At 44.0% G+C, this 71,421-nt stretch overlaps 3 protein-coding genes across 5 annotated transcripts; 2 read left to right on the plus strand and 1 right to left on the minus strand.

Moving 5' to 3' along the window:
• The first annotated feature begins 622 nt into the window (after window positions 1–622).
• Window positions 623–19,607, plus strand: LOC133124041 (cystathionine beta-synthase-like). Of its 2 annotated transcripts, none has more exons than XM_061234876.1 (15): window positions 623–741; window positions 5,944–6,240; window positions 7,264–7,370; window positions 9,037–9,171; window positions 9,888–9,967; window positions 10,659–10,863; window positions 11,540–11,631; window positions 12,305–12,430; window positions 12,674–12,758; window positions 13,228–13,333; window positions 13,700–13,777; window positions 14,258–14,392; window positions 15,191–15,299; window positions 15,751–15,835; window positions 17,154–19,607. In XM_061234876.1, exons 2-15 carry the CDS (start codon window positions 5,951–5,953, stop codon window positions 17,279–17,281), a joined length of 1,761 nt encoding a protein of 586 aa, XP_061090860.1. In that variant the 5' UTR covers window positions 623–741; window positions 5,944–5,950; the 3' UTR covers window positions 17,282–19,607. The 2 variants fall into 2 exon arrangements, with proteins under 2 accessions (XP_061090860.1, XP_061090859.1); XM_061234875.1 differs by lacking the exon at window positions 623–741 and adding an exon at window positions 756–892.
• Window positions 19,608–22,733: 3,126 nt separating this feature from the next.
• On the plus strand, window positions 22,734–30,534 carry cryaa (crystallin, alpha A). Its single transcript, XM_061235773.1, has 3 exons — window positions 22,734–23,794; window positions 25,621–25,743; window positions 29,817–30,534. The coding sequence occupies exons 1-3, from the start codon at window positions 23,597–23,599 to the stop codon at window positions 30,027–30,029; spliced, it is 534 nt and encodes a 177-aa protein (XP_061091757.1). The 5' UTR covers window positions 22,734–23,596; the 3' UTR covers window positions 30,030–30,534.
• A 6,724-nt stretch (window positions 30,535–37,258) lies between these two features.
• Window positions 37,259–49,068, minus strand: sik1 (salt-inducible kinase 1). 2 transcript variants are annotated; one of them, XM_061234239.1, is made up of 14 exons: window positions 48,778–49,068; window positions 47,967–48,189; window positions 47,616–47,732; window positions 44,938–45,001; window positions 44,498–44,659; window positions 44,247–44,371; window positions 43,944–44,067; window positions 43,497–43,723; window positions 43,089–43,229; window positions 42,843–42,950; window positions 42,417–42,642; window positions 41,849–42,106; window positions 41,459–41,657; window positions 37,259–41,351 (listed from the first exon to the last, which is right to left on the minus strand). In XM_061234239.1, the coding sequence occupies exons 2-14, from the start codon at window positions 48,117–48,119 to the stop codon at window positions 40,895–40,897; spliced, it is 2,361 nt and encodes a 786-aa protein (XP_061090223.1). In that variant the 5' UTR covers window positions 48,120–48,189; window positions 48,778–49,068; the 3' UTR covers window positions 37,259–40,894. The 2 variants fall into 2 exon arrangements, with proteins under 2 accessions (XP_061090223.1, XP_061090224.1); XM_061234240.1 differs by lacking the exons at window positions 47,616–47,732; window positions 47,967–48,189; window positions 48,778–49,068 and having other exon boundaries at window positions 44,498–44,761; window positions 44,938–44,997.
• Window positions 49,069–71,421: the final 22,353 nt, after the last annotated feature.

Below are 71,421 nucleotides of genomic sequence, written 5' to 3' on the forward strand. Positions count from 1 at the left end.
CATTTTGTTTTCATGTTGATTTATCTATATATGATGAGAACTGTATTTGTATGTTTGTTGACAATTTGTTATAATAAAAAAAATAAAAAAAAGAAGATATTCCCTGCAACATAATGTCACTGTTATACAAGCGGTCTCTTAGCAATCGGGTAAAATACAAAAAGTGTCACAACGGACCCTATCGTATGGAGCTTGTAAAACTAAAAAGAACGAAAGGAGCGCAGATTTAAGAGCAGAATCTATGCTACTCTGTGTGTCTCCTCTGAGAGGAGCTCCCCTCAGCCATTTGGCGTTTTATAAAGTCCTTCTGCGATGACGGAGTTTTGAGCTCGTATAGACAGCGATTTAAGTGCGAACAGAGTTTATTCTGCTCTTAACACTCCTTTCTCAACCTTTTGGCGTTTTATTATAAGCTCCACAGCCTCTACCTTTTGACGTTTTATGAGCTCCGTACCATAACCATTGAGTGTTCTACAACACAAACTTCGATTTTATTACCACTGTTCTAGAAAAATGAAGGCTTGTTCGAATCCCGTTCTCTTATTGGACAGCGGAGCTGAACAAACGCCCCCGCAGTAGCCTATTAGCGCTCACACCAAACATGGCATACTCCACGGCGATTGGTCAACGCCTGTCCTTTTACATGCTTTCGAAGGGTGCTTCAGTGTGTTTTAAGCACGTTCATCCGAAACGCGGAGGTACATTAGTGCCGGAAGATTTCCAGCAATATCTGACCAACAGGTAAGTGAAATCCGATACTTTATAGATACACAAAGGACACCAGGACGTAAGCTAGCAAAACACTTTACCGAGGGAGACCAGAAGCTAGCCACAGCCTCAGAAGGTATCTGACTTGTTCGGCTTTTCTACCGGTGTTACCATCAAACCAGAGGTTGGTAAAATAAGGCGTTTTTTTAGTTTGTTTTTTTACAAATCGCTCATCAGAAACCCGAAATGGATTAATTAAAGAATGTATCTTGTTTCATTATTGTAGGCGATTCATTGAAAGCTAGCCATGAGATACTAAGCATGATGAAATAGTTTGTACGTCACAGCATCCCCACCAGTGAAGATCAGACATGCGGCTATTTCATCATGCAGCTAACGTCAGCTAGTTGGCGAGCTATTTGTTGGTTTTTTTAAATGACTCGTTGAATTGTGCCACATGTAATGCAATTGTCATACAATTAATTGCTTGATGAGTCTGTGGCATTTATTTCTCGTTGCCTATCTGTTCGGTCATCACTGGCTTATAATCAGCATTAGCGCCTACCTCATTCTGTATTCTTCAATTAGGAGAGCTAGTTGCCTTAGCTTGATATGCAGCTACGGAGCAGGATTGCATCATATCAGGGGTCCTGGTTTAAACGAACAGGTCATAGCTAGATAAGTTATATAATTGATACAGTTAGTTAAGACAAATTGGACAACGCTGTGGTGAAGATTTTGCGATTAATAATGAACAATTAATGTTTTAGAATGAGATGTAACGTTAGACTCTAATTAGTCTCACTTAACTGGCCATGCACATTACATCAGCCGTAGCTACCTACTGTACGCCATGAGGTAAAGTCAGCCAAGATTGACAACATATAAAATATGATGTTGTCCTTTCTACATGATGAATACTAACATGAATTATATATATATATATATATATATATATATATATATATATATATATATATATGTGTGTGTGTGTGTGTGTGTGTGTGTGTGTGTGTGTGTGTGTGTGTATATATATATATATATATATATATATATATATATATATATATATATATATATATATATATATATATATATATAAATGGCTACCAGGTGTTTCAGGTCAAACGAAACGCATGACTGCTGCAGTTTGCTACTGTCAATTTACACAATCGGTTACGCCACTGAAGTTTCCCACAAAAAAACAAAAAAAAAAAAACAGGGATACCATATTTATGTATCCTCGGTAACCGTAATGTAGCCTGAAGGATGCATTGTTTCAACGTAGCCGTTCGAACATATTCATTGATGTTCTATTTATGTGCCTATATTTATTTAACTTTGTGCCTAACTAGGAAACAATATGGTTCCTAGCTGTATTTCTGTTTGGAAGTTTCTAAGTAGTCAAAGCTACTTAGATACTCTTTGTTCACCCCCGTCATATCACGTCACATATTTAAACACGACGAATCCCGGATGTTAAGAATGAATAAGCCATTTATTAAATAGGCTACTTGTGACGAAAGTTACCGTCTCATTTTGTTAGATTTTTTTCGAAGTTCATGCTGTGAACCCACACATCACAGAACTTTAGAACGTTGGGTATTGTTAGAAACTAACTTTACTGACACGTCTATCCTGCTGAACAACAGGATGAATCTTTATGTCAGGGGCAAACAAGTGGGAAAAAAACTGGATATGATGGCTGGATGCTGGACCATCTCTTGTTGACAAATTGGATCATTGCACAGATCCACTTGAATTCTCTCTCTCTCGCTCACACACACACACACACACACACACACACACACACACACACACACACACACACACACACACACACACACACAATTCTTTAGGTGCTGGGAGTGGTTGGAATCTCCAGGATCATGTTGCTGGCATGAACTGACTGTGACTTCTTAAAGTGCAGCTCTCTGGAGTTGTGGTGGCTACAGCCATGGAACTGCCAGAATTGGAGAAACTGGTTAGGGATAGGGAGGGTTTCATGGATTAACTGTTGTATCAAGCTAACATGAATTGTTGTAAAGCAGGGTTCTCAGACGCCACTCTTGGAGGGCTACAGTCTGAGCCGGAATGCTCACAACAGTGAAGCATTTTTAAGAGTTTTATTGCCTGCTACCAATGCGTGCATTCACAAGAGAAACCTGCTGTCAAACTGGCCTGAGGGCTTTGGCCAACATGTAGAAAACAAGATGCGTCCAACCACTTTTGAAGTGTTTGGAGAAGTTCAGGGGTCAGATGCTATGCAGATTTTTTGGAGGGAGTTGAGTTATGAGCATATCACCTAATCTTCTGCAGGGATACATCAGGTCAAGTAGACCATGACATGCTTTGCACTTTCAGCATAGATTAATTTGTTTTGTATGAACATAAGTGAATGCCAGCGCCTTTGATTGTGAACATATCAAAAAGTTTGTATCTAGCCACAGAGGACATGCAAAAGGCTTGACAGACTACTGAGGTGTGTGCGTGTGTTTTGGGGTTTTTTGGAAGGAATTGCCTGTAGCTTATTCTCAGACTTTTGGCACCTGATCAGTTTTTACATGCAGAAGTTCACTGTGAGACAAACATGTTTTTGTTTCTCATTGTATTGTCCACACTGTGTCTATAACACTGTGTGCCATCCCCTGAGATTGGAATAGAGCCCATATGTGTATTTTTCTGCCCCTTGGAATACAGAGTGCTAAGAGACTGGTGATCTCCTGCCCTTTGTTAACCCCTTATAGTCTCCTATTGCCTGATAGACTTCTGAAATGATGCTGCATCAAACGCATCAATCGCAAAATGGTGCCCACTTTGTCTGGCGGATATTCCAGAACTTTTGCTGCAACCTTATGTATGTGTGTGAGTGCAGGTCAGCACAGACATTTCTGTGCAGCTGGGTACACCCGATACTTGACACTGGGGGTTGGAGGTATGTAGGACCCCCCTCCAAGAAGGGTGCCGAATTGAGTTACATCACCCACTCCAAACACCCCAGCCAGTCAACTCTTCCAGGGTTCAACTGGCCGGCCAAATCGTCTGGCATTAAACAAGCATTTTTGTCTGAAACAGCATGTTACTGTAGGTGGAATAGGAACAATGCTTATGTCCCAGAGATATGCATGAATTTGACAATGCCAGGCTCATATAGAGTAGTGAGATGAACTAGTAACAGCCATCCAAAGAGATTGTGGCCAAAAGTGGTGCAGTCTAGTGTAGTCGATACATTTTTGTTGTTTTGGCTCTGTACTCTAGCACACTGGATTTTAATGAAACTATGAGAATTAAAGGGCCGGTGGCCCGCTTTAATCTGAGGGTGTCTGTATCCACATTATGTGAACCATGTAGGAATTTCAGCTGTTTTATACACAGTTCCCCCGTTTTAGGGGACCAGAAGTAACTGGACAAATGACCGTCATCTTAAATATGGTGTTCACATAACAGCAGTGAGGTCCTCGAAGCTCTACACCAGCAGTTGCACATGTAGTCACACATGACAGGTGTGGCCTTTCCCATCCAATCTCTCCCAGGTGCCAAGGTTAGCTCCAGGTGTGCAGGGGCACCTGTTTTCCTAAGCATTGTTTCCATTGAAATTACTTGGAATGGAATTTGTGCAATGCTCTTTACAATGCATTATATCTCACTATTACTTTCTTAAGACACAAGATCACACGGATCATTAATTTTGCTTTCTTGTTTCTTTTCTTATGTACAACATCTGTAGGTTAGGAAAAAAGTTTAAGCGTTGCGGCATTCACGCCTGTAGTGAAACACGGCTCACGTGAAAGACTTTCGGTCCGGACTAGAGCGATCATAAAATGGAAACCGTGTGCTCTATTGTAAATGCAAATATTTATTTATTGGCATGTCCGTTCTGGCCTACATTTGCATGGGAGTTCAGAAACTATTTTCACCAGTGTGTATCCTTGTACATGTATGTAAGTCCTTACATTGGCCTCTGTTATTAAACTTTTGCCTCTTTATGCAAGTATGTGTACTTCTGTGTGTGAGAGAGAAACAAAAGACTGATACTCCGCCTTCTGTTCACTCTCCTTTTGTCATCTGGCCTGGCTCATAAAATGTTTTCAGGATGTTTTTCTGACATTCTGTTCCTTTGGCAGCTCTTCGTTATGCTGCCACATTATTCAAGAGGTTTACTTTGATTGCTTTGAGATGGCATTCCACTTTCTGAGAACAGTTTTCTTTCTTTTATTTTCACTGCATTGCTACCAGATCTCATTAGGCCAGCAGGTATTTGTGTCAGTAATGCATCTGTAGGAGTGCTGCTTTTCATTATTTTCCATTTCCATTTGCAGTATTTTGCATTTCACCTTGAAGGACATTTGGACGGCTGTTTAGGAAGTGCACACTGTGTTTCATCTTTTCTTTACTTGAGTGGTTAACTCCTGTCCTCTAATTCTTATGAATATTTATGCATTGTGTCCATTGTCATAGTATAGCCATCGGCAACGGCCCTTCATAAATATGAATGATGCGTCATGGGTGCATTTCGGCTTCAACACCAGGGAGTGAGAGCGTTAATTGTTGAACTTTTTGAAGCTGAGAATTGTACGAGTGCCTTTAGAATCAACGGCTTTTTATCCTGTAACCCAGTGGTTCCCAAACCTCTCTTGCATACCCCGAGCTGGTCCAGGTGTTTCGTGTTGCACCTCAAGGACACCTGGGCCACATTCAGCCCCAAGAAAATGTAGCAAAATTTGTATTTAAACAGAATCGGTGGCGCGCTGAACATCCTGTTGCAAACCATGGGGGAGCTGACTGTTCTCCAGCCTTTAAAGCATAGGCCTAAGTCATTATTGATTCTGGCCACCCCCCCGACACACCCACCAAACGGGAACAAACATACCACAAAGCCTGTTGCAGAAAGTTGCACTCTGTTGGGAGAAAATATATCGTTCAACACCAAAACTGTAGCAAAACGTTTTCAGATTGAATATGCCCCTGATACAACTGATCTAGCCCTTGATTGGTTGTATCGGGTGTGCTTGAGATGGAACCGATGAAAGCGCTGGAAACTGAACTTCCCTCTAGGGTCTTTCAGCGCACTTGTTATGTACTTTGTATATCTCTCTGGGTAAGAGTGTCTGCCAAATACCTATAATGCAATGCAATGCAATGCAATGTAATGTAATGTAAAATACCTGGACTGGCTAGGGGTACTTGGAGACCTAACCTTACCTTTGCCCTCCTAATCCTTGCCTCCACTCCCAGGTGAGCCATGCCTTCAGTACCCAGCACAGAGAACAGTAGCCTGGCCTTGGCCTGCCCACACGCCACCAAGCTCCACACCGGCCAGATGGTCATCAACGGGGACGATGGTGGAAAGATTCGACCCAGCCCCCTGCAGATGAACGGGGAGGAGCACAGCAAGGCCTGTCCCGCGCCTCTACAGCTCAACGGGGAAGAGGCCCCTGGCGACCGGAAGTGGATCCGTCCCGACCTGCCCAGCAAGTGCAAATGGACGCTGGGCGGGTCCAATGCAGACTCTCCGCACAGCCATCCCGAAAGGTGAGGGTGTCCTCCGCTTACCTCTCACCTCCCACCCCCAACCCCATTCAACCCTCTGGTTTCCTGCTTTCGTCGTCCTCCACTAGAGGTAGATATAGCGAGGGTGTTCAGGCCCAGAATTGATGCAGTGCTGGATATTCTCCAGTTTTTAAGTAAATGGTGAGCCTCGATGGGCTGAATGACCTGCTCTCTTCATTATTGGTTCTTATGTTCTCTCTCTGCTTCTGACTCTTAACATACACTGTGAGCACTTTATTAGGTATTTATTAGACTTCTTTTTTTAGACTTAGGTTTTCTGCTGCTGTAGCCCATCTACTTGCAGGTATATGCATTAACAAGCTGGTGTACAGGTCTACGTAATAAAGTGTATAATCTACTTTTCCAGTGTGGGTTGCATCATAGACTTGCCACATTCAGCTCAAGTGCAGAACAGTCACAATATAAAAGCGCACAAAATGACAGTCTAAACCTGCACTTCGGTAACTTTTATAGCTCTGACCCATTTTGGTTTGAAAGTAACGGTAGCCATTGTTGAATGCCGTACGTGTCATGAACAGTCTCTATCTTTGAAATCTCTCGTCTCTGGTTGTGCCTGGACTTTGTGTTTTTTCTGTTTCAGTCCAGTTTCATTGCTAAATGAGGTTTTCAGTGGCATAGACAAAACCAATGCAGATAACAGCCATAGCCATTTGCTTTATCACTGTGATGGTTATGCAATACATTATTTGCAAGAAAACCGACTCGACCCAGGTTTCTTCCATTGAACTTCCATTAAGTCTTCAGTGGTGGGAAGGCTGAAATGCGACTGGATATGAAAGTATAAATATTAACTCCCAATTATTTACTGTATTTTTAAGGTGTAATTATTCTTTCATTGGAAGATGTTGACCAAGGTGCTGAAACTTTGTAACCATTGGCCATTGTTGTTATTTTTTCCTGTAGCCACTCTAAAATGGTCTACATTATTACATTATAAAAACTATTATGTTCTGAATGTATATACTGTTTGTATTCTCCCTACAGGACTAAGCCTCCCAATATTCTCCCCAACATTCTGAGGAAGATAGGGGACACCCCACTGGTGCGCATGAACAAGATTCCCAAGGCCTTTGATCTAAAGTGCGAGCTTTGTGAGTGGCCTCGTTATTGGTATCAAATAATCATTCCTATGAATGTCATAAATGTAAATCCTTGAAATGTCAACTAAGCTATGCTTTACATCAGACATGTAATTTTGGATACCCTCTCACATTTGTCCCTCTCTGTCTTTCTCTGTCTTTCTCTGTCCCCCACATTTTTCTCCTTTCTCTCTTTGTCGCTAATTTCAATTTCAAGTTGTGTAGCATATCAGGCCTGGATAAAAAGACTTGAGTAAACTCTGTTGGGCTGGTCAGCCCCTTTGTAGCATGTGCTAGTTACTTACCTTAAGTATAGGTGGGGGGCGGGGGGCAGTATTCTTTGATATGTGGAATGATGTCTTATGCAAGAGAACATTTAGTTGTTGCATGAAAGGCTTTCATTGTGTGTTAGGAGACTTAATTCCCTGTAATACCTTGGATAGCCAGTAGAGAGTGGGGGACCAAGCAGCTCAATGGTCACGGGTTCTGTAGCACCGTGGGATCAGATTTAATAGGAAAAACAAGAGCTGTGTGTTGAATTGTACAACGGCACTCGTACCAGTCTAGCAGCTGGGTGTTCCTTGATGGATGGCCTAATCTCTCCTGAATAGTTCAGCCTCTGTGGATGTCCCAGTCACTCACCTGTGCGTCTCACTGGGCTTAGGCATACATGGCTGCCTATGACCAGTCATAGACTGCACACAGAGTGGGATGATATCCCATTCTATAACCTAGTTCTGTTCAGTTCCTGGCTTGGGCAGTAGGAGTGTGTTCGAGTCGAAGTGCAGTGTGGATGAACATGTTGAATCAGCTTATGGTTAGACTTCACTGTGTTCATATGTAACTTTATGTCTGTTTTTATAAAATGAGTAGAACAAATCTTGCAATCTGATTGGTTCTTAGCAGTGATAAAATACCTATATACCACTGCTGAGTTCTAATGCTTGTTTAGTTCTATTTCAAGTATCACTTTGTGGTGAAGTGCACATACTGACTCCACCACGTGATACAAATAAACATACAAAGGCATAAACTCTTGTTTCCACAAGATAGCTTGCTAGCTAACTAACTAACAAGTCTGGCAGTTGTTGCGTTATTCTGCCTCCACTGCGCATTAGGCTGTTGCATAAATATATTTATGTAATATATAAATTATTTAAACCTACATCTGCTGATGCTGGGGTCAGTTAATTGGGCAGGACTAGGCAAGTGACCAGTATTTCACTTCCCAGTGAGAGAGGTACAATTTTGCACGGGGTGCTGCACCTTTTTAATGAGTGGTTTAAAAACATTTTAATCTGTTTAGTGCTCAGTCTCTCGTTAATTCCTCTGGATTAAAGGGGTTGAACACCGGTCCCTCTGCAGACTTCTAGAAATTCCCACCAACTGGGCTGCTCTTTTGTTGCCTAAACCTGTGGGATTTGAATTCCATTGGAATTGAAGCCAATGCTTATTTTATCTCTCCCTCACTCTCTCAATCTCTCTATCTCTCAACCGCTCAATCTTTCAATCTCTTATCCCCTCTCACCACGGTTAACCTTTATTCTTCAACACTGTTGTCCTCTCCTGTCCTGCTTCAGGGGTTAAAAGTGGAAAAAGTAGGATATACAAGTGGTATTTTCCTGCTTTAAAGACCTGTGTGAGCGTCATTGTGTTGTCTCTCTACCTCCCTCTGCAGTGGCAAAGTGCGAGTTCTTTAACGCCGGGGGCAGTGTGAAGGACAGGATTAGCCTGCGCATGGTGGAGGATGCAGAGAGAGACGGCACCCTCAAACCCGGGGACACCATCATTGAGCCCACATCTGGGAACACTGGTGTGTGTGTGTGTGTGTGTGTGTGTGTGTGTGTGTGTGTGTGTGTGTGTGAGACCACATGTGTGTGCATGTGTCTGTCTGTCTGTGTGTGTGTGTGTGTGTGTGTGTGACCACATGTGTGTGCATGTGTCTGTCTGTGCCTGCCACAGTGTGCGACTGTGTGTGTGTGTGTGTGGGTGTGACCACATGTGTGTGCATGTGTCCGTCTGTGCCTGCCACAGTGTGCGACTGTGTGTGTGTGTGTGTGTGTGTGTGTGTGTGCACGAGTATGTCCGCATGTGTGTTTACGCTCATGAGTCTGAGCATGTGTGTGCACACGCCCACACATGTGCGTGCCTGCACCCAAACCACAACGTGCAGTAATGTAATAAAATTTTGTTTTGCCATAATGTTGCTTGTGAACCCACCCCGCCCTTATCCGTAAGCACATCGCCTACCGGCCAGACCAGTTTACTCCCTGCTGTTCCATTTCTGCATTTGGTCTCCTCCCCAGACATGCCCACCTGGCAGAGACTCATGTTTATCTGAATGTGCGTCACGTGGTACTGTGTGTGTACAGCCAAGGGAGAGACTCCGGGCTCAGGCCCAGGGCGTGTTTACAGTGACCTGGCATCCCTACAGGCCGTGTAACCCAAGTGCCGAGCACCAGGCCAAGTCTGGACCCTGCTTCGGCGCACCTGACTTTTAAAGGGTTTGTTTTTGTCACCCCCCCTCAGGAATCGGACTGGCCCTGGCAGCAGCGGTGAAAGGGTATCGCTGCATTATCGTCATGCCAGAGAAGATGAGTATGGAGAAGGTAAGGAGGTGTTGGTGGGGGGTGTGGTGCGAGCCGGGTATGCGGTGGTTTGGCAGACACATTTGCTGAGTTTGCCCCCTCCCTTGCTCCCTGCTGGCCAATTGTAAGGTCAGAGGTCACTGTTGTATGTACTGAAATCTGAAATGGGAAAGTGTGTTCAGTCACTGTCTCACGCTCAGACTGTGTGAGTTCAGTCTGCAAAGATCATAGGGGGTTAGGGGTCAGTCTGGGTAATTATGTCAGTGATCAGTTCTGACACAGCTGCCATTTTGAGTGTTAGAACCTTTTGAAGTATTTTGCTCTGTGGGCAGTTTGTGCTTGTTGTACGGTAAATGGAGTGCATTTATGTAGTGCTTTTATCGAAAGTTCTTTACGATTAATAATTGTCATTCTCCCATTCACACACACACACACACATACACACACACACACTCACACAGTCGTTTTACTCAGAGACACTATGACACATCCAGAGCGGGGTGTCAAACCGGCAACCCTCCAACTGCCAAACAACCGCTTCCAATATAGACTGAGTTCTGCAGAGAAATGGCATGATGCCAGCAAACAGAAAATGTCCCCACAGTGTTGGGGCCATGTAGTGGCAATGTTATGACCTGAACCTTGTGAGAGCACTTTGTCTTCTTGGAAGCCCTATATTTGGTAAACATGGTTATTTTTTGCTGTGTTTCAGGTTGACGTCCTGCGCGCTCTGGGAGCCGAGATTGTCCGGACGCCCACCAGTGCTCGCTTTGACTCCCCGGAGTCCCACGTGGGCGTGGCCTGGAGGCTGAAAAACGAGATCCCCAACTCACACATCCTGGACCAGTACCGCAATCCCAGCAACCCCCTGGCCCACTACGACACCACAGCCGAGGAAATCCTGGAGCAGTGCGATGGTGCGGAAAGTCTTCCTCCTCCTTGCGTTTGTGTGAACGTGTGTATGAGTACCAGTGCTTGCTGTAGGTCTCTCCTCTCTGCAAGAGTACGGTTCCTGCCATCTAAGCAGGCGTGTGTTTTTCAGCTAATTTAAGGATTCCATAAATAGTAATGTAAAGCTATTTATAACATTTCAGTGTGTACAAACACTGTGAGTGAAGCTGGGGGATTACTTCATGACACGATGATGATACGAGACCCCTGCAGGTGATAGTAAGCTGCAGTTCAGTACAGTAACTGTGGGTGGCCGGAGAGGAAGTGACGTCCATTTCCCAAACACGCAGCTCTCAGATCTGCCGGTCAGGCTAAGATAAGCAATTTGCAGAGTCAAGTTTACGCTGTATTTGTCAAGAGTTGTGAAACTGAACGGGAACAACTGAGTTTCATTTGACCTAAAAAACAGAATAACTAAAAATACATCAGTTTTGTCACCTCAGCACGCTAAAAGTTCTCATGTAGATAATTCAACAATGAATATTTTTTTGGAGATACAGCAGTGACAGTACATGGTTGACTATGCTAACTGTGTCAGAATGGTTCACTATGCTAACTGTTCATGACAATAGTGCTCGATGATATTTCATCGTGCTACCTCTTTTCCGAAATGAATGCCCTTCTTTTTCCTCCCCCTCCCAGGTAAGGTGGACATGCTGGTGGCTGGAGCTGGAACAGGAGGAACCATCACTGGCATTGCCCGCAAACTGAAAGAGAGATGCCCAAATATAAAGGTGTGCAATTGACATAATATAATAATGTGACACCACGGTGATGCAAAATCTTGCTGTTTTGCATTTTACTTTTTTGGTGTTTGGCAGACGCTCCTATCCAGAGCGACATGCTTGCATTCATTTACATACAGCTCACTTACCACTGGATAGTTCCTGATGCAATTCAGATGACCTTGCTCATGGGTAAAACAGCAGTGGCCCAATTTCAAATCAAACGCACAACCTTTGGGCTACAAGCCTAGTTCCCTAATTGTGCAAATGAGGCCTTGCTACTCATATTCAATATATCTTGCACCATTTGCAATCGGATTGTCTCCCAGTACCACATAGGCATGATTTGGACAAAAACTGAAAATGGCTGGAAAATTTCTTTACAAATACCTGATTTAGAATAGGGCTTTCCAGTAAACAGAGCAGCGCATGATTAAGACTTGGATTCTTTCAACTCTTTTCCCTAACTCTGGCTAACAGTCAAAAGCATCAGTTAGTACTTCTAACTCTGAAACAAAGTTTAACGATCACTAAAACTCAGCCAAACTGATTAAAAACTTTTGTGTACTTGTCCAGACAGAGCAGCAGATGTTTACTCTTGCTTAGGATCCGTGGCTGACCGTGTGTGTGTTCTGTAAAGCCATCTGTGTTGAGATTTGTTTTGTCATTGCTCCCTTCCCAGATTGTCGGAGTGGACCCCGAGGGATCAATTCTGGCAGAGCCCGAGGAACTGAACAAGACCGATAAAACCCAGTATGAGGTGGAGGGAATCGGGTACGACTTCATCCCCACCGTGCTGGACAGATCTGTAAGTCACACACACACACACACTTCATATGCTGGCTTATTCACACAGGAAGTACCAAAGGATACCTTTATTACACCTTGGTGTGCATGGAACGTGAAAATGCTGACTAAATAATTTTTGCTGATGACTCTCTCAGGGTTGGAACTAAAACACTAGGACAATTTGAACACATTTCTCCCTGTAATGAATTCAAGGGGAGCTGGGCAGCGTGTGTGTATTTATGTTTGCGCTTGCGTTTCTCAGGTCGTGGACAGCTGGTTCAAATCCAACGACGAGGACTCTTTCGCCATGTCGCGCATGCTGATCAGGGACGAGGGTCTTCTCTGCGGTACGTCTTCACATCTGGCACCCGTGCATCAAGCCCCTGAATGACTACTACCACAGCAAAAACACTTCATTAATGACATGTTGCTAGCCATGTGTAATGGTGTAGGAATGTTTGGGTTGAAGGGTATAAGGGACGTGTATTGTGGGGGGAAGGTGTCAAGAGTGGAACGTGTATGTAGACAATGGCTTATGGGCAAGAGGGTGGTGTTTGAGTGCCAGGAGAGGTTGAAGTGTGAGGAAGCCTATACAAATCAATAGGTGGCATGCACTAAAGAGGAGGGGCTTATGGGAAAGAGAGGGGTTTGAGCAATGAATTCTGCTTCGTTGAGTGAGAGGTGTTTTTTGTGTAATGGGTGGCAGGTAGTTCAGATCCGGGTAGGGTTGGAGGGATGCATGCGCACAGGGAGTGTAGAGCCTAAGGGCGGATGTGTCCCTGACGTTGTGCCCTTGCTTTTCTCGCACTGTTCCAGGTGGCAGCTCGGGCACTGCCATGTCCGCAGCCGTCAGGGTTGCTAAGGAACTGAAGGAGGGACAACGCTGCGTGGTCATCCTGCCTGACTCCATCCGCAACTACATGTGAGGGCCCGGGTCCCGGGGGTGCTTTACCGCGGTTTAGGGGTGCGATTCCTGGGATTTGTTGGGATGGGAATACCGGGGTTTAGGGGTGTGACCTCTGGTTTAGGTGATGTTTTACCTGGGTATGGAGAAAGTAGAAAAAGGTGGCTTACTTGGGTTTAGGGGTGGGTGGGTAGATAATTTGCCAATGTCCAATGTCTGGGCCCACAGTTTGGGAGGAGGAACCGTATTCATGGAATAGCACAGCTCCCTAGTTAGCCTCCCTAGTGGTCTCTGTGAAAGTTCAGAGAAATAGTCTCTTGAGTGCACTCTGGCTGCTGATGGCTGATGAGAATAACTGATCTGTGGTGTGTCTCCCCATTTCAGGTCCAAGTTCCTGAGTGACAAGTGGATGTTTCAGAAAGGCTTCTTGAGGGAGGAGGACCTCATGGTGTCTAAGCCCTGGTGAGACTTTCTGTGTGTATGTGTGTGTACGTGTGTGTATGTGTGTTGCATAGACGGTGAATGAGTGCACATGTGTGTTTATAGAGTCGGCTGAGACAAAGAGCATGTAGAAACGTGTAGTTGTCTATTAATGATGTTATTGATTTGTGAGATACTGACTGTTTGTTTTTAACTGGGGAAAAAAACCAGTCTGTATGCATTGAGCATGGTGTTTGGCTTGAGGGTGTATTTGAGTATTACAACAGACTCCTACCCAAACCTGAGTTGTTTCCGGGATTAGGTTGTGTCGTAACATATGTAACGTGAGTAGTGCCCAAACCGGTTCGATGTGCGGGAGCCGGTAGCTGGATGCGCCCACCTGACCCAGTCCCTGACCCAGTCCCTGACCCAGTCCCTGACCCAGCCCCTGACCCTGACCCTGACCCAGTCCCTGACCCTGACCCTGACCCAGTCCCTGACCCAGTCCCGTTTCCCGTCCAGGTGGTGGCACCGCACCCTGCAGGTCCTTAACCTCTCCGCACCCCTGACCGTCCTGCCCACCGTCTCCATCAAGAACACCATCACCATCCTGAAGGAGAAAGCCTTCGACCAGGCGCCTGTCGTCAACGAATCTGGGTGGGTCTTCGCTGTCGGTGTCCCGTTCTGTGGTTTTTCTTTTGCGTTAATCCAACCCCTCGGCATGTATGAGATGTTTTTTGGTATTTCGTGTGGGGGGATAGGAAGGCCTTGAGTGATTAGATTGACGCTATTTGGCAAGGGCCTTCAATAGTAGAGCTCAGTAGTTCCCAGACTTTCTGACTAACCCCTCCTTAATGAGTCAGTACACCTGTTATTAAAGTGTACTATAACATATTTGTTCAGGTATGCTATTACATGTCAGAACTGCTCCCTTTACAGCAGCAGGGACTATACTTAGGCATGGTAGGGCAGGCCACCTTAGGTAATCGGACCTCCTTCAGCAAGTTTGTAATGTGCAGCTTCACACAGTTGTGTTCATATTTATATGTTTATGCCCCAGAAATGGGTCTTAACCCTAGTTTGGGATTTGAGTTCCAGTCCTTAATCTTTTTTGGTATTTTGGTACTTTGCTGAGGGACTGCCACCTACACAAGAAAAAATACACAACAAAAAAATAAGTTTTGTCTCAACAAGTACTTAAGTCTAATGTTTAGTCTTAGAATGTTTTTTGCTAAAAAGACCAAAAATATTTGCCCATACAGTTTGACTAATTTCAAGATGTGCGAATGGAGTAAGAAAATTATGACTTGTAACTTAAAATAAGAAAATATTTTCTACTTGAGAGAGCGAAAATGTCTCATTGTCCCTGACTAAAACACTTACTAAGACAGGTTTTTGCAGTGTACCTTGGAAACCCCTGCATGAGAATGTATGTTGTTTTCTCCTCGGATACAGGCTGATTCTGGGAATGGTCACACTTGGAAACATGCTGTCCTCCGTGCTGGCCGGGAAGGTGAGGCCTGGTGACCCCATAAGTAAGGTCCTCTACAAGCAGTTCAAACAGGTCAGTCCCATGACCATCCCTCGGCCCTTTCCTGACGCACGCACGCATGCATACGCACAGGCACACACAAACGCACACACAAACTCATTTGCTCACACATACACACACACGCGCCACTCTGTGATATGGCCTTGGAAGACATGGTTTTGAGTATGGGGAAAACATTCCTTTGCTCTGTTCTGTACAGTCCAGCCTTGTGCCCAAAGTGGTGCATTGTGGGACCACTTGTTTACAAAAAATGTAGCTCGGGTGTTTTCCGAGATTAGGGCATGTTTTATCGCTTCTCACAAGGACTTCCTCCCTCAGTGGCTGATTATCTTGAGTATCACCCATCTATGGAAAAAGGTGCTGCCAAAACATCGCCATTTTTGTGGCGTTTTTTTTTTTTTGACACAGATTGAAAATGGACTCCCAGGTGAGGGATGCTAACCTCCCCTCCCCTTCTACACAGGTGCGCCTAACTGACAACCTGGGAAAAATATCCCGCATCCTGGAGACGGATCACTTCGCCTTGGTCGTTCACGAGCAGATTCAATGTAAGTCTCTCTTTCCCCTCTCTCTTTCTCTTTTTCCCTCTCCTGTGCTTCTGCTCACCCTCTTTTTCTCTTATTCACTCTTCTGCGTGCTCCCTCTATCATTCTGTTTTGCGTCAGTGCAGCTCTCCTCTCTCTCTTTCTGTCTTCTTGTTTCATTATCTCCCCTGTCCTGTTCTGCTGTTCCTCTTTTTCAGTCAACCGCGCACTCTTTCGGTCTTTCAGTCTTTCCTTCCTCTCACTATCAGTCAGCCTTTAACAATGGTATGAGGAAGTAACTGAAAATGCTCTCCACCATTTTGTAGTGAGACATAGTCACAGCACAATAATGATTTGAGCCCACCAGAGTCAATGGGCATCAAGCAGGGATCCACAGCTCAGTTCTGGCAGGATTGGTGTGTATGCTGGCTTTTATTTAGACTAGCTGTTATTCTGCCTTTCCTCAGCAGTAGTATACACCAGTGCTGGTTGACTATCATGTCAGACCACTGTAGAACCTTTTTTACGAAGGAAGCCAGCCAGAAACACATTCCCTAAGCTGTTGCTCATGGAAAATGTGAAATAACATAATAGGCCTAGTCATGTAATTCAGTTTGGGAGGCTCCATGAATGCCTAAAAGAGATTGGTTCATAAACTGCTGCATCCGGCCATGGTGAGCTTATCTTCGCCTGGGTGTTTGTTCTGTGGTCTGTTTGTGTTTGCCATGGTGCTGTGGCAGTGGCAAAGTCCACCTGTATGTTGTTGTTTCTGGGATTTTGTTTGCATCTCAAGGTCCTCTCGACTGGCAGCTGCAGGTTGGGCAGTGGGTGGCATTGGCTGGCTTGTTGAGTTGCCTACAGAGTCATTGATGGCGGTCTGCACCCACTACAAGGCACACAGGGAGTCAGGGGTGGGGTGGGGTGGGCGGTCAGTGCAATCATGCATCAGTCCCTCACAAACAATTAAATTATTGATTCCCTGGTTTGCTTTTGCAACCACTTTGAAACAGCTATGGCATAAAAATAGGTGATGAATGGTGAATGGACTGCATTTATGTAGCACTTTTATCCAGAGCGGTTTTTAATTGATGCCTCTCATTCACCCAATCACACACCAATGGTGAAAGGCTGCCATGTAAGGTACAAATCAGCTCGTCGGGAGCAATTCAGGGTTAGTTGCCTTGCTTCGACACACCCAGGGCGGGGGTTCAAACCAGCAACCTTCCGACTGCCAGACGACCACTCTAACCTCCTGAGCTAATTTCGCCCCCTATTTTATTGTTACATGGTCACAACTTTATTGTTGCATACTTTATTCTCTCAGTCTTGCTCCCTCCCGCAGATCTGACAGACGGATCGCCTTCCCTGAAGCAGATGGTTTTCGGAGTGGTGACCGCCATCGACTTGCTCAACTTCGTCACCACACGGGAGAGGAGCCTCTCCCTCTCTGAGAGCACGGACGAGTTGTAAACCCCTTCCTATGTGTGTGTGTGCCGTCCGTGGGTGTGCGAGTACGAAGAACGACTAGAAGCAAAACATAAAAGCTTTTATTTACTTCTGTGGGCGGGGCTACTCTGGCATATAGGCGCACCCAATCAGCAGTCGGTGCTTGTGATGATGATCGCGATGTCACAAGGGCAGAAATCTTTGTAAAACTTTAGATTCAGCTAGAGGGCTGTCTCATAACCATTTGTGTCTCTTGCTTTTTATTTGTTACTGTATGTTGTGATATTGTTGTCGGAACTGGATGGAATTTTTTCGAACCCTATGAAAAATGAAAAAGGTTTTCTGGATTGTTTTTCCAAAATTCTAAGTCCGTGTCCAGAACCATGTTCATGTACCAGAAGTAATTGTTACATTGGCATTCGAGTGTTCATTTAAGAACATTCAAATCGCATATTTGTGTTACACCTAAAAAGGTTAACAGCTTTTCATTAAGGTTCACCTAAAAAAAATTCATAAAACAAAAATGAATTATACTGGGGAATTTGACAGACATTTTCTAATGCCACCAAAAATATTTAATGTTACTTTAATACTAGATATATTTCATGTTTATTTATTGGACTGTGAAAAACCAAAGCAATTATTTTGGTGTGAAATACACATCTTAAGGCTCAATTCTAAATGGCATTCTAACATAAGTGTTCAGGTCGAAAAAATATGACGGATAGTGGATTTCCTGTCTGTCGTTTTCAAAATAGTAATGAAATTCCTTGTTCATTGGTGCTACATGGACGACAACTTTACTGAAAGAATACTTCCAGATTCCTCAGATTTGTTATCGCATATGTGAAGACGGGTTGATTTATGTTTTAATTCTAATCAGCACAAAGTTTCTTTTTCAACTGATTTGTTTTTGCGTCATGTGTATTTTGTCATTTCTATTCAGTATAATAATACAAAACGATAAAATCATTATTTTAGCAGCTCTGTATAAATCTTTTCACAGATGATCTATAGCAGCAGTATTTTAATAATATCTATTTAAGCAAAATGTTTTGGGTAGTGGACAGGCAAGTTTGGATTTGATTGATCAAAAACATTTAGGGCAATGTATCATTCTTTTCTCTGCTCCAAAGTCATATTTGGCAAAGCATTGTTAAATCAGTAGTTGGGCATGGTGCCTGTGATTTAGCACATTTCCTCTTCATTAGCGCAAGGGTCAGCACCAAATAGGCTGGTGAATGGAATGCTTCCTTTTTAGAAAGAAGAACGAACTTCAGACCGCGCGAAAGTTGCGCTTCAAACCTCTGCTTTTTGTTTGCGACGTTCTTAATCTGCTGGGTTGAATTTACACATTTTAGTGTGTTCTGTGTTCATTTCGCAACAGGAAGTGCGTTGTTACCTAACTGATCGAATCTGATCTTCCTCTGATAGCATTTACTTTTACTTTTTCACTTCCAAAAATCAACACCAAAGTTCTTTGTCTGATTTTGTAAAGGTTATGTTTCTACTGTAAATTATTTCATTTCGTGCAACATCCCGTGGGCTCAAAGTGCGAAATGACTTTGTGTACTTTTCTCTTGTACTTGTGGCAGTGTAGCGCCCTCTTTGGACTGATATGAAGTACCGCAGGTGATATGGTTCCTTTAGCCACAGCATGAGCAAGCCGAATTTCAAATGTCTCGGTCAGAACTATTTGAATACACCTCTTGTCACGCACGACCAAGAAGAGCTACAATGGCTTCCGTGCAGATAACCTACTTCCGCTATAGATGTGTTCTGGCTGGCCAGGAGTGGGCCACATATGAGCTTAGCTGCTTGGAACTCTATCGTGCATTTTCTCAGGCAACCATGTTTTGTTGGCAATTAAAGTATCTGGGTAGGACAATATTTCGACGTGTTTGGCCAAACCAAACTTGCACCCAAAACAGCAAGACTTGTATTGGGTATATTCTTGTATTGAAACAAGATGTTAAGGTGTACTTTTTGTTTAATGTGGAGTGTGATGAGTGCAGGAGGTCTTTTATACAGGCCACTGTTGTGGAAACGTCGGCTTGGTTTACGATTTCTTTTTCTATTTACTGTACTTTGACTTTGTTTAAATGATTGAGTTTATACGAAGACGATGATGAATGCACACATACACATGCAGAAATATCCGCTTGGGAAGCGAACTAAGAAATTGTGTTAAAAAAGAAAAAAAATCTGATTCACTTTGGTTTCTTTTTATTCTTACCCATCATTGCTTGGAGCTGACAAAATAAAAGCTGTTGATTTTATTTTCTGAGTCTTTTGTCTCGAAGCGCTGCAATAGAAAAATATCTTCAAATAAAGGTTTGTTCGGATTACATCGGATGTGCTACTGTCATTTGTTCTTCACAAGTACTTAATGTTAAGTCATGCTCTTGTGAGGGAGTTTTCCATAATGACCAGTCACTGGACTGATCCTGCTTTCAACTGCTGTGATGAAATGGTTCCCAGACCCCGGAACCTGTACAGTTCTGTGTCCCAAACCCTTTTCTGAAGGTCCAGTCTTTTTAGATGTGCGTTTCACCACTAAAAAGCTAGGGTTAAACAAAAACCACGAATCAGTCCGTACCCCATGACACATGTCTTTGGGCATTACCCCAAAGCAATATTTAAGGTCCCGCATTGTACACCTTTCCGGTGCTTTATTTTGGTTCCTGATATCCATAAGTTGTTTGTGTGGTTTTAAGTACAAAACACAATCTCTATCCAGTTTTACATGGCCATTTACCAGCGCCTCTCGAGCTCTACCAAGAACAGGCTGTTTTAGTGACTGTGTTTTTAAGGCTTATTAATATCAATGAAGCTCTGTTCTGATTGGCTGGCTAGCAACGAAGTGAACGCAGTCTCGGACTTGCAGCAACAAGGTGGGCCGTGCTGAAGGAGTCCATAGGCAAATTAACTAACTATAGAAACGGCTTATTTAAAAGCACTTTATACGGATTGTGTGGATTCACTGTATTTGGAGACTGCGATTTGATACGTTCACTGTGTTTTATCCAAATATGGAATGTAATGTGAATAAGAAAGCATTACAAGAAAACAATACCAGCAGTAAAGTTGGCTGCTTAACTAGATATGTTAGTTAGAAATGTATTTTCATTTGGTAGCAACGCTAGCAGCAGCTCACACTTTCCCTGCTAAATTAAACCTACCATTCATCAACTTGTTGGTATTTATCAATTGGGCATCTTCCACAAGATCATTTTATGGTTCGTCAAGCTAAAGTTTCTGCCGATTATAAGGAACGCCAAACACATGCTGACAATGTGGTCCCTCCACGGGACTCTAGGGGGCGCCCACGACAGCCCTGCTGAAATAAAATAAAAAATTATAAAACTCTTTTATTCAGCACCTACAACAGTCAGCTGACAGTCACACTAGCACATGGAAGCAGGTCTAATTCTATCGGGCATAAAGCCTTTGGTGTTCACATTTAATAATTAAGATGATCACACTATTGTCAAGTATGTTGTCAAGACATGGTTTCTCTGGAATTGCATGAAATATAGAAAAGTACAAAAAAATTAAAGGTAAATTGTTTTGCTGTTGACTCCTGGAGAGTTCTCTGTATGTCAGTTTCAAAACTCCAGTCCTAGTGATCTTTTGGAATGCCTGCATTTTGTCTCTTAGCTGTACCGTTACATAATTTTCCCACTAAAGCCTTTGTCCTTGCTGTCATGGAATTGAATGCACACTTTAAATTCAAAAACCAGTGCCAGAAATCTATTATATTATATGAAAATGTCATGGTTTTTGAAGGCCATTACAACCTGTGTCCCTCCCAGATCAAGGTTTGGGAGCTCTGCTCTAGTTCATACCACTCACTCTCACTGGTGTTAAATCCATGTTTATGTATGACACATACAAATGTGAGAAGTGTAAGTTGGTCTCTAGAAAAAATAAACGTGGCATTCCAGACAAATATGACAATATTTGTCCTTTAATATTTGTTCACTAAGGTCTTCCTGTTGTATCCCATTGTAATTGGTTGGAAAAAGTCAAGGAATAATGCATGCTACTTACAGTACGGCTTTCCAAAAGTGCATTTTTGTTTGTGTGTTTATTTGCACAAAGATACATTTTTGCTTTCTTCTCTGAAGTTCTGCCAGGACGCATTGCACCATGTGGTTAACCCATTCCAGGATCTATAGCTGGGACCAAGAAAGTGAAAATGTATGAAAATATAGAAAAATGTTAGTGATGACATGGTGCACATGCAGCGGAGTTCCGACTGGTGTGTCACTTCGGAAGTACCGGCTCGGTTTCCCCATTGTTCGGTCCATTGACAAAACCCGAAATCTGGGCGGATGCCCCCTGTCCTGCTGACTGGGCTGAAATCCGGCCAGTGCCTAAACCCCCATTACATCCACCCGTCGGCACCCCGACAATACCCACCCCTCCACCCCCCCACCCCGTGTGCATTCCGCTCCCCTGGGCTCCTGTTTGGGAGGTGGCAAAAGAAGTTCACACTGTCCGGTTTACTCTCAGCCTCTACTCTGGGTCTTGGAAAATGCTATTTGGGATTGCTTGGCTTTTAACCACTCCCAGGTAGAGCCCTGTTGTTATTTCCTAGACCAGGGGTCCCCCCAAACATGGCCCTGGAGGGCCATAGGCTCCATTGTCTCTTGTATTCACCTTAAAATCATCAGCAACTAGTTCAGATACAAGAAACAAAAGACAGTGTTTTGCTGTGTAATTCCTGCCTTTAATTGATCAATTACATGCTGAGTAACACTGAAATCAGCACGCACCAGAACCTCTGATTGACGAACGCCCAGCTTATTTCATCAGTGCCTGAATGAAAAGTATATATGAAGGGCGTGTAAAAGCAGTCTTTCCTGTCAGATTTACTGTGATTAGTGATGGGAGCATCTGTGTCTCCATGTAAGGTACCGTCTCTTCAGTTTCCTCAAAATCCTCCTGGAGGTTTTCCATTCGGCTGTAAAAATTCAGCCTCCTCCACCTCTCCAACCCGGTGAGCTGCCTCTTGCTCGCTGGCTGGGAGTCAGGTGTTCTGAAGATTACCAGCTCTGTGTGCGTCATTGGAACCCTTCCTCCGCAGTTCCACTCTGTTCTTTAGGGTGTTCTCAAGTGTAGTTCTCTTAAAATGAACCAACCTCAGTTCTTTTAAAGTGAACCAGCTGCAAATGAACTCTGCCTTTTTTATGTTCGCATTGTAACTGGACACGAAAGAGGACTCTCCTTTTGGTCCACTTAAGCATTGATGAGACCACTTGTTGTTCACATTACAGCTCCTTTAGAACCCCCCCACTTGACACAAGTTGACCTAAGTGCCATGCAAGTGTGCATTAATGGTACATTTTATGTCAATGGGTATGGAATGAGTACATAAAAATAGGTGGGCAATTGCACTGTTGCTGTTATTACATAAAATTGCCATATATTTGAATCTTTTTTGCATTCATCCGCACTTGTGTACCACATATCAACTCTTATCATGGGTAATTTTCTTCAAGATGGCCTCTACGATGTGTTTATCTTTTGGTTGTGCTTGAGGAAGCTGATGCAAGAATAGCACAGATTTCTTCTGATCACACCACCAGCAGCCTTTCTGCTATTTCCTTTTAGCCGGGTAAGCTCAGAAGTCACCTCAGTCGCGTAGAATCAATGCATGGCAAGCCTCACAAACAAACTGTGAGACCACTCTGAGTTGGCTCATTTCAGAGGGATCTGAGTTTGTTTACATCTTTCACAGAGGCCATTCTCCTTTAGCACTGAATTGATTTTTTTCCTATATGTTTGAGCTAAATGGGGTGACGGAGTATCCTTGTACAATTAGATGCTTGTGCATTCTGCCAGTCTAAATCCCACCCCTACCCGGCACCCCCTCACTCTGACCCAGCCTCTAACAACCCCCCAATCTCCCCTCCCCAAAGGCTTCCTCCTCCTTAGTCTACCGTAGTCCTGGTTTGTTTTGGCAGAAGATTATTGTCCAGCCAGTGCTTGCACAGGGCTCCCCCCCCACCCCCTCCACTTCTCCACCTCGCCAAAAAAGAGTCCCAGGCCAGACTGTCATCTGCAGGTCACCACCATGCCCGCTGATTCTGCTGACAGTCCCGGACAACGGCAATGAGATAATGTCATTCCAGAGAGATCCGGGCTAAAGCCTCTCTTTCTGTGGGACAGGTATATATAGACGGGACGGCGGGGGTGGAGGGTCACTCACCACTGGGGCTCATCGTCTATCCTGCTGCCTCCATCTTTCCACACTTGCTCACCTGCTCGCTCCTCACGACTCTGAATCCATTCGTAGACCGCAGCACTTCCTGAGCCCCAGATCTAGACACTATGGATATCGCGATCCAGCACCCCTGGTTCAGACGTGGGCTGGGACCCCTCTACCCCACCCGTCTCTTCGACCAGTTCTTCGGGGAGGGCCTGCTCGAGTACGACTTCTTCCCCTACATGGCCCCCAGCATCAGCCCTTACTACAGACAGTCTCTCTTCCGGAACTTTCTGGAATCTTTCAACGCTGGCATCTCTGAGGTAACAAAAACAAAACCAAAAAAACACTTTCTTTCTCATTTAGGGGGGAGAATTCTGCTGTTGTTGTTTTGTCTTTCTCATGGCTTCGAGCTGCAGAGTAAAGTGCATTAGGACCGATGCCATTTTTTAGTTTTTGCTGCATTAATTGGAGTAAATTGTACAATTTGTCTTGTCCCGCATCAATAAATATCAATAATTCAGTATTTCATCACTTAAGATCTATGCATTTGCCTGTATTAAGGGATAATGTTTCGACAAGCTGTGATTTGGATGCCATGACTGGTCAGTTCTGAGAGCACTGCAGTGTGGCAGTAAAGCTTGTGCTGGCAGTTTGAAATTCCATCATGGGCTGTGGCCAGGTATCGGAGAGGTTTGAGACATAAACCTCTGTGAGAGCTTTGTTCATGGTGTTCCCATGGAGAATGAGCATACTTTTCTTCTTCCAGGAGAGCTACTGCTAAGGACTACAGTCTTTACCAGTCTTTAGTAGCCTATGGCATTGTAGTCCTATGGCTCAGTTTGAAGAGTCTTGCTCTGGCATTGCAAAGATTGTGGATTTGATCCAAACATATACTAAAAAATGTATGCATTCATGTCCTTTATGTTACTTTGGATAAAATGATCTAATAAGAAGCATACCTATCTATCTACCATTTGGAATGCAGCGGTTGTTCCAACTGTGATTGCTCTAGCCCTTTTGAGGTGCCCAAGGCACAATCTTATTTTATGGAAAATATGGTAAATGAACTGCATTTATCCAAGGCGTTTTACACACACTAACAGCGATAGGCTGCCATGCAAGGTACAAGTCAACTCATCGGCAGCAATTGGGGGTTGTGGTGTCTTCTTCAGGGACACTTCAACACACTGAGGGCGGGGGATCGTACCGGCAACCTTCCTACTGCCAGACGACTGCTCTTACCTCCTGAACTAATTCTGCCCTGGACATTCTTCCAAGTTCTTCTAAGTTACACGCTGAGCAAACTTTCCATAGATTTCGACATATCGACATATCAAATCTTTCAAATCGACTATGAAAACATTTTTATTAACATTAAATGTTAATTGAAGTCATTATTTCCTATATTGTCTGGGATGCCATCCCCAATGACAAAAAACATTGTTTGATCCTTTGTGTGATAAAGGTAGCTTGCACTTTTGCTGTTGACCGCCAGCTGGTGACGTAGCCAGTGCACTAGCAGATCAGCTAATTAAAACGCAGACAAACAGAACAATCCCACGGACAGACATGAGCACAGTGTAACAACCTGCTGACTACTTCCTGTACAGTGTCCCATATACCTTCTTTATCTCTAAAAACGAAAAAGCATGGCAGAGAGAGAAGGTGGATAAAAGGATACAGTACAGGCAGATTGCGGGAGTGGGATTCAGAAACACAGAAAGAAAGGGTTTGTTGGCCGCGTCTTTAATGGTATCAATTAAGTGTCATCGGTTCCCAGTCTGAGATGGAAAGCAATCATAACCATAATAGCCAGCACGTCATCTATTATATCACAGGCTTAAAAGGCAGGCCATTAACTCTGTTTCATGGTTTCATCGTCAGGCTCCAGGGCATGTGATAGCATCACGCAGCACACATCCACGGTTAAAATGGAGCTTGGGGGAAGTTTCAATGCCCATATCTTAGGTCTTGCAGGAAAATGCAAGTCAATGACTGGTTTGTTGGTTTGCCTTGACATCAAAGGTTTCGGGGAAAGTTTGGAGATGACACTTTTCTTCCTCTCTGAAGACGGATAAGCAAGGCTGGTAAGCGAAGAGTGGCCCTGCCTCTGATCCGTTCTTTATCATCCTCTTCCTCTGCACAGGTGAGGTCCGACAGGGACAAGTTCACAATCTACCTGGACGTGAAGCACTTCTCCCCCGATGAGCTCAGCGTCAAGGTGATGGATGATTACGTTGAGATCCAGGGCAAACATGGAGAGCGGCAGGTGAGACATCCCCGCCCCCTTCCGTCCACCACCTCAGACCTCTGGGACACAGCTAAAAGTGGGGGTGGGTGGGGTATTAGGGCACGGTCGGAAGTAGGGGTCTGTGGGGCATTAGGGCCCCCGAGCAGGAGGCATGGTTGGGGTATTATGGTACAGCCAGCTGTAGGGGTGGGTAAGGTATTAGGGTACAGCCAGCCGTAGAGGTGGGTGGGGTATTAGGGCATGCCTCCCAGTCTGGGAGGCGGGGGGGTATTAGGACATGCCTGGCCTGGCAGTAGGAGTGAGTGGGGGTATTAGGGCATAGCTGACAGTAGGGGTTGGGAGGGTATTAGGGCATAGCTGACAGTAGGGGTTAGGAGGGTATTAGGGCATAGCTGACAGTAGGGGTTGGGAGGGTATTAGGGTACAGCCGGCAGTAGAGGTTGGTAACGTACGGCTGGGGTGGGGGCCCTGATGCACAGCTGGAGTCCCAGAGCTGCATGATGCAATGCAGTGCACCAGACCGTGTCATCCTGGGCCAGTGCACCGATCCCCTCGAGCCATGGGGCAGAGTATGACAGGACAGGGATGGAGATCAAACCACATCCACCTTTTTACCTCAGTGTGAAACTGTACAGGCATGTAGGTTAGTATCAGCATATGTGCATGTAGGCGAGCTTTCATAAGTGTGTGTATTTTTATGAATAAAAAAGTAGACAAGTTTAATCTCAATAAGTATAAAAATAGGACACTGAGTACAAGTAAACTAATAGTTTGTCGAAATCAGTTCACTTCTATAATTGAACTATACTGAAGTATACTTCATAAAAGTAAACTTTAGTCTAATTGTTCTTGGTAAGGCTGTCATTAACATGACATAATTTGAAACACCTTCCTCCCCAAGTTTATTTTAAAATGGGGTCTAAACCGTCTTGTGGGAGGAGGGAAACAGTTTCTGAGAATAATGTTTTTTTTATCTTCCTTGCGTATTCTTGGCGTCACGGACACATTCCCAGTTGGACTGCCGGAAAGTTTGTGACTAACCTTTTTATCTCTCGGAAAGTTAGCGCAGCGAGAGCTCTCAGGGGCAGCTGAGAGTTAGGGGGCTGCAGCGTGAGCCTGTCTGTCTGTGCCCCCCGGGGACGTTTTCCACCGTCACAAACACAGAGATAGGCCACCTTCTGCAGGCACAAGATCAGCGCAAGCTGCCGGATATTATGCAGCTGAAACACTGTTTCAACCCAGTTATGTATGGGGGTTTTACTAGGGCATTGAAATGAAATGCCTTTTCTGAAAGATGTTATGGTGCTGTTTACATCCCTGGTGTAAAATGACCAGCTTGAAATACCAGCTACCAGCTGCTTCGAAACATAGCTTGCTCTGGTTAAACCATGTGGTCAACCACCTAGCTTCGGCTGTTTTCTTCAGCAGGGATGGAATTCAAACCCTGAAACTATGTGTTACGTGCTGACTCCTGCTTAGCCATGTTTGAATCGATTGTTTTGAAAGGTAATGTACTTTTTTTTTCATATTTGAAAAACACATGGGCAGTCCTCAGCCAGTAAGTGAAGCAGGTCTTCGGAAAGCTAAACCAAGTTCTCTGCAGTTGACAATTACGCAAAGTGACAGTTACGCAAAGTGACAGTTACGGAAAGTGAATTGGCAGTCGTGCGTCACAGGAGCAGACAGATCTTCTCGTCTTGGAGTGCTTCGCTGGTGACAGCGTCACGCTCTTGGGGATGCCACTTCAGCCCCCTCAGTTAGCATGGCTCTGGACTACAGCTCTGAGACCTGGGGCTTCTGCTTATGCTTATTAAAGCATATTACTCCAGTGTCCTGAAGTAAAGGATAAAATGGAGATGGTGGCTGACAGCATTCGTTCCAAATGTAGTTATTTTTTAAGAAGGATTAGAATTCATTATAATTACAATGATAGTCTCGTCATCAACCTCTCCTTCAATAATATAAACAATTACATTACATTATTGGAATTTGGCAGATGCTCTTATCCAGAGCGACGTACAGTTCATTAGACTAACCAGGAGACAATTGCCCCCCTGGAGCAATGCAGGGTTATGGGCCATGCTCAAGGGCCCAACGGCTGTGCGGATCTTATTGTGGCCATACCAGGAATCGAACCACCGGCCTTGCGGGTCCCAGTCATGTACCTTAACCACTACACTACAGGCCGTCCCTGAATATACATATATACATAATTACATGTATATGTATATTCTGTATGTACAGTATGTGTGTATGTGTGTTTGTGTGTTGTGTGTTGAGAGAAAGAGAGAGAGCAACATTGACCTTGTGGTTCCAGTGTCTCTGCTGACAAGCCATGGTGTTGAAATTAATTAATCTAAGACTTGGAACCCCCACGTGCTCATCACCATATCTTCAACTGTGACCGTTATGGTCTCTGACAAGCACTTTCCTTTGTTTGTTACTTATGGCCACTAGGGGGAGCCAGAAGAGGAGATGGGGATTTCCTGATTAGAGCACGATGTGGAGCCTCCACTAGAGCGCTGTCATTTCTGGGAAATGGGACGCAAGTCCCCTCTGTGACTGAGTGAGAAAGAGAGAAGGCAGTGTTTGCTTTCTGTTTTTACTTGACGCTAAGGACATAAAACCGTTTTGTGAAAGGTTCCTGGTCATTCACACTGTTCATTCAGTCTTCTAGGTATCCTGGCCGTGATGTCTACAAAAAAGCCAGTGAGTCACATGGAAATGTTTTAGCTATGCTAAGTATGTCAGGAAGTGACATCAAGTGGCCACATAGCCGAGGACCATTGCAATGCCATGAGCTTAATCATTACCAGCTTGAGTCATTGTGCAATGTGCACTTTTCACTTAAGTCAATTCCTGATAGAGGAATTCACAGCCCTCCCAGAATCCCCTGCTGCTTTGCACAAAGAAACCTTTTCATCCTATCACAGGTTTGCACCACAGAATTTTTTGGGGGAGAGGATAAGTGAGTCCTGGGTTCAACTCAGAGCAGGCATTTTGAGGGGCTTCCTACTGACTGGGGGCCTGAACCTCTTTTCTCTTTCATCCTGCTGAAATAATTAAATTACTAATTTCTAATTTAGCTGATGCTTCTATCCGAAGTGACTTACAGTTGATTAGACTAAGCTGGGGACAATCCCCCCTGGAGCCCTGCAGGGTTACTGTTACTGATTGGCCTTGGCCAGACTCTCTTCACACCTGAATCCCAGGTTAAGGGAGGGTGGAAAACCAGCAGTTCTCAGCCCTGGAGAAAAGCTGTCTTTTTAAATTCATTTTCTCCTTTAAAGTGCCATACATGACAATAGCAAAACAAACCCTTTTAGTGGTGCCACTGCAACAGCAAGAATACTGGCATAGCTGTGGACAGGATGCCACCAGACACAGCTTCCAGACACAAGTGTCAGTTTGAATAAAAAGATAAGACACGCAATCCCATCTGAGACTCCCAAGCAGTCCTGGATAAAATGTGTAATTGTTTTGGATTCAACTTTCAGCTTGCCGGGTATATTGGAGCATATGAAATATTCTCAAAAAGTGCAAACCCCCCCTTGTGGTCCTTGGTTGGCTCAATTGCACCAGAAAAGGTTGATAGAGCACAGAAGTATTTGAATCAAAAACAATTACATATTTGACCTAGGTCTGCTCCAAAGCCTTTTGACATTTATCCAGATTGACTTAATTTTTTTACTTTTTATCTTTCTTTTACATTTTTACATGCAGTATACTTAGATCAAGGTACCTTATTCAAGGGTCCAATGACAGCGGCCTATCTGATAGTCAAACCTGTAACCGTTGGGCTATAAACTAAATTCTCTAGCTATTACATTGTCCTAGAGACTTTCAGGTGCTGCATATATTCTCTCTGGGCAGAAAAGATCAATATCACTTTTCCTCAAAAACCCTCTTTGATCAGGCATTGTCCTTGAGAGAGACTGCGACCGCACCTTGTCTTTTCTTCCTCTTACCTTTCTGTTTTTGCCCTGCTTCTCTTACCCCCTCTTCCTCGTGAAACTCTCTCCCCGCTGCTGCCTGACCCCCGCCCCCCCCCCCCCCCCCCCCCCGCCTCCTCCTGCTCCTCCCCGATCCAGGACGACCACGGCTACATCTCGCGCGAATTCCACCGCCGTTACCGCCTGCCCTCCAGCGTGGACCAGTCGGCCCTCACCTGCACGCTGTCCTCCGACGGCCTCCTGACCTTCTGTGGTCCCAAGGTCGCCACGGGAACTGACTCCGGCCGCAGCGACCGCAACATCCCAGTCACCCGCGAGGACAAGGCCAACTCCGCCCCCGCCTCCTCTTAGATGGGCGTGGCTCGCAGCCTGGCAAGAGTTAGGGCATGAGGGGGTGGGGGAGGGGGGGTGGTTGGCAGTTGTGGGGAAGCACCTACTTGAGGAACGGTATCACTTAGGGGGTGGTGGGAGGAGTGTCTAGCTCCCAGCAACCCCCTCTACTACCCAAGATGGCCCCCCTCTCCTCCTAACCCCAAGAGCCATTTCATAGATATCAGTGCATGTCCAGTTGACTATTTTCCTCTTTTCTAGGTAAACTATTATTAATACTGACATACATCTTTTTACAATTATTATTATTATGATTATTATTATGATTATTATTATCTGTGATTATGAGGATGGACTGAGAGGAATGGGGTCTAGTGTTAAGTGCATTTTGTTGTTCGGTCTGAAGATTTGAATTTCAGAGAGAGTCCACCAACGGGACCACCCATCCACCTTCTTCCACTCCTGTGTCCACTCTTTCAAACACTTTATCTTCTTTTTTTGTCAGCCAATCTTTCCTGTCCTGTAGATTTTTGGCTCAGTGATACTGATATCTGGCACAGCACTTGAGAAGTCTTACTAAAAGAAGGTCAATAAAGAATTAAGGAAAAGGCCAACTGCATTCTTGCCTTGTTCTTATTTCCTCTTTCTATTTTGCTGGGCGTTAGCTGCGCGAAATCCGCCCATGGTGACTTATATCCGTCAATCCATACTTAAGGTGTGTGTGGGTGTGTGTGTGTGTTTTAATTTCTATTTTGATGAACACTACTAGAATGATCTCTTATGTGCATGCACACACACAGTGCACGTCGGCTGTGTTATTTCATAAGATTACATTTTTATGAGGAACAACATGTCCCTGTAAAAGGTTATTGAGCAATGATGTCACTGCATTCCATGTGATTACATCACCACATATACATCAACTAATTAACTGTTTGCTCAGTGACCCCCTCCCTCCCTCCCCCAACCTGTGCCCATTACATTACAGTTATTTATCTGATGCTATTATCCAAAGCGACTTTCAGTCAGACTAAGCAGGGGACAATCCCCCCCAGAACAATGTGGGGATAAGGGCCTTGCTCAAAGGCCCAACAGCTGCATGGACCTTATTGCTACACCGGGGCTTGAACCACCAACCTTCTGCATCCCAGTCATGTACCTTAGCCACTGGGATACAGGCTGCCCCTCAACATTTGCTTCACTTCCTCAGAACTTTGGCAGACCAATCATCTAACAAGCTCTTTGCCATTCTGATCTGAGCATGCTCTGTCCAGCCACATCCATTGTTCAGCCCCAAGATCATTTGGAGTCTGCTGTTCCTAGCCTGGACACAGCCAGATTCTTGGGTAACTGAGTGAACCAGGTTACCACATAATAAGGGCCAACTCCCGAATTCAGCCCTGTGCTTATATGGTCTATGGTCCTGTGCTAGATCCTTTCCTGCAGATGCTAACTTTCAGGGCTCAGATGATCTTTGAGCATTCTACTGCGCTGTGGCTTGTAGACCCAGGCTCATAGTGGTTTGGACATTTGTACACAGGACAGGGGTGAAGCGTGATGGTATGCTGCCATGATCCCGACTGCCACAGATAAAATACTGCCCTCTACACATCCCAATCCCCCCCACCCCCCTGCTGTGAGTGAGTGTCACAACCACTTCACTAGGTTCCTGGGTCTCTGTCATCAAACAGTCAGGTCTGCACCTTGTATCCACATGAGTGATGTAAATTACACTCTGCAGCTGTGCTAAATAAACATAGGCTGGAATTAAACTGGCCCATTGCTCAGCCCTCCGTCACTCCCTCTCCCCAAACACAAAACTGAAGCCTGCGACCCTAGTGTTCTTTTTCAAATTGGCTTTGCGTCAGAGTCACGTCACGCCGAAGGTTTATTATAATGCACCGTGAATCTTACCTTCTCTCTCCCTTGCAATCTGGGTGAGCGGCAGTGTTGCTTAAGCTGCATAACGCTTCAGTCACCCCCAGCTGTCTCTGATTACAGTTATCACTTATCATAGTCCGCTGGCCTCAGCCTGAGCAATGCTATCTAACTCGGCAGCTTTCATTCGTTCTGCAATTCACAGTTCACAGGCGACTGGGCGCGTTACGCGTTGACGTCACATCGAAAACCAATTCATTTTGGCGCGTTGCAAGCGCTTGCCTCGTTCCATTATTATAATTTCCAGCGGCCCACGCTAAAACGTATTGCTTTTTGGGGGTTTTACATTTGCCTCTTCCCTTCATTTATATCTTTCCAACTAAATCAAAGCAAATGACTATTCGGGAATTCGCCCCAAGGGAATTCGTTAAGAGCTGTCTTTCGCAGTTAACTAGTCGCAGCATGTCGCGGCTTGGTGAAGCAGAAATGGAGGGTAATTCATCAAGACAGTTATGACATCATCGTACAGCCTGGGGAGAGAGCCCGGTAATGGCGTGGAATGACAAGGGAGGAGGCATGTGTGGTAGGCCTGGGAAAAATGCTTTTGATTAGCTCTCTCTCTCTCTCTCTCTCTCTCTCCCTCAGAATGAGATGCATGTTTACTGCGGACACAGCAGGTTATTAAAGGACTCGAAACAGAGAGTGCCAGTTCAGCTTTCAGGATCTCTTGTGTCAGATCTGTCTGTCTCCCTTTTCATTCACGCGTACGAAATGTACGGTGGGTGCATCTGTTTCCCCTTTCACACACAATTCTTCGCTTAGTGGTATTCCACTATCACTGCCTGCCTGGGACAGTGGCCTCGATTCCCGGGAGGAACTCAGTGACGCACCCAGCACTTCCTCCCCTCCCCGCCCCCATTTCCAAGTACAGGGGCACGTTAGAACAAGCACGACTCCCATTTCCTCCACCAAGAGTCACAACCGAAGTCTCATTTCTGCTGGGAGTCATGTTGATCCACCTCCAGGTCTGATACTGGAATTTGGAAATAAGTAATTACATTTTTCTGATAGTCTACTTATTACACAAGGAAACTTATAGGCTACTTGCATAACGTCTCTCTCTCTTACACACACACATAGACACACATAATGTATGCATATTGTTTATGAAGTGTTTATATTACTGAAGGAAAGGTTGATGGTTAGACTATCAGTTTTATAATCATAATGAATAAAAAATGGTTTCCTGGGATTTATACCTCCCAAAACACGACCTTGTTTGGATTGTTCTGGGTCTGATAATTATCTTCACTTAACAGTGGCAGAGTGGCACAGGGTTTCTGTGAAATGTACAGAGACACGAACACCCCCCCCCCCATCCCCCACCCCACCACCCACCCCAAGCATCAAGTACATGGCGTTCAGAACTGTCGATGAAGAAGCTGAAAGTCACACCAACTGAAAAGCGAGAAGGCGGATAGACCATGGTGTCGTTTACACCAAACCGCGAGGCTGGTTCAGCTGTGTGGCCTATCGATAGCAAACAGGCAGACCCCCCCCCCCCCCTTTGACCTCGTAAAGCTAACTCCCTTCGGCTGAATTTCGGCGGAGTATACGTGCCAGGAAATACAAGAGGGGAGTGCACAAGTGATAAGGAATTAAAGGCTATATATCAGGTCCCTGTCAGACACTGTACTCTCACAGCTCTCTGCGTTCTCTCCTCAGTGCCACCCCAGCGCCTGATGACCACTCCTAGACACAGCGAAACACGCCATATTTAGCGAGCAGTTGTTCTGTTTACCACATTTCCTGTCGTGCCTGTCGTCATAGTCCTCGCTGTAATAGTGGCAGGGGCTGCGACACGTCGTCTCCAGGCTTGAATCTTTACTTCCCATGTGTGGGCTGGGGGGGCTGAGGAAATCGCCCTTGTGATTATGCTGTGATGTGATCTTTGTTAAGATTCCCCTCTGAGTTTTTTTTCAAAGAATTTCTCTGTTGGTTTGCCGTATTTGGAATTTTACAGTATTTGTGTGATTGAAAGTGAGCAAGCAAGACTTATAGAAAGAGAGATAGACAGGCAGACAGATAGAGAAAGACAAAGACACAAAGAAAGAGAGTCAGACGGAGATTGAGATGTGCTCCCGCTCACCCTCTCTAGGTCAGTAGTTAGTGCTATGACGCACTTAAAGCACCAATTAATATTGCACAGGAGGCCTCTTGGACTAGCAAAGCATTCCATTACAGGCCTTTGCTTCCCTAAACAGCTTTGTATCAGCTTATTCCCCCCTTATTTTCTCAAATAGCTAAGCTAAGCCAGCAAACAGGACAGCTATGTGTTATGGTGTGCAACGCCAAACTGTAACGTTGCTTACTCAAAGACACCTTCAACCTGTGTTTGCATCCATGTTGTTGTCTCCCTGCTTTAATCGTCTGCAACCAATGTAATCTGACAGGGGAGGGTTGTTTTCAAGCCAGACACAAGTCAGTACACTGTAACTTCTCACTTCTCATTCTCAGAATATGCACCGGGCGATGTTTCCCCACATCGCTCAGATTACAGTGTGTAAGATGTCACCAGTTCAGCTACCATGTACCTTAAGATCATCGTTCCATTTTAATCTTCAGGGCATATTGATCTCGTTATAAAAGGCACAGAGTTGTTTTTGATTTGAAAACACGTAATCACATGGGTACAGAGGTATGAGCTGAAACATTGTAATGAAAAATAATAGTGCTAACAATGCTGATTCAAATACAGTACATTATCAGTCATTTAGAAATGATCATTTGGGTGTTGAATGACAGACAGTATAAGGCAGTATTGCACTTTCAGAACTTGTCATGAAGTGTTCAGTCACATGCTACTACTTGTTATGACAGTGGCTATAAATCATTGTGGATCTATGGTTATATAAGGCATCCTGCCTAACACTTTAATCTGGCAGTTATAAACTTATATTAATGTGTATGTATGCGTATTTAAAGTGATATGACTGTGTATGCTATGCATATGAATGCATATAAATGCTTTACAAATGTTACCAAATATATGGTAAAATTGTATTTGGAATATATGAAAATATACCTTGATGAGCTGTATTACTAATGTTTTAGAAATGTTTAAGAATTTAGTGCTTTTTCAAAAGTTTGTTTTCAAAACACGCAGCAAGGCTCTAGCAATAAATTTAAGATGTAGGCACACATACTCGTCACAATTCTTGTGTTTACTTGTTATCTGCATAAATTGAGAAATCTTTAAGCAGTGGCTCAGAGTTTGACTGTATGTTCTTGTTTGAGTCTGGCCCATGTCTCGAGCATGCCAGAACATGAACTTTATTTCGTAATTAATCAGGCCAGCCTCTGGAACAGATCTTCCACTGTGATAGCCTTGTCTGTGACTTGTCTATTCACTCAATGCTAGGAAACAGCACTTTTAAAGTATGTCAACTACCCTGAGCATTACACATTCTGTGAAAGAATAACCTTAAACACAAAATGAAAGCCTTCTTTATTTTCCATTTGTCTCAGAACACTGGGCTTGATTCCTGGCAATAGTGGCAAGGAAAATGAAGGTAAAGGTGGGTGAAGGGAACAGTTTCATTTTCATTGAAATTGCCTCAAGGGAGACAAGGGTGGAGAAACACAATCAAGAAGAAAAGAGAACAGTTTACATAACAGCTTACAGTGATTCAAATGCATGAAGTCAAATTCAACAGTACAGTCACAGAGAAACCACCAACCTCGTGGAAAAGTTCAGGGGAACTCACCCTTAAGATTGGCTTTAATGAGAGGGGACAGACTGGGTGATGTAGTTCTGTCAAACATATTTGAAGAGTGCTTTTAAGAACTACATTATTCATCGAGGAAGGATTAAAGTTGCATGTGGTGTCTACAGTGGCTTTCTTTTGAGCCTGCGTGCATGAATGTCCTTGCTGTATGCATCTCTCTCTCACTCTCTCTCTCCTGCTCACCCTCTCTCTCTCCCTCTCTCTCCTGCTCCCTCTCTCTCTCCCTCTCTCTCCTGCTCCCTCTCTCTCTCTCCCTCTTTCTCCTGCTCCCCCCCCCCTCTCTCTCTCTCTCTCTCTCTCTCTCCCTTACTTACTGTAAACAGAGTTTTTGGCAATTACAGTAAATATAAATGTCTTCTGTGCAGGGTAGAAACCTGTGGGTGGTTGAGGGAAGGAGATGTTGGGTAATTTTTCAGATGCACTTTGGGGATCTCTAGTTCAACTGGGGCTGCTCTCTGAGCCAGAGGTAACTCCCCTGCCTGTTCTCCTCTCGCTTAGGCTGTAGGCGTGCTCTGCCTTTCAAACAAACCGCAACATTTTGAAATGAAAAAGGACATGCCTAGAAATGCCGAACAGGTACTGCGGAGGAGTTATGAGAGTTTGTTTATTGGTTGCATAATGTCATCATTTGTCATCGCTGGTTTTTTGGTTCATGGTATTTGTTGCACATTTATGGTTTATCTCTCCCATTTCTCTTGAACCTCAGCTCAGACCACAACACATTTCTTATTGTGCCATGTTAGTTGTAAACTGTATATTTTTTGTTTGTTAGTTCTTTTCTGAACTAAGGTAACAGTGTGAAGACCCTGGTGCAAAATCCAGCTATGACCAGCTTGAAACACCCGCTATAGCTTGAAACACAGCTTGAGCTGGTCTAACTGGTCAACTAGCTACCAGCTGTTTCAAAACCTAGCTTGAGCTGTTTTTACAGCAGGGGACAGTGTGTAATAACACAGTGTGATCATAATGATAGCTCACAAACAACAATGAAGATGCAGTGTTTATGAGCTGTTACACAACACCAGGCTCACTGTGCCAGGCATACAAGGTAATGAGTGCAATATTTTACAAGCTTAAAGACCCAATCCTTCTTAAAAAGTAGGCTGAGATGTGTTTAAATGTGAAATCTTAATATATGTAAAGATCTACAGCAGGGACCAGCAACTCAGTCTACAAGGGCCGAGAACTGTTGGTTTTCTCCACTCCCTTTACCTGGAAGCCAGGTGTGAAGGCTGTCTGGCCAATCAGTAGCACTAATTACCCGGGACAAAAGAAAACCAGGGCTGGATTTAGATTTTTTTGGGGGCCTGTGTTGATGATCCCTGGTCTACAGGGACTGTATAAAATACAGAAGGTTTTTTCCACATCTGTTTGAACTAATCTCTCACCAAGGCCAAAAAGTGGATTCCAAGCCAAAGCCCTGCAGCTACTGCTGTACAATGTTCTCTTTAAGTCATATCTGTGAAATCAGAGAATCATATTTTTTAATCCCCTTAAAGGGATTGCTGACGTCCTTTGAATATTTTTAATTAAGAAGGGTCATTGAGATTCAGGTTCTAAATTCAAGGGTCAATACAAGTTGAATGTTTAAGAAGTGATTTTTTAATTCAAATAAATACCAACATAAATAAAACCATCATACACACACCAACATCTTGCACACATACTTCAGTCAACTTGCATATCAGAAGAATAAAAAAATGTAATTTTTCACATATCCCCATGAAAACAACAAGCTTTAGTGTTTCTGACAGTTGTTCATCAGTCAAAACAGGGCAGACAGACAACTCTAAATCCCACAAGTGAAAGATGCAAATCTCAGATGGGAACTATATTTCATAATAAAGTGCATTTCTTAAAACAGCGATTTCAAATAAAATATTACAACAGGGGATCTTTTCGACCTCTGACCATGAGGCTGGAAATGTTTTTTAATTCCGTCTTTTCCATGTGCTTTTTTAGTCTTTTTTTAGACTTGGCCGACAGCTGTGAGTAACCTGTCCCAAACCTGGACTATCTTTCTCCTGCATCTTCACACTCATTTATTCTTATCATTGGATTTTGTTCAGAAGGCACAAGCAGTAGAGGTGAGCCTGATTAAGCCGACACAACACTTTCCTTTTCTCTTTGAAAACCTGACGAAATTATCGTGGAAGACTTAATAAAAAATAAAAAAACTGCCACTGGAAATAATGTGGTTCAATAATAACAGGACATTATTGTGAACAAATGACGAATTTAACGAATGATAAAAGGTATGACATGAGAGGAGATGCAATCGTAAACAAAAAGGTGGCATTGTGAAAAGGACTCATCAAATAAATAATGCTGGCAACACTGCTTGTTTTAAAATAAATTATTTTAAACAAATACAACGTAAGTAGTCCCGCACAGTTGTATTGCTATGAGTCAACCCTTAAAAAAATAATTTACAAAACTGAAAAAAAGGGTTTAAAAAATGACAGCTATTTCCTCCCACTCGATCAACCAAGAGCAGCCTCTTATCACTCTTGAGCTAGTACTGAAAGTGGCATTATAAACCAGTCCTGTTCCCACATCTCCGTACAGCATGTTACATTCTGTACAATGACGGGACTACCAGCAGCATTGCATGAGTGCATCACCAGATCACTTCTCTTTGGCTTATTGTAATACTGCCATTTTGCTACAAAGCCAGCAAAGACACAAAGGCAACCTGTGTCATTGCGAGAGAAGCAGCAGGAAATTTATGGTCTGGGACAACAAGTACCTCTCCCTAAGTTGGTTCCTTTACTATACATATAGTATATATTTACTTAGATATTATAGTATATATACTTCTATATTATACAATTAAAAATAAAAGTGGTAACAATAATAATAATAACATCATAATTATTGTCAGCATATCAGAATGAATCAAGTACAATCATACAAAAAATGCAAAAAACCAAAACAAAACAAACACAAGCTCAAAGAACTTGCCAATAGTTTCCTATAATCTTTTTTTTTCTCTTGGTTTTTCAATTTCAACATGAAATATTGCACACATCCCAAAATCTTTGTTCTCCCTGTGATAAAAGACTGCTTCTGCCAACAAGTACCCCACAGAAAAAAGGAAAGGAAAATCAGGGGAATGGGGGGGATTCAAATACTTACTGCTGTAGAAAATCATAAAACCTGAACTATTAATTATTACAGAATATCACCTGAAAGTATGCTGCCTTATCACATGGGAAATCATTCAATTTGACCTTTATGAAGCAGTAACTAAAACTGAGGATGAACTGCAAATACAGAATCTTTACTCTGTTAAAAGACTGAGGTTTTTAGACTACTCGGCCTGGAGTGTAAGACTGAATTTAACCAGATCAAAAAGGACAAGACCACACGGAGGAGGTAGTGATATGAGGAGAAAACAATTTGCTGAAAAACATGACTCAAATAGTGTCAAAAGTCACAGCCATGACAATTATGCATCTTACAGCCATAAACATAAAGAGACTGGATGGCAGAGCTACTGCTTACCTAAAAGCAACAGCAGTAAGCATGCATACAGTATCTGGGAAAATAAAACCTGGAAGAAAACTATCATGAAAAACTTGCTGGTGCCATGGTAATTTCTAAATTCAGTTACGAGAAACAGCAAGAAAACACATAACATATTATAATATAACTCCAATGGTACCTATTGTAAGAAAAGATGTGAAGCTCATCGATGAGACCCCATTATTGCCTGTTGTGCTTTCATTAGCAAGCTAGCATATCCTCCAGGCGTACCACTGACTTTCTTTATCTTTGAGCCGCAGAGCTTAATTTTTCTCTTGTTAGCTTCGGTAATAAGTCATTTCAAGAGCTTTAGTTATTAAAAGGATGCTAATAATTCTGCTACTTTTTAAGTTTTGGAAACCCTGGATACTGCATGTTTTCAAGACTTTACCCTGTAAATACGGACAGGGTGGGGACCAGAAAAAAAAAAAGCTTTGGTCTTTTCTAAAAAAGTCTGGGGTCTCATTTATAAAACATCTGTGTGCCCGGATTTGATCCTGAATTCAATACATCTTAAGTGAAAATGGATGATGGATAATATTTTTCCAATCCCCTCACGCATAGTAATGTACTGTTCAGGCTTTCTGACTATACACACATCAGATTTCTTTTTGTGGAAAGCACTGTGGTGCACAATATTGCGGGGTTCGTTAACTAGGCTATTGCAGCCATGTACGTAAGTTTAGGGGGAGACAGGAAGACATGTCACCACCAATACTTTCATATGGATTGGTCCCAAGACTACCTAGTATGCTTGTGAAACTTTACGTTTCACTATGTGAGGTGAGGTGGTTCAGCAGTGTGTCTCCCCAAAGTTGAAATGAAACCTGCACCTGTGATGGCAGCAGTTGCTGTTAACATTATCGAGTGTGCAAACCTTTATGAAAAATAGAATAAAAATAATAATTATCAATATATTTATGATTTTAAAGCTTAAAATCATGATTGCACAATTTTAAGGAGATTTCTGATTTATAAACGGGTCATGCGTATGGACATTTTATAAATTGTTCTCAGAACATTTTAGGAAATGATCATACGCTCACATTTAGGATGAGTTCCAAGATGATTTTATAAATGAGGCCCCGGGTCTTTGTCAGCAAACCCATTTTCTTAGGAAAACTAGGTCGTTCCTACATTGATACATTTTTGTGAAAACAAAGAGAAGGGGAAAAACAGTTTTTTCTGAATATGTCAAGTGTGTATCCAGTAGACTGCCAGTTCTTATTTTTTCAAGCGAGACCAGTTACTCCCCACTGTCCCTTGACGAGAGGTCTCTGTCCCAGTCCAGTATTGCTCTTCTGAGGACATAGCATGGACTGAGGGCCCACAAAGGACTTTTGTTATTGCTTGTTTTGGACAATACACACACTACATGTACACACAAACATGAATGTGGTTCATACGAACGGTTAAAGAATTTTTCACTTGCTTCTTTTTTTGCTTGTACTTCATACAGCTACTGTAAATGCTGAATTCAACAAAGACACACCATCAGCTTCGATTTGCGTTTTCGTTTGATGCTGCTGTTGCCGGTGCAGACTAAAAAAAGCGCCGCCTGTATCTCCTCCTTGCACTGCTGGCAACAAATTGGTTCAGCAAAGGAACTGCATGTCCCTCAAGGGTACTGTTTTGACGTCTTTTTGAGTTTCTCTCTATTTTACTTGCTCTCTCTCTCACTCTTTCCCTCTTCTACCGGACCATCACACAGCTGTTGAGCTTCTGTTGTCCTGCGGCGGGGGCCCCAAGTTCCTCCATGTCCAAGTCTGTAGCTGGGGCGATGGCCCCCCAGCTTCCCTGGTTGTGGGGCAGGAAGGTGAAGTAGTGCGGGGCCTGGGGTTGGGGGTGCAGCTGGGGCTGGGGGCTGATGTGCAGGCGGGCCTCCAGGAGGTGGGCCGCCGTGGTGACGGTAGACAGAGTGCAGGCCGGGGAGAAGGAGGAGCAGGAGGAGGAGTTTGGGGGCTGCCAGGTGGGGTGCTGCAGGCCGAGCGGGGCGAGGCCTTGGGGTGGGGGCTGCTGCAGCTCGGCCAGGAAGAGGGAGGGGCCGGCAGGGGGCTCGGCGAACAGGGAGGCCGGGGAAAAGAGACTGGATGATGGGGGTGAGGGCTGGAGCGTCTGTGTCTGTGGCTGGTGCTGCATCTGAAGCATCCTGCGCAGACAGAAGAAACCGGTACAGGGTCACACTCCCAAACACGCATGGGTAACCAGAATCTCCCCAAAAAGGGACTGCAGAGACAAAGAGAGGCCTGTCCTCACCTCTGCTGGTGAAGCACCTCCTCCAGGAGGCTGCGGCCTGAGGAAGGGGCGCAGAGGCCCGGACTCAAGGAGCCACGGCTGCCCCTGGGGCAGGGGGGTGGAGGGCACGTCTGCCTGGCCAACCCTTTGATCTTGTTCAGGCCCAGTAGGCCTTTGGTGCGAGTGTTCTTCCTCAGCTGTTGACGGAAAGCCTTCAGACCTGGGGAGGCGGAGAGAGAGAGAAAGAGACAGAGAGAGAAGAGGGTGTTAAAAGTCTTTCCTTCTCGTGCCATCTGAGGCTAAGGCCTAACTCAGAGATTAACCCTACTGAACTATCTGAACTATCATACCCTCCCATGGAGCACCATGACAAGAGTCATGTCATGTCATGTCATGTCTGATAGACCTTACCTTGTGTGAGGGAGGTGTCAGAAGCTCGCCGGCCCTCCTGGAAGTTGGCTCCTGGCAGGCTGCCCCGGGCTTGGAGCAGCAGGGTGGAGGACTGGGTGAGGGGCGTCCCAACGGGGGCCAGGGTACCAGGCCCTACTATGGAGGCCAGGAGGGCCTCTGCTGGGGTGGACAGGCCTGGGCTGCCCGTAGAGGATGAGGACTTCAAGCAGCTGTCTGAGGAAGCTCCGTCTGAGGGGCTGACAGAGGACACCACGATACCTGGAATGGGAGGGGGTGGAGGTGAGTTTAGGATCCCAGGAAAACAGGACCGTTCAGGGAAAATATCATCCACACTGCGGTTGCCCAACCCAGTTCCTGTCTCGTATAATTTTCATTTCCACCCTAATTTGGCATACCTGATGGCACTAATTAGCAGCTCAATGAGATGTCTAGCTGTTGAATGAGGTGCTCATTGTTAGGGTAGGATTGAAAACCTACAAGATGGTAGACCTCCAGGAACAGGGTTGGGCAGCCTAAATCTAGACTAGATCATAATGCGCATGCGTGCGTGTGTGTGTATCACACTCACAGGGAGGGTTGCACTGGTGAAAGCGGGCAGAGACCTCCGCCAGGGTGTGTCGGCGGGAGGTGTTGCTCTGCAGGTGGGAGGGAGAGAGGGTCTGAGGCCCCTCCTCCTCCTCCAGGTCGCGGGGTCGGACCTCCTCGCTGATGGTGGTCTCCAGCAGGCTGTTGGGTGAGATGGAGCGGTTCTGCAGAAGCCCGTTCAGGTTGGCTTCCACCGGAAAGACCACGCGCTGGAGAGGGAGAGGAAGCTCACGTTAGCCACGTCTCTCTCTCTCAAGGACTCAGGGGGGACACACAGCTGGGAGGGAGGGGGAGCTGGCTGCAAATTTGGAAGGAGACACAATCCTTATACACTGTCAAAATGCATTTGAGGGGAGTCATGACGTGAGGAGGAGATTGCTGATATGCCAATGTGTGTATGTGTGCTCACCTGGAATAAACCGCTGGACTCGCACTCCATCTCGGAATGTACAGGGGCGCAGTGCTTAGCCGGGAAGGGAAAAGCCGTCCTGAAGCCGTCCGTACACTCTGTGATAACCTGGGACAGACACAGGAAAGGGCCCATACATCAGACTCCATTTTGACAAGCAACAGCCACAGAATGTGAACATGTCAGTAGGGCTGAGGGGGCACAGGTGGGGCTATGGGGGATACAGGTAGGGATATTGGGGCTCACCTCCGGGGCGCAAGAGTCAGACGCACTGCGGGGCCACGGGGCCCAGCCCCCACACTGGCGGCTCACCCGGTGCTCCTTCACTCTCTCCAGCAGCAGGTAGTAAATGGCAGAGAAGTGGTTATAGCTGCTATTCTGTAGAGACTGGAAAGACAAGAGGGGAGCCATCAGTTTTACAATCCCTGAGTTTTCTTTTTCTTAAGTGCTGCATGGCCTGGGAACTCCTTGGGGATGAGCTTTAGAAACTAAACAAGCAACTTTCGAAGAACCTTTAAGGCACATCTTATCTCATACACCAGCTAATTGTGATGACACAGGGACTGCATAAAAAGCAGACGGGGAAGGAGATCCTAATTGGCTGCAATGCTGGCATGGCTGCTACAGTGACTTGCCCCTTCCCTCCCCCCTCACCTCGATGGTCCTCTGCCGATCGATGCCCAAGGTCTGCATGATACTGAGGACAGGCTCGTTGTAGTCTCCCAGGTTGGAGTTGTAGTCGGTGATGGAGAGGGAGACTGAGAGGGCCTGGCGGGGGGCCGAGGGGTCGGCCAGCATCCAGCGGTGCTGCTTGATCTGGGCTATGGAGATGCGCTTGGCCGGGTCCACCACCAGCATCTTCCGGATCAGGTTCTCGCAGTCTGCCAGGAGGCAAAAGGCAGGTTGGCTTTGAGTATGGGGGAGGAAGACCTTGGTGCGCTGTAGTTTAGAGTGAGAGGAAAGATGTTTACGTGGCCATATCTCTGCGCAGGAAAACCTGCCTTTCTTTCTGGAGTTTCAGGAATGTGCTATTCAATGGGTCAGCTGTGTGTATGTGTGTATCTGCAACATGAGAGAGATGACGGGGTCTCCTGCACATACCTTGGGACATGAAGAAGGGGATTCGGAAGCGGCCCTCAGTGACCCTCTGGCGGAGGGCGGGAAGGCTGGCCCCGTCGAAGGGCAGGGATCCACACACCAACACATACAGCACCACTCCAAGACTCTGAGGAGGGGAAACAGTCCAAAAATTAACCATCGCTTCTAAATCTCCTTCGTCTCTGATTGGCATTGTTCCATCCCTCCCCCGACCAGCGGTGTATTACTAAGTTGAGACACCCTCCCTCCCCACTCCGACAAGTTAAACTGCTTTAGCTGCTATGCACCAGGTTCCCTGGTCCTTACCCAAATATCCAGTTGCGGGCCTTCATACTCCTTTCCCTCAAAGACCTCTGGAGCCGCGTAGGGGGGACTCCCGCACCAGGTAGACAGGGGTTCCCCCGAATTGTAGAAGTTCCCAAAGCCAAAGTCTAGGGGTGCAGGGGGTTGGAGTAAAGCAAGAAAAAAAGATTTTATGGCCCCACTCTGACAGTAACTCTCACAGTACTCTAACACAGTAGTTTGAAAGGCCTGAAGACACTGGCCTGTCTGCCTACCTGCCAGTTTGATGTTCATGTTTGCATCCAGCAGCAGGTTCTCAGTCTTAAGGTCCCTGTGTACAATATGGTGCCTGTGACAGTAGTCCACTGCCGTCAGGATCTGCCAGAACTTCTTCCGTGCCTCTCCTTCGCTCATTTTCCCATTGGATGTCAGATAATCTGCAGTTGAGGAGAGGAACAAATGAGATTCCTGTCCATTCAACCATTGCTCGAGGCGGAAATGAGAAAACCACCGTCTCCGTCATTAGGCCATTATTTGCACTGACAAATTAAAATGAAATAAAAAAGAAGAGTGAGATCAAATATCACCTGCTTTCATTCCACTAGCATGAGAAGCACCTGCTACTACATGCCCTTTACAATTGAGGCAGTGCTCCACCCAACTCCCGGGCAGAAAATGCTATTAAACCAATGGGAAACTGGGAGCTTTGACTCACCGAACATCTCTCCGTTCTTTGCATACTCCGTCACAATGTACAGCATGTCTTTTGTCTCCATGACCTGAAAGGCACAAAATAAAGAAAATCTGTCAGTTTTTTTCCACCTGAATCAAAAGCCTTTCTTCACAGGTAGACAGAGAGAACCTTACTGACCACCCCGTTTTCATTAAGATACTAATTTGTATTTCTCTCTCTTCCTGCTGAAACAGTTTCCTGTGTGTTCCATAAACTTATCTCTCATATGTGATGACCTGAGTCTTCCATGATTTGCATTATTACACAGCAGCATTCACAAGCCAGATCCTGTACTCAACTCCTTTATAGTAGGATATGGATACAAGCCAACAGGCCAACACAGCTCATCCAACCTATTGTTCCTTTACTAAAAACAGGGCCCCTGGGTTTCCCATCATTGGCCTCTCCAACATCCTATCCGCTTCCAGGGAAGAGCTAACAAAAATCTGATCCCACTGGCCGGAAGCATGATTCCAAAACCGGAATTTGGCAGTGCCGAGAGAGAGTTTAACATTTTCCCTGGAATTCCCCAGGACTTAGCAAGAATGAAACTGCCATATGAGCGTCACCAGGCCCATTAGGGGAGAAACATACATGATATCCGAATCCGCAAATGCTTACACAAAATTTGGTGTTAAAAAAGGCATACAATTAAATGAACTGGACCATAGTAAAAGGCCTGTTATTTACCACGCACAATTGACAGTTGCAGGTTATTTCTGAAGAAAGGGTAGGTACAGAATGTCTGGGACCGAACAGGAAAACGTATTTTTTATTTGTATTTTTTTACACGGGCTTAGAAAGCAGGCAGTGTCGAATGAATCCAGTCTGCGTCACAGTTAGGATTGAAGCTCGGATACGATAAGTGCCTTTCCAGGAATAACAGATTAATTGTTGCCACATTAGTTTTATAATAGCACCCTCCCCCCAGCCCCAAATACAGGAATAACGTCAGAAGGGTACGGCGTTTCAACAAGGAGTTCTCAGAATAATTAGCTCGCTGCAGACTTCAAAGCCACACCAAAAAGACAGTTTATTGTCTTGGTCTTTTCCTTTACTAAGGTTTCAGATACTCAGCTTGCCATCACGCAGCAGAGAGCCCTCCCTGACTGATGCTAATGTACTATGTTATTGGAAAAAAAGGTCAAGGGGGTTAACCTCTGGATTGCTGCTTTGCTCCCCCCCCCCCCCAATTCCTGAAATCCCCCCAGGAGTGCAGGGGAACTGTGCGTGACTGAAAATAAAGACATGCTGGGTGGGAAACATACGCCTGAGACAAACGACTTGACCTTATGTGGACCAAGGTCACAGTGTCTGTAAGGAGAGGGGAGAGAGAGAGAGAGAGAGAGAGAGAGAGAGAGAGAGAGAGAGAGAGAGAGAGAGAGAGAGAGAGAGAGAGAGAGAGAGAGAGAGAGAGAGAGAGAGAGAGAGAGAGAGAGAGAGAGAGAGAGAGAGAGAGAGAGAGAGAGAGAGTTTTGCCACAGGGGACTCATGCCCGGTTGCTGGTTATGTAAAGTGCCTTTCATATAACCTAGCTTTGTTAGTCAAATCTATAACTGAAGCAAAAGCACAGTGTTGATTGAATGGCAGCTTTAAAATATTTTCCCCTGGATTCCTTGGCAAGCTCTCTAGAGTTATATCCTTTGGTGTTTGCACCAGCAGCAAAGGTGATCTGGTCTACTGGAGAAGCAGCACCCATAACACTGTTTGTCCTCCCACTCACTTTTTTATAGGGGCCATTGCCATTAGGAAATACAGAATTTATGTACAGAGGTATAACAAAATTCACTCAATGAACATCTGGGAAGACATAATTAAACCTTTGACTCAACTTCAAACTCAATTTGAAAGTCTGCTTTGTGATATGAGACCAGTATTATGAAGCATTATCCCACACCCCCACACATCGCACCAGTTCTAATCTATGCTTATTTTCCAGTATTTTGGTTGTGGCCAGTTTTGCATTCTCAGCACTCAGAGTATTAAATTCAACAAACAACAGGTAATCGCCAAATGCAAATAGAAAAAACAAAATATGCAGGGTGTTCCCAAATACCCGATCATTGTTGTAATTCTTAGGCAAAAATCGGATTCATTAATTTAGAACTCAGGGGGGCTGGAGTGTAGAACATTATGAGCAGGTCTTCACGTGATTGGTCAAGCACATTGCATTGACTCGTGACTAATTGAGTTGAGCCTCCTGACCAATAAGTCCCAGCTCATCCCTGATCACTGACGGTCTATGTCTTACGCAGAAAACCTGGGAGAGGTCAAAAGGGATTGCCCTAATAGTTCTTCAATTATAGAACATCCCAGGACAACATACATAGAAGACAGACACCTTACACAGAAAGCACGTGCAAGTACTCTATCACGACTGCTTTTGATCTAATTCGTCAGAAGTTAGTCAGCCCATCGTAGAACGCTATCTGCCCATGTCTGTCTTAACGTTTTCTGTCAGCATGTTCAAGTAACGTTCTTTGCATTTAATTAATACCAACTCAGTGGATGAGGAGAACACAAGATTCGCATTTTCGTAGCGGAGCGTCTTTATATTTTCAGATATTCCTCCACACTATAGGCTTCAGAGATTTGCCCTGTAATTCCTTGGGTGGACAGACAAATACAATAAAATAATAGAACATAGAGCAAAGCCTTACCTGATAAAGCTTGATGATGTGGGGGTGGTTGAGGAGTTTCATTATCTGAACCTCTCTGTAGATCTTCTCCAGGTTTGAGGAGTTCAGTCTTGTCTTGTCAATTATTTTTATGGCGACCTGTGGGGAACGGACAGGACAAGTTGAGGTCTTCATCATATGGTTTGTAGTGTTTCAATGTAAAAAAAATTTTTTTTATAAATAAATGCATATATGAGGAATGTAAAAATATCCAACAGAATGCACAAATAAGCAACATGAGTCTAACTAATGTCTAAGAGGCTTTAAAACCGTCGAATGTTTTAAAATGCACAAGGGAAAAATAAAGCAAAAAAAACTGAACGCATAGGCTACCTGTGTTTTTGTGACTTTGTGCCTGGCCAGTTTGACCACGGCGAAGTTTCCTTTCCCCAGCGTCCGTATAATCTCATAGAAACCGACCTGCAGCGGCCTGCCATGGGGCGGACTCGACTGAGACCCTGGGCCGCCTTCCGACATGATCACCATGCTGGTAGAATGTTCTTTTGTCTATGTTTTCCAACGGGGTCCTTTTGTTTTCGTTAATATCTTTTTACGCCTGTTTGAAACAAGGGTTAAAGGAACGTTTAGTCAGTTTTGTGGGTGGCGTGTAATAATAATACTAATAGGCTACTACTACTACTACTGGTAATAATAATAATAATAATAATAATAATAATAATAATAATAATAATAATATGCTATTATTAATAATAATGTCCCGCTATACTAAATAAGGCATAGACTACTAAATTGCAATGACAATGAATTGTGATGACAGATTCAATTACGGACAGAAAATGACATTGCTATTCTGACTCGTCGGCAGTTGCCTAGTTTACCAAATAGGCTACTGAAATTAACATTTCCAAAAAATAATTTGAACTTTAAAGTACATTTGTTTGTATTTTTGTATGTATTCATTTTATTCTTTAGTAAGATAAATCAAATACAAAAACCAAAAAGCTTGTGCGCTATTGTATTGTCGCTTATATCCTAAAGTGAAAGTTGAAGACAAAACACATTTCCCACATTTTACTTAAAAATTGTTTTTAGAGATTATTTTTGATTACTCTCCCTCATTACCCACAAAAGCCAGAAACATAATTATTAAATATTATGTCAAGCATTCTCTCAGACCACTTACCTTAACAGGCATGTGGACCCCAGCTTCGTCTACGCTTGTTTTATAATTGTCTTCAGTTCATACGACAGCAATTCCATGTGAAAAAATTATTTTAAAACAATAGCTTTGTGCATCGAATGGGACTTTTACGTGTTTGTAGAGACACGCTTTATGAATACGCCGTTAAAAAAGTGAAACTATTTACAATGCATTCCGTCTGCCTGTATCGTGTTCAGCACTTACTGTGCGTTCTGCTGGCATGCAGGGAGCTACAGTCTGATACTCTGCTGGGGAACTCCACCCCTCCCCTCTTCCATAACAAATTGATACCTACCTCATTAACGTCACATTCGCGTCAGAGCTTCTAGCAGGGCGCAAGGCCGGGCGAGCGCGCAAGGCACAAGTTGCTGGGCAACAGTGCGGCTCTGCCTGCTCTGACGCGAGTGCTGATGGAGCCGTTGCTTGGAGATGAAGACGATGACGCCAATCCCAGAGATGTGTCACCACGTGATTTTTCCTCTCAAGCTGTTATTGTTGTGAGCTGCTCGGCCTATGCCTGCTCCTCCTGCTGGAAGGCATTTGGCAATTACAAAAAAAAAAAAAAACCGTTTGCTCCGGTTTTCTTACTTGTAGTTTTAACTGTTTGAAGTATCTGCGAGGATATTGGACAACGCGGTCTTTGGATTCGCAGCTGGCTAGCGTGAAGACATGCGCCCTTGATTTTAAGTGCGAGACTGCGGTTCTCTGTATATTTGTCCGTGGCTGCGCCCGTCCGTAGTGTACGCGGGCTTTTCTATTTCGGAACTGTGAGGTATTTTTCAACATAATACTAAATTATGTTTGCAACATCTTTCATTCATTTCGTTTTGGATGCTCACCATCACTTTCTCAGATTGCAAAACATATTGTCACTTTTTCCATCTCTTCACGAAATATACAATGGTTAACGGCATGGTAATGATAATGGCATTTCATTCATTTCTTCACAATTTATTCTTTGCATTGTTTTGTATCTGGTGCAGTCTTTTCCATTACTGTGACATACTTGGCCATTCAAAAGTCCATCAGTTTGTATTACTGTATTACTTGTATTACTCCTGAGCCATGCACATAGTCACCCCTGTGGAACAGCATTAACGTAGCATATTGATATGCAACAATGCACTAAGGATCTGCAGTATTTTGAAATCATGCAAATACCTTGTGCAATTACCAGAGTACAGTGGGTTAACGTTCTCCTGCAAATCGCTCCAACTACAACACCCCCCAGCCCCCTCCGCCCCCCTCCTTCTCCACAGGGACAGTAAAATTACAATGCATTTCATTCACTCTGACCTCCCAATTATCTCCCATCAATATCAATTTACAGATTCCTGATGCGCGTCACCATCCACGTGCACACAAACAAAGCATTCTGTGCCTGTTTCTGTTTTCCAGACAAGAGGGTGAGTATGTTTATGCCCAGGTGGGAAATTAGAACATTTTTATTAGCCTCTCCATCCCCAGTTTTAATAATCCAGAGTGATTACCCCTGTACCCACCCACCCCCTTCCACTGCTATACGATGAACTGACACCACTACTGAAAGAATCACTTGTCCAAATAATGTAGTAAACTGTAAAAAATGATTTAATTACAATCTGAAATGAACACATATACCATGCAAGGACACTTATAGAGATATTTGACTTATTAGGAGCAAACCAAAAAGGGGAAGAAGAAATGGCTGTAATGTTTGTTTTTGAATGGAAAGAATGCATATAAAACCATATCAAACTTTCTCAATGAAAAAGTACACTCACAAATTAAAAGTTTCTGGAGGAACTTCTAGGGAGGCCTCAATTTGCCACACCTGCAGAACCCCTAGAGGTGCCTCTAAGGTTGAAGAAATGTTCAGGGGTTGAAAGGCACCTAAAGAAATCTGTTATGTCTCATAATAAAAAAATAAAAATATAATAATAATAATAATAATAATAATAATAATAATAATGATACATTCATAATAAGAACAACATTGCTAGTAACCATGCAAATAATGTATTGTTTACAGTATATAAATCCCAGACTTCAAGCAGCCCTAAGATGCTTAGGAGAACCCTTTTTAAGACGGTATCATTTTCAAACGAACAAAGGTTCAAATATGAACTGGTGACAGAGGAAGGGTTCTTAAATTACCTTTAAGGGTATGTTGATTTTGTCCCCAAAATGGCTGCCATGATGTGCTGGCAACTCAAATTACCATGTGATCTGGCCCAGATAACACACAAGTTTCAACGACCCGTCCTACGGATGGCAGGGTAAACTTGTAAATAGGAAAAGACACAGATTTCTCAATTTGAGCACTGTGACTGTGGCAAGATCGTGAGAATGGGTGAGTAAATTCTGTGCTTTACCCAAGAAGGACAAAAAGAGATCAGCCCACGCTTGTGGATGGGCTCATTCTATGAGAAGAAGGCAGCTGAAAAACGGAAACACCTGCCTAACACTGAGAATGTCAGGCAGCCCCACCTGACCCTGTTGCCTCCGCGCAGGTTTAAAACTCCAGTGTTAAAGGTCGCGTCTGACTGTCAGGAACGCAGCGAGAGAGAGAGATGTTGCGCTTAATTATCTAATGTCTCTTCAGCCAAGCCCCTCCGTGGTGCCCTTGTCCACTGTAGGGGGAACACGAAAACCAGAAAGGCCCTGTGAAAATGGGCAGCGACACGCGTAACGAAGCGCCGTTCATGACCGATGAGGCTGCAGGAGTGCGTGCAGCAGTACAGGGTGGTACGGGACGCGACAGCTGCCAGTTGACCACTTGTGCTTCATCGGTCTGTGGGGAAGGTTGAGAGGGATGAGGGAAGGATAGTGACAACACCAGGAAGACCTTGCAGGTCAGTCGGACAGGACAATGCCTGACCCGGAACAGGAACATTATCAAGTCCTTCGGCAATCAGCACAAGAAGTTCTCTTTTGGCAGTTTTTTCCCATTCGTTCCCACAATGCATTGCAAGCGCAGCGGCTTAATTCCAGACATGACGAGCGCAGAACAATGCTGGATCAATCCACGGCCTGACAGGTTCCTGGGGAAGGCTGTGCGTTTTGTGTCTCTGTATGAACTTTCAGCCATGAAGCACAATGTTATTCTGCCAGACTAGTTTTTGGGATATGGAAATGTTTGTGAAAATGAACAGGTGCTCTGGGCTAGATTTGACAGTTCAAAGATGAAAGGTGCACAAGTAGGACAGGGTGCAGTTGCATCACTCTGGGAGTAGGTTAGTGGTATCCAGTTCTTATGGCTCCGTTTTGACCTCAATGCGAATCAGATGACATGCACTAGCTTATTATCTTCATGGCTACAGTTTCCACCCTGACACTGTGGAGAACAGGTTCAGGAAAATATTTTATTCATTTATTTTTCTACGGAATATGTTTGAACGGATGAACATAAAACAAATTGCAAAGTCCTTTTGGTCTGTCTCACAATACAAAAACTGACTTGAAACTGAAGTTTCCTGTCCTGAGTGTCCAATATGCATAAAAAATGTCATGAGGGGAAAATAGCAGAATTGAGAGACCAGTTGGGACAAAGTAGGAAGATGCATATACTACAATGGAAATAGAGTTATAGCTATGTTTTTTTTAACTGTACACAATTGAAAAACACTACGTAGTACACATAAGTTAAGTTTGCAGAAATGGAAGTAGGAGTAAATGTTGTCTTGAATGATCCTGTGATGTGAAAAACATCTGATACATCTTTATTTTCAGTACTCTTTTTTTGGAAGGGGGCCATCTGGCCTACTTTCATTTGCATGTATTTGCATTGAGAAAAACCTCGCAATTTTCTTACTGTAGCACAGATCAGTTCTATTCAATTGTCCTTTTCTCACCTGTGTTGAAGGTTGTCACGATGCAGTTCAAGCTTAACACACTTAGCTTTACGCACGCAGAGGCTGTTTTCATTAACGGATGATTGGACTGTGAATCAACGATGACGGCACAGAGAGTCCTGAGCAGGTGTGCGGTGATTCGCTGTAATTTTGCTTCACGGGCAGAACAGTCTGCATCCCCCCCAGGGGCACCGTGACCCAACCCCATCGACCAGAGCTGACCGCTACATTGGCCAGAGGTAATATCAGCCGCGATTCATCTGAGTTTGGATAGGGCTGCTGGAGACATCATCACACCAGCCCCCCCATTATCACCATCAAGCAGCTGTTGACAAGGATTTAGCATTCAAGGGGTGTGAGTGCACCCAAACTGCGCCTGGAACCATTATGGAATGACCACAACACTTCACATATTGAGCACTGTGGCCGTTTGTCACTATGTGCTGCCGTAGACCGGAGACGCCGCTCCCTGGCCTGTACATTAGGGCAGCCTGTGTACACTCATCCCAGTGAGCTGGTCAGCCCACGTTGAGTATGGAGCTGGTCTAACTGGTCAACCTAAGGTCTAACTGGTTTAACTCTTAAAGGTGTCCTTGTTCAATTCCCACAAGTCATTTTCAGATGACCCAACCCCCACAGGCCAGCTATCTTTCCCAGAATTTCATAAATATTGTTTTTGTTGTTTGGCTGTTTTCTTTTTCATTTTGAAACTGTTCAGAAGGCATGACTGGCCACTGTGTTCTCGTCTGCAGGGAAACAGTGGCCTCCTTGTGAGTCAGTACATCAGGCAATGGTTCACATGTCTGGTCGGAGAGCAGTCGTTTGTAATGACAATGTGCCTGCCTAGGTCTGGGGGTGACAAGCAAGCAGGGGTCACAGGAAGTTAAAGGAGGCAGTGGAAGATGCTTGTGTGTTTGTGTGTGTGCAGGGGGGGGTGAGTTGTGTGAGAGGGAGGGCTCCTGACAGGAAGTACACAGGGACACGCTGTACAGTTCACTTTCTGGCGGCTTCAGAATTACTGTAGCAGATTGGCAGAGGCATAATGTGGCATTGTTTTTCCCAAGGTCGCTCCTCATAAAAATGTTTTTAAATCCAATGGGATTACCCAGAATCCACATCTGCATAGTGCCTTTGTCTATACAGCATGGTCTGCAGGAATGCTTAAACAGGGAGAGACAGTAGATTCGGGGTGGGGGTAGGGTACCGTAGGGCTTTTGCCTTCACTGGGTCACCCTGTTGGGAGTGTGTGCAGCAGACAGGCCTCAGACAGGGCATCAGAGACAAATCCTAACCAGAGGCTGGCAGTCCTCCACCCCCCACGCCCGAGTCCTCTGCGTCAAGGAGGCAATTTATGCCCTGTGCGGTGCAATTAACCGCAGGAGGGGGACCTGCTACTTACGGCGAAGGACTTTCCTGTTACAGACACACACACACACATACACACACACACACCTGTGACCTCCCACTGAAGGAGAGGGGAAATGCAGAGGCCAGGAAAACACTGTTCCTCTGGGATACATCCTGCCTGTTTGCGAGCGAGAGCTGAATTAGGGCACAGCTTCTCTGCCCTGTTTTCACACTGCAGCAGTCTTCAGCTCCACAGTGACGTATGTGTATGTGTGTGTGTGCAGGCTAAGCATGTTTGTGTGTTTCACTATATGAGTTCACATGTTTGGATGTCTGGACATTGAGAAGACAGGTGATGACTGGGATGAAAAGTACTTTTCCACTCTGTCAGGCTGCCATTTTCCCATTCACTCCACGCACTGCACACACACTCAGGTAGGCGTCCTGTGGCCTGTCCTATTCACTGTGTACTCTAGCTCACCTCACGCTCCCTCTGTTCCCATTGTACCGTTCAGCTCTCCAGCGTCATGGTGACACAAAGAGACAGAGAGAGAGAGAGAAATCGCGAGTAGAGAGAGACAGAAAGAGAAAGACAGAGAGAGAATAGAGCGAGACAGAGAGGGAGAGACTAGAGAGAGACAGACAGAAAGAGAGAGTAGAGAGAGACAGAGAGAAAGACAGAGAGGCAGAGAGAGAGAAAGAGAGACTGAGAGTTGAGAGAAAGACAGAGATAGAAAGACAGACAGACAGAAACTGAGAGCGAGTAGAGAAGAGAGAGACAAAGAGAGAGACCTGAAACACATCCATGCTGACGTCCGTATTGCAATTGAAAAAGAGGCTGGTGGCAGGGATCCAAGCTGGGGATGAAAGCAGGGGAATGGCCCACTTTCCTCACTTTCATCAGTTTTACCATTTAGGCAGCGGTATGCTGCACCTGGATCCCACACAGCATATGATCATTATTTCTGTCTTTCTGCAGAGATGGTGCAGGGGATCACTGTGACGGAACAAGAGAGGGAGCTAGATTTAGATCAGGTTATATACTGTACATCTTGTTTTCTTGGTAAAAATACAGTTTTAAGGACTGTATGGTGATTCCTGCTGAAGCATTGGTCCTCAGGGTAGAGACGTGCTCCACACGTGGATATGGAATCCTGACCATGTTAGCACTGAAAATGGCACGTAGCCCCCACAGGATGGAACACAGTTATTCACTGTGCCCCCTCTATGGAGGGAGTGATTGAGCCGGATGTGTTTTCCCATGATGTATGATGCTTCCGGTCAACCGGGCAAAAGCAGTCTACCTGCATCACACATGAAATGTTCTCCACTAACAAACAGAAAAGAAAAAACCCCAGGTGAGCAGGTGGACTGCAGAGCAAAAATATGGTAGAAGAATGGTCCTGCATTCTCATGCTTGAAAAAGATAAGAAACCATGACTTACAGTCAAGTCAAGCTTACAATGATTGAAACAGTTATGTACCCTCATAGGATTTGTGTCCTATGAAAATATCATTGCCGCGCCCGATTCTCGCCATTCCGTGTCACATCCTGCGCCTTTTCCAGGAATCTTGCTTGCATCACAGGGGACATTGCCAGATGGTGTCGCCACAGAGAGAGGCTGTTGCAACGGCTTCATCCCCCCAGCTCTTGTAGGTCATCATGACATCACTCATATTGACCAGGAGCATTTACGATAAGAGTGTTTACTTTCCTCAGTTCCACAGGCTTCTGACCAGCACTGACCTGGATGACTACAGTCTACCTCTGTCCACTGCATGGTCTGGTGTGTTGTCCTTCCTCTCTTCCTGGAATGGACAAATAAAGCCAAGGTTTTTGTTTGGGAGGGGTGGGAAATAAATGTCAAATAACTCAACCAAGGAATTTTAGCCAGCCTTGGAGAGGAAGAGAAGGTTACAAAATTCCAACTGTTGTAAAAAGAGAACACTTTATTTGAACACTGCTCCCTCTTAACACCGAGTGTTAAAAATCAACTGCCAGTGTGCGCATGAACCACTATGCCTGTGTTCCCTATCATCAACCAGGTTTAGGGCCCAGGTGCTGGAGTGAAAAAAAAATAGCCGCCTCTCCCGGTGTCTGGCATTGGGACAGTCTGGCTTCTGTGTCGCAGGCTCCTGCGGCTGCGTTTTACGGCGGTTCCAAGTCCAAACCTCCCCCTCAGGATACACAGTTGCTTATGCAGTATGGGAGGCTGGAGGGGAGGGGGGAGGGACAAATAGGACAAAGTGTGCAGTGAACTGGCGGCCTCACTGAGAGTGATGTAAGAGAGAGAGAGTTTCCTCACTTTAATTATGCAACAGCTGCAGATATGTAGGGAATTGGGTCTTCAGCAGGACGAGTGGGCCAATGTTTATTCACCCCCCCCCCCCCCCCATTTTTTTAAAAACATACCTGCTCTGCATTAATTGGGGACTGCAGTGACTGCGGCTTGCTGGCTTTGCTGACGGACTGCCTGGCACAGTTTGTACAGAAACTGATACTACAGACAGGATGACATACTGCCCACGGGGAGATTAGTCAGAGATACAGCCAGCACACAGGGAGAGGTTTGACAGACAGGCACAGCTGCAGTGATACAGTAATGAAGGAAAGGTACAGAGGAGGGGGGGAGGGACTTGGAGCCTCATGAGCAGGCAGTAGTGCCGTCATATTCCCAAATAAATTAAATTCATTTTTCTATTCGCTTTTATTTGCAGAATGCTTTTCAGGAAGGACATACTCTGAGCCCACGCCTCCATGAACACGCCGAGGGAAACAGGGGCGAGGAGAAAGCTCCCTTGAGGAAACAGGAAGAAGCCTAGCAATCGGGTTGTCAGAAGGAATTTCAAACATCAAACACAATTCACTTGCCACAAGAATAGTTTTTACTTGAAAAGAATAACATTCAATAATTACAATATTTGAGGTTAGAAACCTTTTTGCCCGCTGATGCCCTTGCACAACTATGCCCAGCCCCGACCCAAACCCCCTCCATTTTTGACTTTTGATTTTGCTTTATTAAACACACCCAATCCTCCACTGCAACATAAAAACAGACTCTTTCTAATATATGTACCTAAGCTTAACTCAGACCTCTCTTCCACCTTGCCCACAAATCCTCAAATGAACTATAAAAAATTGAAAGGATAAACCCATAATTAAAAAAATTAAAATAATTACTGTAGCAGATTGGCAGAGGCATAATGTAGCATTGTTTTTCCCAAGGCTGCTCCTCATAAAAATAATGAGTGCCTTGATGTATGGGGCATAGTCTGTAGGGATACAGTCTTAAATGCTTAAACAGGGAGCGACAGAAGAGTCGGGATGGGGGTAGGTTAAGACACCGTTGGATAGGGCTCTTTTGCTTTTGCAGAAGGTCTCTTTTCTCTGCATATGTAAAACACATGAGGATTTTGCCTTCACTGGGTCACCCACAAGAACATAAAAACTGACACTTTCTAATATATGTACCTAAGCTTGACTCAGACTTCCCTTCCATCCTCCCCACAAATCCTCAAATGAACTTGGAAAAAATTATGAGGATAAACCCATAAATATAACCCCTTAGAGAGAAAAAGAGAGAGGGACACAGTTATCTGAAATCCTGAGCTGTCTCTCAGCTGTTGCCTGGCCAGGGGCCCAGTCAGGGGTTGAGAGCGGGCATCTGACGCACTTTGGTGGCTGGGGCCCTGCTGTCAAATGGATGAGGAGAGGCAACAACAGCTGTCATGGGGGGAGGGGGGGGGGTGTAGTGGAGTCCTAGCTTTACCTGTCAGACAGGACAGCCAGGTGGCAGGCAGATCAGATGAGGGATCTCTCTGACACAATGCTGGATAAGGCTGAGGTTGCAGGGCTCATAAACAGAGGATTATGAGTGAGCACAAGTTTCCACCAAAGACCTTCAGTTCCATCTGTAGATCAAGCAGGCTAGCAGTTGGCCTGGCTTTGTTTGAAAGAGCCTGGTTTTAACATCCTAATCTTTTTCTTGGAAATAGCTCCAAGTATATTTTCCAAACAAGAGTTTGACCATGTCATTTTGGTGATTCCATTTGCCAAAATCTAAAGAATAAAGCAAAAGAGCATTTATATTTCCCTGTTTCTTAGCACAACAGAAACTGACATTTGAAATGAAAGTCAAGGTATGGACATGCCCAACCATGGATCTGTGTACAGGTGGAGCGTTTAAGCCTGTGAGTGTTCACATTATGCCGAGGGTCTCGCATGTTACAGCCGCCTGCTTCAGCTTGAACTTTAACCCCACCTCTCCCTTGACACTGGCTCTCGGCCTCGTCAGCTGGACAACCCAGCACATGCCGGGGCGGGGGATTAACCAAACATTCTGACTCTCAGATAGCCGGGAAAGGTTTAGCTGGCCCTCCACGACTATCTCTCTAAGTCTGTCCCCTCCCTCTTCCTCTCTCCCATCATCACTCTCTCCCTCCCTCCCTCCTCTCTCAACTGCCAATGTGAGCTGCAGTTGACTGAGGACAGGTATGTGGAGTGGAGGGAGGGAAGGAGGGAGTGGGGGATGAGATGGAGGAGATGACGTTAGTGAAAAGAAGGGCTCAGGCGGGATTATGGGATATTAGCCCAGGAGAACGCACCTGTCACTCTCTCCGGTGCCATGTGAGAACAGGAGCCATGTCCAGGTGCCCAGTGAATCACGGGGTTGAATTTCTCCCCCGACTCCTGTGGTGTGAAGCAGCCTGGGGTATGGAAATAACCCCTGTGTGGAGACCCTGCACACCATAGGGTGACCTTGGAATTATATGGTTCTATCTGTGTTGTTTTGTTAACTAGATACTTACCAGTCCATCGGTCAGTGATCTTCATTCCTGGTTCTGGTTTGCCACGGGGTCTACTGGTTTTTATTTTCACCTTAATATGAACAACCAATTTGGTTCCAAGAAACCAGTTGAGGCGAGTTAGCTGTGTAATGGACTTTTTAATTGATCAATGAAGTGACAACAAAAGCCAGCAGACCCTGTGGCCTGCCTGGACCATCAATGAAGATCACCGCCATTGGTGAACTAATGTTCCGTGAGATGCATGAAGATAGAACTGTCTGTCTGAAAAACTGTAAGAAATTACACTCTGTCAAAGATGTAATGAGAAGAATCACAAGAAAGACTCACGATGACCTTTTTCGAATGTCAACTCTGCTACTTATGCTTTGCCAACCACCCCTTCCTGCCGCAAAGGAGTTTGTGGGATTTCATGAAAGTACACAGGTGTAATGGAAATAGAAGCAAAGACATTTTTTTGTTCTAGGTACGCAAACATCTCCCAGAACTTCGGGAAAAAGTGGTGAGCCTCGGCCAGCCATAAGGAGAATGGCCTGGAGACGGAAAAGCGAAAATATTAAAAACCATAAAGCTAGTCTCTTTGCGTCACCTCAGATGATGGTGGGGAAAGGAAGAAGACTTTGTGGCCAAGGCCTTCCTGGTTGCTGCAGTAACGGCAAGAAGAAAAGAAAGTACGAAACGTGTCGCATTTAGAGTAAGCGCAGCCGCGAGTGCGTCAGCTCAGCGACCCCAGCACAGGAAGCAGCGCGCTCGTGCGGCCCTACTCCTGCCGCACGGTTCTGAGAGGAGGGTAAACCACAGCTTCACAGCTTTCATATTTCAGAGCTGAGCCCTCCATCATAAAATCGTGATGTGAGGTAGGAAACAAAGATGTAGGGCACATTAGCGTATGCTTCATGGAGTCTGTGCACTTAGAGTTTCCTGCACTTTCAATTAACGATTTGACGTGACAAAACATGAAGATGCCAAATGAGAGATGAGTTGAAATGAAAGTTGAAGCACATAGGCAGTTGAAAAACATAGGCAGCATTACTTTGGGAAAAGTACACAAACAGATTTTTAGAAACTGATTTTTTTACAGATGTGTAGAGTGCATACTTTGAGTAATTGGGTAATTTGGCTTTTGACATTTTACATGAGGGAATTTTCCATAATGACAGCATTGTTCATTGTATTGCACATGAGAACTGGGGGGAAATCCCTGGAGGAATCTTTTCATGTTACACAGCCACCTTCCACTGAAGCAGCAGGTGTACTACTGGTGTACTTCTGTCTCATTAACCCTGCTGTAAAATCTAGCCAGCTTCAAAATTGAGCTGGTAAGCTGGTCTAGCTGGGTATGAGCTGGTCAACCAGCTACCAGCAGCAAAACCTAGCTTGAACCTAGTTTTTTTCAGGAGGGAAGTGATCCGCTAAAGGACATGTTGAAAATAAGGTCTAAAGTTCATACTGCGGGTTCAACCACAGCACACCTGAAAGGAGAAGTATGCATGTTTCTGTCCAGCTATATCTAGATAATATAAATATTTAGAAAAAGCAACACATTTCAGCAAAACTGAAAGTGGAAACATCACCCACACTTTTTGTGTGAACTGTCCCAAATTATTACGGAATATTTAACACAATATATGGTATCTCTATTATTTGAGATCTGTATGTCAGTCTATTTTGGGCAAACTTCTTTTTGCAGTCTGAAGGTGTAGCCACAGACGGGATGTATTTCTGTCTTTCCTTGACCTTCCTGAGCCCAATGGCTTTCATTGAATGGAGGCTGTAGGTCAGATAAGACTTGCGTCTGTCCATCTTTCTCTCTCTATCTCTTTCCTTGATCATTCATCAAAACACCACCATTTCTCTGACAGAACTCTGGTGTCCAAAACCCACATTCTAAGAACTGATAAAACATGCGGTGCACAAGCATGTAGTAATATAAAAATATGCACTGTTCTCACGTCCATAACAGATTACAGTCTAAGATTGTTTAACTGTGATTAGTCATAATATGATAATAGAGCTACAGTAGACTCTTTGTTTTGCTGCAAACTGCACACACATAATCTTAAAATCGAGATTGAAGTTCATAATGCATGTACACAAGTTTAGTGATGTAAACTGAATTTAATGAATTGATTAAATTAATAACATTTTTTAAATAAGATTAATAAGAAGTTTATGTCATATCCTGAGGTGCTTACTTTCTTGATTCATCGTCTGAGAATTGAGGTATTATCTTACAAGCACAGGGCAGAATGCTGTGCCAACTAAATCCTGCAAAGCTGTGAAATCTGAATCAGCATTTCACTCTAGACATTTGCATTCACATGGTGACTGATTCATCGTCTTCCAAAAAAAGATAAAGGAAAAGGAATAAAAAAAGAGAAGTGTATTATATCCTGGCAGATGCTGTCTCTCTTTCTGCCGCCCACAGCCCAGGTTCCTGTCGGCACTGAGTGAAAACTTGAACCGCTCATCACTGTCTCTCTGCACACACACACACACACACACACACACACACACACATACACACACTCATACATATGCACACACACATGCTCATACATATATGTATGTACACACAAATTCATTCATATGTGCACAAACACAAACACACACACTCACACATACGCAAACACTCGCATACTGTAGACCAGGGGTGCACAACTCCGGTCCTGGAGGGCCGTTCTGCATGCTGGTTTTTGTTCCAACCAATTACTTCCATTTTAGTTTTCCGACAGCTTTATAAGCTACACTAGTTCACTCCTCTAATGGATCACAGTGAAGTCTATAGGATACACCTGCAGTCTGTGACTGTAGCTGGTGCTTATACAATTGGCCAAGATGCAGTATGATTGAGCTAATTAAATAATTAAGAGCAGAAGTTGATGACCGTAAAGCATGTGGATGTAAACGATTCAGATGGCCGAGTTATGATGTGTTCCCAATTCTGAGAAAAGGAACGACCCGGCATCACTTGAAAGCAGGGTGATCATTCAAAATTGGATGTAAAAGTGAGGCATCACAAAAGTGACCATCATTAAGCCCTCCCATCCAAAAGGTTTGGCTGAACTGAGCAGGGGTATCCTAACCATGCAGCAGGAACCATTCTTCACAAGCTTTCCTTTCCTAACTGTGTCCAAGTAGAAATACCATCAGAACAGTTACTCCCCCTGCACAGAACCATTGGGCCCTGCATTGGAAAAGAGGCTATACAGTAGACCAGAAAGCCTGACCCTGATTGTGTTTCAAGGTAGGAGGGAGGGCTGTGATCATGTGTAGCGCCATGGTCTCTGGCCCTGTAACCCAGTATGTATGGAATCCTCTCTCCTTGCAACAATACTTATTCACAGAGACTCCCCGGCCAGGGGCCAGTCCCCTGAATGTGGCCAGAGAGACGTCACTGGGACTCAGGTAGGTGTGAGGTATGACGTGGGCTGTGGATTGTATTACCCTGGAGGAGTGACCTTCCAGAGCTCGATGGCTTTCATTGAAGGTGTAGGTCAAATGAGACTTTGGTGTGTCTGTCTTTCTCTCTCTTTCTCTCTCTCTCTCTCTCTCTCTCTCTCTCTCTCTCACTCTCAGTTGGGAAGCTACATCTCTCTCTCAATTAAAATCAGTTGCAATTTGGCAATTAGCTTTTTTCTCTGTCTCTCTATCTCTCTGTCTCTCCTCTGAAATGGTACTCTCCTGACTTTATTCAGAAGTGGTCAGAGGAAACAGACAAAGAAACTGTCTGGTTCACAAACCTTAAATGCTGATAAGTCAACCTACTCTTGCTGCCTGTCATATCTTTCAATCTCAATCCTTTTCTCTCCACCATCCATTTCCGTCATTCAACAGGAGAGATAACTATTTCCCAGATAACCATTTCTGGTCCACATTACATGAGGGTAGATATTCCCTATGTGTTCAACTGGGCTGTTTTCACAGACCTCTATTGAACATTATTTTCAAGTCTTAAGAAGTCTTGCAAGATCGGTCTTTAGATTGAAATGTAATTATTTCTGTTAAAAAGATTTTGAATTATTCTTCTGCACCTACAGTACTTTGCAAAAGTCTTAGGCACCTGTATAACATTCTGTAAAGAAATCTTTGAATTTTCAAAAATAATTCAATGAAAGGTCCTAAATAAACATACTATTCATTTTAAATTACATTTTAGTCATTTGGCAGAATGTCTCTGTAAAATTAAATCTTTTGAAAAATGAATATTTGGAAATCTCAAATGTGTTCTTTTATACTAACACACACACAAAAATTGACATATATATAATAAAGTCTAGGGTGCCTGAGACTTCTGCACAGTACTGTAGTTGGGCAGTAGGCCTGTTCTCCCAAATGAAACAGAATTTAAAGATAGTTGAGGTAGTCACTTGTGCACACTCCTTTGCCCTTGGAATTAAAATGATGCACGCATTTTGTGAGATGTATTGGGGGAATATAACTTTCTTCCTGAAATAGATTAACTTTTTTCATCTGAAAACAGCCACACAAACATATTGCACCTTGCAGGTTTTAACTCACATGTTGCATTCATTGTTAACAAGCTCCCAGATCTTAGGTGCTGATAACAGAACTTGATGCAGAGGCAGACACACAAAACCCAGAGGTAAAGATCTAACTAAGTAAAATCAAACATAACAAATCTATTCTTCTTCATAAAATAAATATCTGCTACTGCACCATAGGTTATGGGAGTTATGGCATCATATATATGAACTGAGAGGGGAGAAGCTTGGATTTAGCCTCCATAACTGAACACAACCTTAAGCTGAGCAGAATAGAATATTGTCAGGCTTCCCTTGAGAAGCAACTGCCTAAAAAACTGACCAAAATCCCCCTGGTTATTAAAAGACTTGCACAGCGGCATCTGTGAGGGCGAGTGAAAAGATGACAAGCAGACCACAGGACTCTACTGGGCGAGAGAGATGTTCAGCAGAGCAGCAGCTCTCACAAGCCTTCCGGTCCCACGCCCCAGCTCTAGATAACATCACAAGGAGATAACAAAGCGGCCGTTTCTGTTTTCTGTTTTTACGTGGCCACCCACCCACTCCTTTTTGTCACTGAACGCATGCACCCCCTCCCTTGAAATGTCACATCCCACAACCCTCGACCCCCCACCCACCAGACCCCACAAACATCAACCACCAAAAACCAGAAAACAAACTAACTTGAGTTAGGAGCAGGAGAGGTTAGGCTTTTGTTCTAAACATAGCAAAGCTAATGGTCTTCAATTGTCAGTCTACATCAGTTTTTATTATTTATGTTTCATTTTTGAAAAAACACAGCTCTTGCATTAATTCAAAGCATTGTACAAAATGTTTAGGCAAGCAAGATTACATGAAAAATACTTCAACATGGAAGCATGGAAAAACACAAAAAAAACACCTTCATGAATGGTATGAATTTAAAACAAACCAAAATACACCAATTTGAACACACTCCAATGTTCTCAAGGACAGGGATAAAGAGTTATGGACTGTCCAGTCAGCCAAGTAGAGTATGAACCCAGACCGAGAAGTTGGCTCGTAAATTCTGCATCCGTTTGGGGTGCTCTCTCTCTCTCTCTCACACACACACACATACACACACACACACACACACCACAAAAAACATTTCCAATCACTTTACTGGAGCATTTAGGACAGATGTGCATCGATGCCACCTGTGAGCTGGGCAGCAGGCCACCCACAGAGTGCACTTTACACAGAGCATGCTCACTGTCCACTGCAGCATGTATTGCCATCCCAATAAATTGACAGGTTCGATTTACCCAATGTCCTCGCTGATCACTAACAGCCTTCCTGCTGTGACTGAGCTCAAATGTGTTTTTCAGTGAGGCTCACCGTCATCTCATCGGGGAGGATCAGTGTCCTTGTCCTCTTCTTCATCCTGCTCCTTCCCTCCATCAAAACCTGCAGAGTCCATTCCTCTGTTATGCCTCTCTTTATTCACATTCAGAGTCTTGTCAACATCACTATATGAACTTCAGTTTATAATAACAGGGACACAGACAAATGGGACACAGACAAAAATATAAAGTTAAATGACATTTAACATTTGCATTTACATTTGCATTGAACATTTATATTTATATATAATATATTGCTTCAATGCACAACATTACTCATGGAAAAGTGATTTTCTGGATACTCCCTAAATTATTAAGTCACAAGAATTATCCTCACGGCACAAGACATTGCAGGACTGGTCTAGGAATGTGCTTTGTTAGCAGATGTGTGGCCTAATCAAAATAGTCCTCAATGTTCTTGAAATGTTTCTTGTTGACTGAGCTATCCACTGTCCAGAATGATGTAGAGACCACCAAGTTGGGTTGCTTCTGTGAATCTTCTCATCTTCTCAGGATATAAAACAACATGATCCTCTGGGATGGTGGATAGCAGTTTGGGTGTTGTAGTTCAGCACCTTGGGGTGACATTAGCTCAGGAGGTAAGAGTAGTTGTCTGGCAGTCGGCGGGTAGCCAGTGTCCCTGAGCAAAACACCTAACCCCAAAATATTACATAATAAAATATATGCTAAATTAAGAAAAAGAGGAATGGCAGGTCAAAAAAGACAGTCAAGTTTCTCTCTTGACACCTGGACTGTATCAATTACAGCTGAGCCAAATATAGTGTATTGGTTTTAATGTAGGTCAGACAGATGCAGCCGGAGGTATTATACATACGTATGTGTTGCATAAGAGCTAATAAACCTTTGAAATAATTGTCCTTGTAAGACTCTTTGAAGAGAACATTCCAGTGGATCCAAAGTAGGACAAACCAAAACAACACTAGGTATTATAGGTATGTTGACACTCACATACCAAACAATACTGTGGTTAACAATGCTGGGTGGTGTACTTATAAGTTGCCTTGGGAGCATGTATTATATATACATACTCTTTTGTGTTGATATATACATACGCTCAGTCTTAATCAGCTGAGGTTTATTCCTAATATGGTGAAATTCCTGTCCTGCAGTATGTACCTTACTCGACTGAAAAGGGGGTCAGCTCATGTAACAAGGTTTGGCTGACTTGGATAATTGTCTTTTAAATGCCAGCAAGCACTCTTTCCCAAACACACATACCCACACAAACACACACGCATATGGATAAACACAACCACCTGTATACTTAAAACAAGCTAATATTTTGTAACTGAGAGAATAAAATGTTTTTAATTCTCATTATAAGACTAAAACACTTGTTAAGGCAGATTGTTGCTTGCAATGTGTCGTAGAAGGCCAACACTATCCACAGGAGAGAAGTGTGGAGATTGGGGGAAGCCTTGGCTGATGTGATTTATGGCTGTGTTTAACTGCCGATTTATACCCTTAAGACCTGTTCTACTTTGTGTTTAGATGTGTGCCTGAAATAACAACCACTCTTTTTGGTTGTGTTTCCTGACTCCACTATGCAGCTGCCAAGACCAGTTTATAGGTACCAGGAATGTTTAGGTCAGGCTCCAGGGAAAGCTGTTTTCCAGGGGATTTGTTTTTCCTTATTTTTGTATCATAATTATCATAATACAAATCTGATGCTTTTATCCAAAGTGACTTACAGATGATTAGACTAAGCAGGAGACAATCCCCCTGGAGCAATGTGGGGTTACAGGCCTTGTTCAAGGGCAGCTGTGCAGATCTTATTTTGGGACAATTATTGCAGTATTCTGCCTTTCATGGTGTCACAAAATGCCAATAGGCATTACAGACACACATTTTTTGCCAAATCAAAGGCATTGTTATTTTATTATATTCTCAAGATAAAAATTCTGAAGAGTATGCCTTCAGAATCACAAAACTTCACACATGGGTTTAAATAGAATTCATTATTCAATGCAGTTACTGTACAGCTTTGGGTCTTCCCAAAACACAGTGAAATACTGCTTCCTCCGGGAGTATGCATGGGCGGCTGCACAGAAAGAGGACAGCAGGAGAGTAAATCTCTCTAAATGTTAAAACAGGCTGTTGTCAGGAGACTCTGGAATGCTGGGAACATATCAGGGTTAAATGTTCCTTATCAAAGAAAGAAGTCAGGCTCATTGGTTATTGTTTGTTACATAAGCCCTTGCGACCCATAGCGGAGAATTGTTGATGTTGTTGTTGTTTTTCTTTTTTTTGTAGACTTACACGATGTGAGGTAGAGGACATTGACTTAGATGAAAAATGCTAAGGCTGTTAAATGAACTGCTCCAATAAAATTTCCCTTCCTTTGCGTTAGTCTCAGGAGTCATAAAAGTGTATTTTGAACAAGTGAGTAAGAGACATGGGCATGCGCGCACACACACACATCATCCAGAAATATCTCAAACAGCAGAAAGAACAAGAACAAACTCTACGCTGACGCACATCCAGCTCCAATAAATCAAGTCAGTCAAGAAGTCAATAACTGCATGTGAAGGGCGCACACTCTGTCCAAAGAGCAGCGCATGTCCAATCACCGGCAAATGAGGATAAAATCAATCCCAGCCTGATTCAATGTTTGTGGGCATTGGAATCCCAGAGGGCGAGCGAAAGTGAATTAGCAATCTCCCAGAAAGCCACTCTGTGTTATGCTGGCATGGTTATCCTCTCAGCTTTTTGTGAGTCATAATGATGGGACATAAGCTGTGCAAAAGTTTCCAATGCAAATCTTCTTCGATTTGGTGGAGCTCATTGGAAAATAATTAAGCTTGGGGCATTCACACTGCAGTGGAAGATGTCTTTGTGAACACATTCATAATCAGGAAAGTTGCATTCTGACCCAAACCATGTACTAAAATACATTGTACTTGTACATTCTATGACAGTAAATGATATATTTTTCTTGCTGTACAACATACTTTCTACAAGCTGAACATACAGTACCAGGAAGTCTGTGAATATCTTTGCATTGATTCGTGGTACATAGATTTGCTGATGTACAGAGGAGGTTCTTGTGTCAGCTGCGTAAATCTGTATGCTTGTGTATGGTGAGGTGAAGCCAGGGCCAGGATGTGAAGTCTGTTACCTGGAGGGTGTAGGCTCCAGTCCCATCTAGGTGCTGCCCAGTTGAGCTGTATCCTTCCTGTGCTGCATTGTTACCAGGAGGTCCCAAAAGGTCACAGGCCATAGGTTCAAATCTGGGCTGTGCTCCTAGGAATCCTATTTGATATTGAATTTAGATAATCATCTGTATTGCTTTCACTTAATTTGGTTACATAAGGCATTTCACATTATAAAACACGTACACACACATGCACGTACCCACACATATGCACACACGGACGCGCACACACACACACACACACACATACACACACACCACAAAATGTGAATAAAATTAGATCACTGAGATAAATTAAGGTAAAGGAAGGATGATGTCAAGGATGATATGACATCATTGGCATCGCTGGGATGCACTCTACCTTGGTTGGATGTATTAGAATGTCACCTTTTAGAGGTTGTTAGAGGTGGCTGTAGCCTGGTTTGAATTGTGGAGCCTTAATCTGTTTTTCAAATAATATTTTAAATATATTCTACTCCCTGTGGGGAAATAGACAGCCATATGTCGATTTTATTTGGCCGTTGGAATATATGGGTGTGGCAAGTGTGGCTTGATTTGGGGGAAGAAGGCAGGGCAATCCGAGGCCCACGCCTACTGGTTAAATAGGCACACATCAGTCCAGGTGCTTATAAACGTGTGCATCTTTCCACAGTAGGCGGCTGAGACTGAGAAACCATGTCAGTGAGCTGTGTTTGAGCCCAAACCAAAGCTGACAAGCCACAGAACCCAAGCCTGCTGAAAAGCTTTGCAATTCGGGTTAATTTTCTTTACATTTGTTATTTTCGTTTATTGTTTTGGCCCAGATCCCGTGAGAGTGACGGGTGAAGATTTTTTGTTTATTTTCCGTTTGGGCCTGGGCTCACAGACAATTTCCTCCCTCCCTGTGTCCATCTCTTCTGTCTGCCCAGGGGTGTGTCACGGAGTGTGACAATGGGAAACAAAAAGTGTTGCCATTTTCATATAAAGTGAGGACACCTAGAGGACAGGTCACCTTCAATGAGAAAATTATTATTATGGAAAAGTCTGCTGCATTTGAGTTTTCCCCAAATGACAAATATCTGTGGGTGGAAGAATTCAGTGGATTCTGGCCTTCTGAACTAGTTGAAGAATTTGGGGGATGTGGCACCCAACATGAATTTTCAATTTTGTGTATAAAAGACCCAGTGAACACAGCTCTCAGGTCTGAATCGCATGCTGTGCAGTGGTAGCAGCAGTGACTGCAGTGGTTCATATCCCAGCCATAGTTACAACATCTGTAATTAAATTATAATCAGTCTGGCTTAACTTTGTACGACAGAATGCTGCATTCGGCCTGTAGAAATGTACAAGGACCCAAATTGGATTATAACTTAAAAACACAGCAGCAATAATGCGTCCTTTTGGGAAATTCTGAATGGGTATGTGTCAAAGAAAGAACTGTAGATATTTGTATGACCAAAGAAAGAATAAGCTTACAGATACAGTATGCATAATCTAAATGTAATTTTCACATATTCAGGGGTCAATGTTAAGTAAAACCCCACAAAGCCATTTAGCATTTTTGCACTTTTGCATTCTTTGCCTGCCTTTTTGAAGCTTATTTTTAAATTTTAAGTACTTGAAGTTCTGTCACAGATTTTTTAAAATCAAAATATGATAACCTTACATTGCGTGCTTACATTAGATCAGTTTCCTTCCATCAGAACATAACTTCAAACCCATATCACATTTTCTGTAAAATAAATGTGAGTAAAAGTTTCTCTTTTTTCTTCTGGGTCCAGTTAATGAATCTATGAATTTACTGACGTCATTAACTCTGACATTTAAACAAAGACCAACAAGAAGAGAGAAAACAATGGCCAGAGTCTGCATGCAAATGAAGCAGCATTTGTGCATGCGTCTGTATGATTGTGTGAGTAGGTGTGTGTGTGTGTGTGTGTGTGTGTGTGTGTGTGTGTGTGTGTGTGTGTGCGTGACCGTGGGTGAGAGAGAAAGAAAGAGAGAAAAACAGAGAAAAAAGAAGACAGCAGAAAAAAGACCAATACCAAAAAAGACCAATGCAACAGCTCTTTTCTCAAGGAACTTGACTGATGTTCAGAAAGAAAATAGCAAAAAAAGAACTTTCCTTGTGGTTTTGATATATCATCTGCTCTATCCACCAAAGTGTGCCACAACTGTCTTCACAGAAATGCGGGCAAACAATTAATTCCCTTGACACTAAAGGGGACCAGGTATCACACCCATTGTGCCACGATGGTCAGATGTCAACCTAGGAGACTGACATCCAAGCATCTTCATGTTCCCTCCAGAACCACCTAAAAAGAATATATCAAACTTCACTTTGAGGAACATTGGTCTGCAAAGGTCAGCTCTGACACAAACTGCCACTTTGAAGTGTAATAGCCAGTAATATTATTATTCTGCTCTTATGCCCTTCGCGTCAATCTGACCATTGTGATGCAGAGGAAGGAGATGCAAGTTCAAAGTCTTTAGAAATAGATTATTTTGTTCTGATTCAAGGCGTTTATTATTATTTTTTGCCACAGGGACCTTTGCACTATGAAGGGGAAACAGACAGCATCTGGTCTTGGAGCATGTAGCTAATGTACTGGAAATAAATAATTGTTGTCACTTCAACAGAAATGACTTCATGGTTGTTTGTATTCTAACCCATGTGCTTCACAATCTGTGGGGACTGATAACCCAGTGTCTGACCAATTCTGGAGAATATTCGTAATGACATTGCAGTTCTTCCACAGACTGCAATCTGGGCAAGCACGGCTCTGAATAACAATCCTTTCCTCCATCCGCGAACAGTGGACCCACTTTCCAGTGGATACAGTGTTTTTTATTTTATTTTTTACATAAAATGCATGAATTTATTGTCATTGATTTATGAGGTGCCTTGGCAGCAAATAACAAGAAAACTGACATATGTCCTCATCTTCCCCACCAGAAACATATTTCAGTTTAAAACTACGAAAGCACACCATTGAGAGGGCTTAACCCCTTAAGTATCACCCCTGTTCTTGACACAAGCTTAAAAATGACATACCCAAAATAAAATGGTTACTATTCTTGAACACTTTTGACAACAGGCATAATCCTGGTCACTTCTGGGGTTTGTGTTCCAAGAGTGAGAATTACTCCAAATCTTACTAAGACAAAGTTACAGAAACTAAAACACAATCAAAGTAGAAGATTTTTTTCTCACTGAAAATATTTTCAGTTTTTGACTGGATACAGATTATTGTAGCTGTGGCTAGTGCACTTATAAACACAATGGAGCCAAGCCACAACACTGACCAAATCACTTTTCAAATAGTTTGAGAATGTATTTAGATGCTCTCTGATATAAAATTAGGTCATGTCACTGAAAATGCCTTCTTTTGTGTTGTCAATGGTGTTTCCACTGAGAGATTCCTTGGAACTCTTCCAAAGGAAGTTCTCCGTCTCTGTGTTGAAAATGCTATAGTTTCATTGCACAGTCTGTGCTGTTCTAACAAATTATACACCCGATTTCAAAATGCTTTTCAGTTGTCACTTATATAGACAACATTGATAATTCCATAGGAATTATATGTAAACAATAGACATTCTATCAACATTTCTCTGAGTTACCACATTTCTATAATGAG

The sequence above is a fragment of the Conger conger genome, chromosome 3 (genome assembly GCF_963514075.1).
Source record: "Conger conger chromosome 3, fConCon1.1, whole genome shotgun sequence".
Classification (NCBI taxonomy): Eukaryota; Metazoa; Chordata; class Actinopteri; order Anguilliformes; family Congridae; genus Conger; species Conger conger.

Excerpts from the sequence above, each read along its gene's own strand:
- cryaa (XM_061235773.1), top strand. The coding sequence starts at position 23,597 with ATGGATATCGCGATCCAGCACCCCTGGTTCAGACGTGGGCTGGGACCC. Across the intron at positions 23,795-25,620 it reads TCAACGCTGGCATCTCTGAG|GTGAGGTCCGACAGGGACAA; the intron begins GTAACAAAAACA and ends TCCTCTGCACAG. Across the intron at positions 25,744-29,816 it reads GCAAACATGGAGAGCGGCAG|GACGACCACGGCTACATCTC; the intron begins GTGAGACATCCC and ends TCCCCGATCCAG.
- LOC133124041 (XM_061234876.1), top strand. The coding sequence starts at position 5,951 with ATGCCTTCAGTACCCAGCACAGAGAACAGTAGCCTGGCCTTGGCCTGC. Across the intron at positions 11,632-12,304 it reads AGAGATGCCCAAATATAAAG|ATTGTCGGAGTGGACCCCGA; the intron begins GTGTGCAATTGA and ends CTCCCTTCCCAG. Across the intron at positions 12,759-13,227 it reads GGACGAGGGTCTTCTCTGCG|GTGGCAGCTCGGGCACTGCC; the intron begins GTACGTCTTCAC and ends GCACTGTTCCAG.
- sik1 (XM_061234239.1), bottom strand. The coding sequence starts at position 48,119 with ATGGTGATCATGTCGGAAGGCGGCCCAGGGTCTCAGTCGAGTCCGCCC. Across the intron at positions 44,660-44,937 it reads AAAGAACGGAGAGATGTTCG|ATTATCTGACATCCAATGGG; the intron begins GTGAGTCAAAGC and ends CCTCAACTGCAG. Across the intron at positions 44,068-44,246 it reads GCCCGCAACTGGATATTTGG|AGTCTTGGAGTGGTGCTGTA; the intron begins GTAAGGACCAGG and ends TCCCCTCCTCAG.